Raw genomic sequence first — 55,652 nt, forward strand, 5'->3', positions numbered from 1 at the left:
GCTGGTGGCGCGCAGGGCCGGGGGCGCGGGAGCCGGGCCCGCGGGAGCCGGGCCCGGGGACTGGGCGGGTCTTGCGTGTGACGCGCAGCGGGAGGGACAGGGCCCCGGCCTGGGGGCGGAGCCCTGCGGGTTTCCCGGTGGCGGGCGGGCTCAACAGTCGGTGGGAGGAGCCGCATCCCGGGCCAACGGGGGGCGGGGCCTGAGCTTGACGGGCAGGGCAGGCCGGCGTTTGATAGGCGGGGGTCGGCCCCGGAGACCGGCGGACCAATGGGGGCGCGGGGCGGGGCCTGCGTCGGCGCCGTCGGGCTGGGGCCCCCTTCGCGCTGCCCAGTCTGGCTCCGCAGCCGCCCGCCGCGGACGCGTTCCTGTCGCCGCCCTGCCCGCCGCCCGGGCCGCCCGCCCGCAGCCATGAGCGCGCTCCGCCCGCGCCGAACCCGCCGCCCGCTGGACTAGCCCCGCCGCCTCCCCGACCCGCCGGCACCATGGAGTCGCCCGCCGCGAGCCCGCCCGCCGGCGTGCCCCCGTCCAAAGGTAGGAGCTCCCGGGCAGCGGACCCGACCTCTGCGATGTCCCCCCGGCCCGTCCGCACCCAGGCAGGTCCCGGCCCGGAACCCCTCCCCGTTGGGTCCCAGGCCCAATCTAGGACCTCACCTGGACCCCAGTTTAGGCGTTGGGACTGCACCCAGGCCGAAACTCCGGCGAGGGTCTCGTTCTGATCCCCTCCCTGGGTCAGGAACCTCTCTCTGATCTCCCCATCTGGGCCTTAACTGCACCCTGGGCAGGAGCTCTCCCGGTCCAGGTCCCTCAGCTGGACCCAGGTGGGATTCACTGTGACCCTGCACCCAGTCCCCTTCCCCTCTGGGGTCCCAGGGCTGTCCAGAGGCTGGGATGTAGCTGGCTCCCCATCTGGGTGGGCCCAGCGGTGCTCCCCTCCCATGTGGGTGCCCTGGCTACACTCCATCTCTCAGACCTCCCCGACGTCTTCCCCAACGCTGGCCATCCACGTAGGCCTTGCATGGCCCCATCCCTGGCTGGCCTGCACCCCTACAGGGAACCTCTCTGGGCCTCTGACCCCGCCTACGGTACAGCCCCTTCTCCTTCAGCTCCCCGGCTTGACTTCCAAGCTTCTCGCTGCTCCTGGGGAGCGCACCCCATCTTGCACCCCATGTCTCCAGGGTTGATTGCTGCCTTGGGTTCTGGGCCCCTGCCAGGCCGGGTGCAGTCTGTGCAGTGGGCTTGCTCCTGCCTTTCCCAGTGGCCGGCCTTCCCGGAAATTTCTGTGAGCAGTCTGCGGCAGCAGGATTTGTCATGCAGAGGGGGAGGACCAGACTTGGAGGGCAAAAGGGGGATTTTTTGGCAGGAAGAGGAAAAGATGTTTCTGGCATGTTGGTCTCAGCGGGCTGGGCTGTGAGAGATTTCCAAACCGGATGCAGCCGTAATGAATGGGCTGTCCCCTGCTCTCTCACCTGCTGCCTCACCCCAGCAGCCGGAGTGTCTCTGGCCCCCTTCCTTCCGTGGACTCCTGAAGTAGGGTGTGAGATGGTGAACACAAGAGTGTTAGCAGAGGGGTGAGTGATGAGATGGAGGGCTCAGCATGGCGCCTGGCGCCTGGCGCATAGTAGGTACTTCCAGGGGACAGTTGCTGTGCCTTGTTACTGTTAGCATTTTTCCTGCTGGAAGGGCCTCAGCCGTGTGGGATCAAGGCTGCCTCTGGTTGGTTGCAGCTGCAGAGTGAGGGGAGGAGGGTAGCAGCTGGCCCTTCCAGGGCCTCTAAGCGAGGTCGTTCCTGCCTTTCTTTCTCTGGACTGGCCCATGCGGCCAGTGGGCTGTGGGGTCCTGGGGAGGGTGTGGGTCCTTCCCTGCCCTGCTCCCCGCGGCTGCAGTGGCTGTGGGCCAGAGCCCAGCCGGCCCGGTGGGCAGGCTAACTATGTCTTACATAAGCGGGAGGCCGGATCCCCGCCCGTTGCCCAACCACTGTGAGTAACCCAGGAGGCACTCAAGGGGGAAGGTGGCTGGGGAGGGGCTTGCGCTGTGCCGACCGCGTGGAGCTTGGGAACCGGGAAATCAGACACTTCTCTTCTCCAGCCCGGCCTCTAGGCCTGGCCTGGCCAGTGCTGTGAGACCGCGGACAGGTCCATCAGCGTCTCTGGGCCACAGTGTTTTCATGAGCAGAGAGAAGAGGTTGGAAGCAGTGTTTGGTTTTGAAGGCCCATTCATCTGCTCCAGGCATAAGGGATGCCTCATCAAAATAAAAGTTGAAGTTGCAAGGTTGGGAGGGAAAGGGGTCGTGAGTGGGAAGGAACAAAGCACTCTGGGGAGATACCATGTGCTGTGTGACTTGAGTCCTGGCATTGTTCTCTCTGAGCCTCTCTGCAGAGAGAGGGTCAGAATGAGTTTCCAGTTTGTGGGCCTGGGTAACAGATGATGTTGGGTGGGTTGGATGTAGGGTAGGAAGGCCTCCCCAAGGCCCTGGGCGACCCTGTCTGCCTCTGTGGGGTCTGGACTGATGTAGTGGGGACGCTCCCACTTGCCAGGCTTCTCCCGTGTACTGTGTGCTGTCCCGTTTATTGCTCACAGCCCCGCTTACAGATGCGGGAGCTGAGGCTCAGAGGTGTTCAGTGCCTTGCCTGCAGTCACACAGCTGCGACAGATGGAGCTGGTGTCCTGCCCAGGACTGTGTGTCTCCAAAGGTGTCCTCAGTGCTCCTCTGTGTCCCACTTCTCTGCTGGATGCTTGGGCTGAGCTGGTGGGACACTCCCCTGTCCCCAAAACACCTGTGTCCAGAGGCAGCTCCCGCAGCCCATGCCTGGTCTGGAGGACTGAGTGAGCCCAAGTTGATGCCTCCTGCCTGCACAGCCCTTGCAGCACATCTCATACTGACTGTGGTCTGACCCATTTGACAGACGACAAAACTGAGGCCAGATGGGGGAGTGGCTGGACCGAGCCCGCCCCAACCTGGGGGCAGGCCGCAGTGCTCTCCTGTGAGGAATTTGGACTAATCAGGGCGTGGCTGGCACTTGACCTTGGGAGCTTTACCTCTGAGCTTCCTTCCCTGCAGGGGTGCCCTGCCCCTCCTCCTGCCACAGGCTTGGGGAGTTTTCCTGCTGAGGCCCCAGGCCCCACAGTCCTACTGGTTTTCCTGGCCTCTTCACCCACATGCCATCTTTGACAGGGGTCAGAGGCCAAGGGCAGCTCGTGCTGGGGCCAGAGGGCAGGGGCACCTTTGATTGGTATAGTCGATCTGCTGCCTCTGTCCGCACCTGTCCTCGGGGTGCCCTGCTGCACCAAGAGTGCCTCCTTTGTGGGCCCTTGATGGTGACCCTCACGTGGCTCATGGCTGCCTGGTGTGGGCGCTGAGGCTGCAGGAACGCTGTGTCCCGGCCCTTCCCGCTGTGCCGCTACCCCCCCCCCCCACCAAGTCCCATCCTGGCTGTCGGAAAGGTTGGAGGGTGGCACCTGGGGGACTTCCCCCACCCCTGGTGTGACGCACAGGAAACTGTCTATCAGCCAGCCTGTGGCTCAGGGCCTGAAGGGAGCAAAGTTCTCAGCCGTTTGTGTGGGGAGAGGGCTGGGGCAGCAGGAGGCTTCCGGTGGGTGAGTCAGCGGGCACTGGGCGCTGACTCACCCGCCGGGCATGCCAGCCGGCTGGCTGCTGCTTAAAGTGGCACCGCCTGGCCTCTGGTGGGTGGGATGGGGGGCTGTGAGTCCCCTCCTTGCAAGTTGGCATCGGCCCTGAGCGGGGCACAGAGGTGGCTCCCTTCCTGGACCTTGGACAGAGCTGGGAGCCCCGGCAGGCCGTCCTTGGCTTCGCCCATCCCCCAAGGAATTTCCTCTGTTGGGCAAGGGCCCCGCAGGAGCAGGTGGCCGCGTCCGTTCACTCACTGCCCTTGGCCGGGGGCTCCTCAGGCTCAGATGCACTGTGGGGCTCCGGGAGGTGAAGGAGCAGAGGTGGCGTGGGGTCACCTGAGCTCCCGGAGGGCGGGTATGCAGAGGCGAGGGTGTCTGGTCACATCCTAACTCGGCCCCTTTGGCTGTTGGAGGAGCGGCGTCCAGGACCTCCCCCGTAAGCCGTTTCAGCCCTCTGGGCGCCCAGCTTTCAGATACGAGGCCTGGGTTCTTCACCTGCGGCGTGGGAGCGGGGGCCCTGCCTGCCATCTTGCTGGCAGCCACAAGCGTGGATGTAGGCAGCCCTGTCCCACTCAGGCGAAGTGTCAAGTGCTGGGGATGCAGGACGGCCTCCTGCCCACAGACAGCTCAGCAGGACAGGAGGTGGGGGCAGAGCCCGGGCTCGGGGGTGGGCAGGCCTTCGCTGGAATTCTGCCTCTCCTCCTGCTTCCCAGCGTCCTCTCGTGCCCTCCCTGACCCTCGGTCTCTTCTAGCCAAGTGGGAGTGAACACCCCTCCCTGTAGGGTGGTGGTAAAGGCTGGCAATAGTGTTTGTCAGATGAGTGTCGTCTGTTACTTTTTTCTTATTATTATGGTCGTGGATGCTGTTTGTTGGTGGATAAGAAAACAGGACTGCAGCCTCAGATGATGGACGCGTCAGCCCTCCTATAATGCCACCCAGAGTATACCAGGCTGGAGCTCCCACTGCCTCTTGGGCCACCTGGGGGGCCCCTGTGGGGGACAGAGAGGACTGATGCCTGCCTCCTTCTGCAAGTGAGGGTGGGGTGGGGCAGGGAGTCAGGAGGGCGGGGGCCTCCTTGGCTAGCGCCTCGGTGGGTGGGACTTCGTCACTGCCAGGCTTGGCTCTGGCCGCAGGGATACAGGAGTGTGCAGGGGATGCCCTGCGTCTTGAAGTGGTCTGCCTGGAGAGTAGAAGAGGCCTTGGGAGTAGTGGTTCTGAGAGCACAGCTCCAAGGTCACCAGTGTCTGTGGTCAGTGGGGCTGAGCTGAGGGGGCGGCCAGTGTGCAGGGCCTAGGCAGCCGTGGGGAGTGTTGTCAGCGTCTCAGGAGGGTCACTGTTGGGTCCCACCGAGAGCCGAGCCTGGCTGGAGGGGTGAGGAGACAGGCACTGGGCTCACAGCCCTGCAGGGACTGTCCATGCTTCCCCTTGGCCGTGTCTCTCGCTCTGCCTGCCTGCCCAGCTGCTTCTGTGGCCGCTTGCCCCAGCAGCGGCCGTGGAAGCCCCCAAGCCTCCCATGGAGGCAGGAAGAGCCGGCAGGGCTGGGAGGCAACGGGCTGCCTGGAGACACCGCGCCTGGGCCCACATCCAACTCCAGAGAGGGTCACCAGGCTCAGCCTGAAGGGCCCTCCTGCCCCCTTTACTCCAGGTCTGGGCATGGGTTCCGGCCACCCTCCCCCTGCCCTGAGAGTCCCTCTCTGGGGTGTCATTCCGGGCTGAGCTGGCTTCTCTGGAGAGGCCATGTCCAGCCACCCCTCTCCCAGCTGGTGGCCCCCTCCTGCCACATTGAGGCTGGGTCTGCACCCTGCTGTGCTGACCCCCTCCCCTCCACCCCCAGCCTGGCCGGTGGGGCTTCCATTCCTTTTCAGTTTTTCAGTTGTACATGTATCACAGGCACCAGAAAGGCATATGGAATCATATACTTCTAGATTTTAATGAGTAGAGACGAATTGTGTGTACTCAATACCCAGCTAAAGAAATCAGACGTTGCTGTGTCCCTGAAGTCCCCTCGGAATTGCATCTCCCTAACGACTGTCCTGACTGTTCTTTTCAGTTCTTGCTTTTTGTTGATGTGTAGTGGGTTTACAATGTTAGTACAGCAGAGAGATTCAGTTATCCGTATATGTGCGTGTGTATGTATTTTTTCAGATTCTTTTCACTACATCTCATTACAAGATACTGCGTATAGTTCCCTGTGCTGTACAGTAGGTCCTTGCTGCTTATCTGTTTTATGTGTAGTGGTGTGTATCTGTTAACCTCGAACTCTTAGTTTAACCCTCCCCCCTCCCCCTCCCCCTGTCCTGCCTTCTGTGTGGGTGTTTTTTTTTTTTTTTTTTGATGGGGGAGGTAATTATGTGTGCATATTCAGTTTTGGAGGGGGTGCTGGGGGTGGAACCCAGAACCTTGTGCATGCTAAGCAGGCGCTCTGCCACTTGAGCTACACTCTCCTCCTGTCCTGCCTTCTGTGTTAATCTTTTTTAAAAACTATTATTTTAAATTGAGCTCTAATGTACATGTGGTACATTTAAGCTCACTGTCCTGCAGAATCCTTGGGCTACCGTTGACACCGCGTCCATGGGGCCAGTGCTGGCATGTGGTGGTGGGCAGAGGCTGGAGCCAGCTGGCCAGGTTCAGGCCTGTCTCCTCCAGTCAGGAGCTGGGTGACCTCCGTTTCCTCATCTGCACCAGCGGGTGACACTGGGACCCTCCCATCTGGGTCCCACCCTACCCTCAGGGGATCAACCTTGGATCTGAGCTGTGTCACACCAGGCATCTCATTAGGCCTCCTGCTCACCTCGCGATGTGGTGCTGTCACCCCGAGTTTTACGGGTGAGCACACAGGCCCAGAGTGAGGCAGAGACTTGCATGAGGTCACACAGGTCTGTTCCGGGAGCTTGTCTTTGTCTTAACCACCCTTGACCCGTGCTCATCCTCTTCTGTAGGTCGAGACCTGTGGGCTCCCCAGAGCCTCAGGGGAGGAAACTGAGGCTCAGAGAGGCCGTGTGGCTCACCCACAGTCCCTCAGCAGCTCAGGTCTCCTGATGCCAAATCCTGTGGGGCCCTGGCTGAGGTGTGGGGAGCCAGGATCTGTGGCCCCAGAGAGATGTGCCGTACCAACAGCTAGGGGCCTGCCCTGGAGTCCTAGCTCTGCGCTGCCCGAGTGTGAGACCCTGGTCCTGGGTCGGCTGGATCATGTCTGAGGCGCCATCCAGGTCTGAGCAGGCCCTGCCGCTGGGAGCCCCTGGGAGGGATGCGGGTGAGCTGCTGCCCCTTAGATGGAGGAGGACCCTGAGGCCAGGCCCATAGCAGTCTGGGACACAGAGTTAAACAGGCTGCTTCCTTTCTTGTTTTACTTAAATCGCTCTCGTTAAGGAACTGGCACCCACGCAGTGAGGAGTCTCACAGGTGCCCACGGTCTCTCGCCTCTTGGAAGCCTCTGTGAACCTTGGTGTTTTGGGACTCCACTCCCACCATCCTGCCAAGGCCCCCGGCCCCCCGGTCCTGTGCTGGTCCTGGTGCCCCCGGGTCTCTGAGGAGTCCAGTGAGACGTGGCTGTGCTCGCGGGCCCAGCCCCAGACGTCACAGCTCTTCATTCTTTTTGTCTCGTGGTCTCTTAGGGAAGAGTTCCTTGGGGTGGATCCTGGCTGACAAGGCGCTTTTTGGGTAGTGCCAGTTGCCCTCCGGAGTGGTGGGAGGGCTGCCTCCCTGTGTCTGAGCCCCTCAGCCTGGACCACCGCGGCTGCTCCTCCTGCCCCGTCAGCCTCAGCTCAGATCTCACCTCCGAAAGGTCCCTGTCCCTGGCTTCCTTTTTCTCAGAAAGCTTGGAATTCTGTGTAAACGTTACATCCGCAGGCTTTGTCTGTGATCCTGTCTCTCCCCGGCCCCAGCACTGTTGTGTTTCGGGCTGGATGGTTCTGGGTTGTGGGGTAGCACCTCTGGCCTCTATGCACTGGAAGCCAGTAGCACCCCAAATTGTGATGAGCAGGTCTTCAGATGATGCTACGTGTCCGTGGTTGGGGTGTGATCTCAGGGGGCAGGGCCTTGTCTGCTGCTGAAGGGACGGGTACCAGGAGCTGGGCAGGCTTGGAGTCCTCCCCGGCCCTGAGAGGAGCGAGGGCAGGGCTGCAGGGTCGAGTGCCCCCCGCCCCACCTGCTGCTTCCCTGTGGACTGGGAACAGATGGTGCCTGTGGCAGGTGCCAGGCGTTTAGACTCTCAGGAAACGAGGGCCCTTCCCCTTGCCCAGGACCTTGGGGAGAGGGCCCTGCAGCACTGGGGACCCAGCTGGCCCCCTGCTTGGGGAGCCAGGTCTGAACACACTGCAGGCCTCCCAGGGGGACACCAGTGGGGTGTCTCAGACACGCTGTGGGCCTGAGTGCTGTCCGTCTGTTCCTGACTCGTGGACTCACCTGGACGCGCCCATGGCAGTGACAGGGTGATGGTGTCAGGTGTTGGGGGTGGGCCTTGGCTCGGCAGAACCGATAAACATAAGCTCTCAGGTGCATCTGCTGCCCACCCAAAACCTCCCCTTCCCCTTCTTGGGGTCTCAGTGCCCCACCTCTGCAGCAGGGGCTTGTGGGCCTGGCTGATCTCTCTCTATGGGACCCACCCCGCAGGAGAGGGGTGACCGGCCGGGAGGGGGCAGGGTGTCCTTGCACATCTGGCCTTCCACACCTCCATGGCGACACTTGGTTCCTTACCTGATGGGTGTGGACACAGGGGACCCAGGGCTTCTCTAGAACTGGAAATCACGAGAAGCACCCAAAATGCCCCAAAGCAGGGGTGGGAATAACAAGTTGGGAGCAGGTATTGATTTTGCCATGGGAAGCCGTGGATGAGACTTAACGTGACGTGGTGTGCGGAGGCCCGGCAGGGTGCGTGGTATGTGGTGGTTCTCCGTGCCCGGAGCCTGGCAGCCAGTACAGCCCCGCCAGGTAGAATCTCCCCAGGCCTTCTCGGGCTCTGTCTGCTTCACGCCTGTCCCCCACCAGATGCTCACTGTGGCCTTGCACAGCAGACGTGTGACAGCATTCCTGGGCTGCTGAGAGAGTGAACGAGAGCTGTCTGGGCTGCGGGCTGGCGTTACCTCAGGTCCTGCGGGTTCCCGATGGCTCCATCTAGTTTTCCTCGTGCCAGGACTGCTGAGGTGTGGCACCGAGCCGAACCATCTGGGAGGTTGGTCCACGATCCCTGTCACACTGGCAACCATGATACCCAGAGAGGTTAAGCCACTTTCCCGAGGGCACACAGCTGGGAAGTGGCAGAGTTGCAGTTTGAGCCCAGGCTCCAGAGTCAGTGCTGCCTGAGATGTAGCTGCAGGTCCACGACCACGAGGGGCGGCAGAAGGGAAGCCAGCTGGACGGGGGAGAGCCAGGGGACAAGGGGACTCGGCTGGAGTGTCAGGAGAGCCTCTGAACAGGTGGAAGGGTAGGATCATCTGTTGGGACACAGGTGCAGGCAACAGAACTTGTGGAGGCCCAGAGTTGCAGAAGAAGGTGGCTCCTTGGAGGAGTGGTGAGTGGGAGGAGCCGGGCAGGGCTGTCGTGGTGCTGGAAGTTGTGTCCTGCACTGCAGGTCGTGGCTGGCTCCTTGTTGCCTGCCAGTGGTGCTGCCGGGGCTGGAGCAGAATGAGGACACACAGACGCCTGGTCCTGCGCCCGCCAGCGCCAGGGGCCCTGCAAGCTGAGGCTGGCGGGCTTGTGGTTTGCTGGTAGCAGCCATAGGCCTGTTTGTTGTGGTGACAGTCGCCACAGCAGGCTCGCACCTGGGCTGCCTGGCTGTCTGGTCTCGGTGCTGGCATCCATGGTGGGCAGCGGCTGGTGGCCCGTGGCCTGTTTCTGGTCTGTCTCCATGGTGGCTGCTCCCTCCCCTGAGAGCTGGCACAGCTGCCCCATGGAGCCCGTGTCACTCCAGACGTGGCCCGGGGACCCAGATGGGCAGATGGGTGAGAAGGCCAGGGCCGCACTCTGAGCCGCGGCTCCATCCCCACCTTAGCGGGGCACCTCGTTCTGCCTCACAGAGTCCTTACACAACCCTGGCCGCAGGGGTCCTTACTCCACCCTGACTGCAGGTGCAGATTCTCCCTTGATGGATAGGGAGATTAAGGCTGGGTGAGGGGGACGTTCCCAAATCCCAGAGTGGGACTGGGTTTGGGGGCAGAGCCAGAGAGTTGGGAATGGGGCCGGGAGCAGAGTGCAGGGGTGGGGCTGTGAGCGCCTGCAGAACCCCTAAGCGGATTGCTACTTTGTAATTTAAAGTGTTTTACGTTCTGGTTACTAAAACATCCAGTCAAGAATAAAAGGCACTCGTAACTTTCATTACTCAGGATGGATGTTTTTCAACTCTGCAGAGAAGCTGATAGTAATCATGGTGACCACTGGGCCATCATAGGAGCACCTACTGTGTGCCAGCCCCGGGCCTCCCCTTGCAGAGCAGCGGGGGACAGGGGTGTGGAGTGGGGTCTGTGCTAGGTCTCAGCCAGGCTGCCACGCGCAAGACACAGTGCTGGCAGCACCAGCCTGGCCAGTGGCCTCTACAGGCCTTGGGTAGGGCCTCTGTGCCCTGCGGGGGCTGGTGGTGACTTAATCCGACCCCGGGCTGCACAGAAGTGGCCTCAGGAGCTGATGGCCCTGCATGCCCCAGCTTTTCTGTTTTCCTCCTGGCATGTGGACTGTGCTGGGCCCAGAGGAGCCTGGGGAGGCCGCAGGGAGAAGCCCCCTGCAGGAGGGGTGCTGTGAGCTGCTGGCCTGGCCTGTGAGGTGTCCAGGTATGACTCCCGTCCAGACCCCTGGCTCATGTGCAGTGACTTCACCTCTGAGCCTCAGTTTCCCCAAGTAAAGTAAAGTAAAGAGCACCTGCTCCAGGGCTGTCAGAGCATCTGGAGGAGGTGGGAAGGGTGTGACCGCAGAGTGCTGCTCTGTTGGGAAGAGCTTTCGAGTGAGACCACCGGGTCCTGACAAGCAGCCTCATCTGAAAACAGGATGAAAATGTTTCACACACACACGGTTTGGCAGCTGGCAGTGGGCGCCAGGTCGAGCCCTGCACACGCCTGGGCTGGGGTTCAGAGGCAGGTAGCTTGATGCAGACCAGGACCTGTTCCAAGTGCTTTACCTCCTGGTGGTTCTAAGGGTAGGTGCTGTTTGTGTCCCACTGCATGGGTGAGGACACTGAGGCTCAGAGAGGTGCGGGAACTTACCCAAGATCCCCCAGCCTCTGAGGGGCAAAGGTGGGATTCAAACACGTAGCAGAGAGAACCCGTGCTGTTGGTGTCAGAATTGCCCAGGAGCCGAGGCTGGTGTGGAGGAAGTGGGCCCCCCCTGGGGCTGTGGACTGTGACCTGGGGCCTCCTGGGCCAGGGCCTTTGAACACGACTGAGACTCTGCTGCTGGCCTCCAGGGCACAGGTGGACGCACCTTGAGCCTGGCATCTGGGGGCCCCTGAGGCGGCCTCTGTGGAGGGGCTGCAGGGGTCCGCCTGCATCACCTCTGCTCTGTGCACCCACCCCAGGCAGATGCTAGGACCCCAGCCCCGCGGTTTCCAGAGGTTCATGCAGCTCTGAGGGCAGCTGGGCCAGGCCTGGTCTTCCCAGTGGCACTGACAGCCCCCTCTGGTCACTCAGCAGCAGTGCCAGCCCCCGCCTGCTGCTGGGCCGGAGTGTGTGGCCTGTCTGGGCCCACAGGTGACGCGCTGAGGCTGCACAGCGGGGTGTGGTGAGGCTTGATCCAAACCTGGTTCAGCGGTGGCTTTGGGGGCTGGGGTCTCCAGGTGCTGTGTGCACACCTGTGGCAGGTGCTGTAGGGCTGCGGGCGCCGGGCGGGTGGCAGGGCCATGCAGGGAGGCGGGGACGGTCCTGCAGGAGAGGCACATGGGCACCGTTTCTGCTCTGGGTGGTTTCGGGAAGTCATGGACTGTCCCAGCTCTGCCACCCACGTGCTCAGTGACTCCAGCAAGTTACTTCTCTTGTCTGGAAAACGGAACCCTGCCTCCTGGTTCCGCTCCGCAGTGCTGGGCTCCCTGGTGTCTCCCAGCCTTGGTTTCCCGCCTGCACAGTGACCCCTGACTTCTTCAGAGGGCAGCCTGGCCAAGGCACCCCTGCCGCGCCCAGCGATTGTGGTGCTGATTCTTCTTCAGCGTGTGGGGGATTTGGCCACACTCCCGCAGCTGGCCAGAGAGGCAGGGACCCTGGGACTTGGACAGGAGCCACTCCCCAGGGGCTGAGGGTGAGGGAGGGGTTACTTCAGGGCTCAGGCCCACCCAGCACCCTGGGGAGGGCAGTGGGCTTCCTGGGGCGTCCTTGAGGAGAGCTGCAAAGGCAGGAACTTTGCAGGTGTGGACTGAATGGACCCCGGGCTTTGGCCCCTAGGGTGAGGGGCGCAGACAGAGGTGGCCCTAGGGGCAGCCCAGCTTGGAGTCCTGGCCCTGCCTGTGCCTCTGGTGGTCCTCCTTGGGGACCTGCGCCTCCCCACCTGGGGTGTGGCCTGTGGCCATAAGGCCCTGGACGGTGCCTATTGCTGGTGCTGGTTGGACCCCACCAGGCCCCTCTCACCCCTCACCCTGTTCTCTGGAGCTGAGGGTGGTGCTTCTCATGGATGGGGACACTGAGGCCCAGAGAGGCACTGAGATGAGGCTGTGGGTCCATCCTGCAGGCCTGATGGGCTTGCCTCCCACTTCCCTGGGCCAGGCAGGTGGGCCCCTAGCACCCCAGCCTCGGCAGCTCGGCTCGGGGGCAGTGAGCTGTGAGGGCATGGCATCAGGCGTGGCCGTGGGCGCAGGGGCCTGTTTCCCCACCTGTCCCCGGGGAGGGCCGTGTTGAAGGTGGAGGGGGCTAGTCCAGAGCACAGGTGGGCGTGGTGGCCGTGGGAGTGCACCTTGTCCAGTGCCCTCACTCCACAGACCTGGGTTCACATCCTGGCCTTCCCGACTCACCATCCTGCCCTTGGCCGTGGGGCTTAGTTTTCTGATCTGAGCTGCCGGGCCGAACCCCCGGGTCAGGTCTCCTCACCTCATGCTTTCTCCATTGAGGGCCCTTTCTGGGGTCCGTGTGCAGCTGGGGAGACGTTGAGGCCGAGAGAGGCAGGGCATCACACAGACAGGGTCCTGGCCGCTGCCTGTCTGTGCTCTGAGCCCGTGGCCTGGCCCCCAGCCCGTGTCTGCGTTCCATCTTGACGGTGGCAACATCGAGGCTCAGGGAGTGAGGTGGGCGGCAGAGCTGGGACTTTGAAATCAGCCCTGACTTGGCGGTGCCCCTGCCAAGATTAGCACTGCATGTGGGGATGGAGGCCCTGCTGACTTCCCTGGGCTGTGGGCAAAGCGCACCACACACGGGCAGCTTCACAGCAGAGACTTCCTGTCTCACGTCCAGCGGCCAGAGCCCAGTAAGATGTCAGCAGGGCAGGTCCCACTGAGGCTGTGGGGAAGGGCACCCCGCCTTGCCCCCCGGCACCACCTCGCCCCTTGGCTGGCAGACGGCCTCTTTTCCCAGTATCTCCTCACATCAGCTTCCCTCAGAGCGTGTCTGTCCCTGTGTCCAAATTCCCCCTTTCTGTAAGGACACCGGTCACCCTAATGTCTTCATTTTAATTTGATCATCTCTGTAAATCTCACATAGGGTCCTGCTCGGAGGTACTGGGGTCAGGACATCATGTGGACTTTTCAGGGGACATAGTTTAGGCCTTAATGGAAACTTGGGATGTCGGACTTGGCGTGGTGGGAGCACAAAGTCTGATGGGGGCTGTGGGGGCAGATCTGCGGTGGAGCCGTCTCCCTTTCTCAGGAGGCTGTGGGGTGAGTGTCCATGGCCATCCCCTCTGAGGACCAGCGGGGCTCGGGCCCTCTGGCCTGGGCCAGGCATGTCCTCTGGGTGCTCGGAGGCCCCAGGGCCCCCTCACGGCACCGACCACACTGACCGTCGGCATCTGTGTGTGTGCCCTTGGCGCAGGCCTGACTCCTCTCTGTCCCAGGATTGTTGACTGACCAGTGATTGACCAGACACTCCCATCCCTTTCAGGAAAATCCCGGAGGAAGAAGGATCTACGTATCACCTGCGTGTCCAAGCCACCGCCGCCCAGCCCCACGTGAGTCTGCCCCAGTTCCGCCTCTGGCTCTGCCTGGAGAGCTTCCCGAAGGGGCGGGGGTGGGAGCTGGGCAGCCTCCTCCGGGTGGCACCTCCTCCACGCAGGCTGCTGTGGGTCTGAGAGGCAGAAGGCAAGGCTCTGGCCGCATCTGAGTGATGCACCTCGTGTCTGCCCAGCAGGTGCTCAGCGGCTGTGCGTGGAGGGGCCTTGAGGGCCAGTGCCCTGGCCGGTGCCCAGACAGGACATGGCCAGGCTGGTCTGCTTTCTCTCGGAGGGTGTGGGTCTCTAGGGCTCACAGGCTCTCCTCTTCCCTGCAGGCCCCCCCGGAACCTGGACTCCCGGACCTTCATCACCATCGGAGACAGGGTAGGTGCTGGCCCACCCTGGGCGTGGCCTTTGCTCCTCTGAGCCTCATGGTCTTCATCTCACAAGTGGGTCCAGGCGACCCCGTAGGGTGGGTGGTGGACAGAGCTGGCCTTCGGAGAGGAGCAAAGTGGTGGCTGCCTCCTGGGGCCCTGGTGAGCCGCAGCTGGCATGGAGTCCCTGACCCCCGAGTTTGGGCGGTGGGGCCACCGTGGCAGTGGTGTGTTGAGCATGCAGACCCCAGGCCCCACCCTCAGGGCTGGTTCCTGGGAACCTGCATTTCACTCACATCTCCTGCTGGTGTGAGAATCCTGGCTTAGGGGCCGTGTGTGGACGTGCTGAGGCTACTCTGGAGCTTCTCCTCGGCTGACAGTACCCCCTTTGTCCCCCCGACACTTGTCACCGTTGGGTGACCTGTGGGTCTGTCCCCCTGCTCACTCTCTTCTGTCTGCCTCTTGTGCTCTCTACGGCCCCGGGGCCTGAAACAGGGACTTGCATGCAGTAGGTGCTGAATAATGAGTAAGTCAGTCTGGCCACCGGGTAGGGTCGGGGAGAGAGGGAAAGAGCGCCTCTCGAGTGCCCGGCGCCTGCTGAGAGCTTCTTGCATGTGGGCTTGCCTACACCTGCCGCAGCCCTTGGATGCTGGTGCTGTGCCTGTCTTTTACAAGGTGAGGTGAGGCTCAGAGAGGTTAGATGACTTGCCCCAGGCACACAGCAGGAAGTGGTTGGTGCAAGATTTGAAAACAGATCTGATGGGCTGGTGGTCCTCTCTTTCTGCTGCCCCAGCTGCCTCCACCAGGTGAGGTGGGAGGGCTGGTGCCTGACTTGGCCCCCACGAGCCCTCTCTCTCTTTCCTGTCCCCCAAGAACTTCGAGGTGGAAGCTGACGACCTGGTGCCCATCTCGGAGCTGGGCCGGGGGGCCTACGGGGTGGTGGAGAAGGTGCGGCATGCCCAGAGCGGCACCATCATGGCCGTAAAGGTGAGCACCCGGGGGGCTTCATGGAGGAGGCATGGGGCTGACCTGGTGTGGGGGGTGGTGCCCTGCCGCATGGCCCTGACTGCCCTCTCCCCGCAGCGGATCCGGGCCACCGTGAACTCGCAGGAGCAGAAGCGCCTCCTCATGGACCTGGACGTCAACATGCGGACGGTTGACTGCTTCTACACTGTCACCTTCTATGGGGCCCTCTTCAGAGAGGTGGGCCCTGCGGCGTGGGGCTTCTGGGCACGGAGAGCTCAGTTCCGAGCCAGGGTCCAGCTCTGGGGCCGTGGGAGCGACTGGGTGTGGGTGAGAGGAGTTGGGGTGGTGCCAGGGTGTGAGCCCGGCCAGACGGCATGAAGGGCCCTTGTCAGGTGGGAACAGAGGCCAGGAGCCCAGATCAGACGTGGAGTTTGTGATGGTGACTCACCACCTAGGGTCCAGGGGGCGAGGGCAGGGCTCCCTGAGCACCTGCCGGGTCCCCGGGCTTCCTGGGTCAGCCCTCAGTGACCACTCACCCGACTGGCTGAGCACCCATGCCGGACCGGCTGTCTGTCCCCATGCCCGCCAGGGAGAGACTCACCCAGCCTCACCACCGGCCGGGTTGGAGCTGGCAGGGCGGCCCAGGGGCTGGGGTGCGCCCGAGGGAGAGGCTGCCCCTGGCCTTCTCAGAAGGCTGTCCTGCAGGATAAGCAGGGATTTACTGGGGGCAGGGGGTGGGGGGCGGTGTGCTGCAGGTGGAGGAGGTCAGAGCTGGGATGAGCTGTGTGTTGTTGGGGCTGCTGGGCTGAGGCGGGAGGGGTTTGCAGGGCTGGGTTTTGGAGCTGAGCTGGCACAGGTGGGTCACAGCAGCCCATGTTGGAGGGATACAGTCAGGCGTGTGTCTTGGTCACTTCTCCCTTGAAACTGCCATGGGATGAGGGGTCAGACGGGGGAGGCTGTTGTGTGGACCCAACAGTATGCCTGGGAGGTGGAGAAGCAGGCGGGTCGAGAGGTTTTGGGAGGCAGAGTGGGAGGAGCTCGGGCATCAGTGAGTATCTGAGGGCCGAGAGGTGTGGGTGTGGTGAGGAGGCCAGCTGGCTAGGGGAGGTGAGCCCAGGAGGATGCTGGCGCCAGAGGGGGCCGTCCAGGTGCAGGCACAGCCCTGGGCGGGCGTGACTGATCTCTGGGCGTCCACCTACAGGGAGACGTGTGGATCTGCATGGAGCTCATGGACACTTCCCTGGACAAGTTTTACCGGAAGGTGCTTGATAAAAAAATGACGATTCCAGAGGACATTCTGGGGGAAATTGCTGTGTCTGTAAGTGGCTCAGGCCTGGGTGGTGTTGGGGTTCCAGGGACAGAGCCAGAAGCCCCAGCCCTGCCCCAGCAGGCGCAGAGCCTCTGTGTGGCCCTGAACCCAGGCAGCTGTCCCCCAGAAGTTCCCCTCCCCGACCAGACCCTTCTTGCAGAGGAGGTTCTGGGGCCTGGGGCCCCTGGGGCCCCAGGATCGCTTTCTGTGCAGCTCCCGAGCCTCCTGGGCAACTTCCTCATCCCGAGATTGCCTGGAGGTGGCTCGCAGAGGCTCAGACAGGGTATGGGTGAGGGTGAGGGTGAGGGGAGATTAGCATCCAGAAGTTTGCCTTTTCAGCTTGTACATCCTTAGAGCAGGGCTGGAGCCCTGGGCTTGAGTGTCTTGGCAGCCAAAGCGAAAAAGGAGATAGAATCAGTGAATCGGCGGTTCTCAGTCCTGACCACACCTGGGAACACGTAAATAGACCCCTGCCTGAGAACTGAATGAGAATCCTGGGGAGTTCCTGTGGGGAATGGCTCTGAGCACGTGGTCCACTGACTCTGCTGAGGGAGAGGAGAGGAGGCAGGGAGGCTGCGAAAGGACTGGGCTTTACCCAGGAGCCTCGTGGGGGCAGTGATATCCCCCAGGGGTTCACAGATCTGGGACTCTGCAGGGCTCTGAGGTACATCATGTCCCTGGTAAAGGCTTGATCTTGAGACGCTGGCCCACTCGGGGAAAAGCAGGAAGCTGGGTGCAGCTGCCAGGACACTGGGTGTGAGCAGGATCCCGGGGCAGCGAGGGGCTGCGGCGTGGCCATGGGCGGTGGTCCTACGGCTCTGTCGTTGTTGGTGCCACTGGGAATAACATGCGTCCTGCCTCTCCTCCTTCCCGTCCCAAATGCAGATCGTGAGGGCCCTGGAGCACCTGCACAGCAAGCTGTCCGTGATCCACAGAGGTCAGTGCCCAGCCGCTGGCCAGGGGGTCCGGGGCCACTCACGCACACGCTCTCCCCCCTAGCCCGTGAGGCGGGTGGGCCTCTCCCCGTTTGCAAGAGGAGCAGCGGAGGCTCAGAGAGGCGATGGGCTGTGATGTGCCCAGCCAGGCCACTCAGTTTCCCTGGCCCCCAGGCCCAGTTCCGACGCTGGTACTCAGGGCAAGGACTGGGTGGACCTTTGTCCTGGGAAGGCTGACGGATCTTGGATTGTTCACGTGCCTGCAACGTGCAGATCCGGGCACCAGCCTGTGAATCTGTGGAGTTTACACCGTGTAACCGCCCCCCCGGCCAGACACAGATGTTCCCACCCTCCCCGCCCCCAGAAAGGCCTGTCGGCCCTTCCTGCTCAGTCGTGTCCCCGGGTCCTGACCCCTGCAGAGGGCTGGTTCTGCTTGTTCTCGGCTGCCCGCTCGGCCTGATGATCCGAGATTCACGCAGGCCGCGTGGGTCTGCCGTCCTTCCTCTGTCTTCTGGGTAGTCCGCTTATCCAGACAGTGTCAGTCAGGCTCAGTCCCCTTTGACTGCTCCGTGGCCCCAGGTCACACTGGTGGCAGGTTGTCATGGAACCTTCGGCCTGTTTTCTGTGCAGCTGTGTCCACACACATATCCCCATGGAAGGCAGGAGGGCTCCATGAGGGTCTCTGCTGTGTCCCCCACCCTCCCCGTGTCCACCTTGAGTCCCGGGGCCCTGGTTCTCCCATGTTTTAGCTGCTGCCCGACTCTCCCCTTGGTGTGGACGCCAGGTGGTTTCTGGGTGCTCACGCTGTCAGTGGCGCGGACCCCAGAGCTAGAGGTTGTGCCAGGAAGTAGAGGCCGAGTCCAGCCAGGAGGCTGCAGAGACATGGTCCTGGGCAAAGCCTTGGAGCCCTGACCTCCTGCCCCGCTGTGGCTGGAGGCCAGGGCTCCTGGCTGTGCCACCACCAGCTCTGTGACTTGGGCTGAGGCCTCTCGGGGCCTCAGTCCCTCTCCTGCCCCCACAACCGGGAGCTGAGAAAGGCGTGCTCTGTCCCTGGCAGATGTGAAGCCATCCAACGTTCTCATCAACAAGGAAGGCCATGTGAAGATGTGTGACTTCGGGATCAGTGGCTACTTGGTGGACTCTGTGGCCAAGACAATGGACGCTGGCTGCAAGCCCTACATGGCTGTGCGTGCTTCCTGGCCGCAGAAGGGGGCATGCCCCTGACAGAACTACCCCGATGGTCCTCTTTCCCTCGGGATGAGGCCTCCCCGAACCCGAGTTTCCTGCCAAAGGGGTGATGGCTGCCCAGCCTGCCAAGTAGCCCTCTCTGCCCCTTGTAGCTGGCCTTGTGGTGCCTGTCTGGATGAGTCTCATGGGCACCTCAGGGGGTGGCTGGTGGGGTCTGTGTGGGTGCCACCCTCCCCTAGTCCTGAAGGTAGGACCCCCGGGCGGGGCAGCTGCAACTCACGCTTGGGTCTCCATTTCGAGCCCCTGCCCCTCGCTGGCCCCAGCTTCCTCATGTGCTCCAGGGGAGGCGGGATGGGCGGGGGGGGGGTGGGCAAGACCAGCTGAGGGGCTTGAGCGACCCCTGCTCTGGCCCCAGTGCTGGGGTGGGTGCTCATGCCTCCCTGGTCCCTCTTACAGCCAGAGAGGATCAACCCAGAGCTGAACCAGAAGGGCTACAACGTCAAGTCTGATGTGTGGAGTCTTGGCATCACCATGGTACCGCTGGGGGGCCTTACGGGTCGGGTGGGGCCAGGGTGGGGCTGTGCCCGGTCTGTGAGCTTCAGGGGGGCCTGTCAGATAGTTTACCCTTGGGAAAGAATGTTGGCTTCACAGTCTGAGAAGAAAATGTGTCATCAGAAGTTGCGGTGTCTGTAGGAGTGTCAGTGGGTACGTCACACCCTCCCTGGGGTGAGGTGAACTTTGTCCATTCTCCGCGGCAGCAGTAACTTGTCCGCTGGATGCATGGCGCTTGTCGAGAAGTCACAGCCGACCCCAGATAAGTGAGCTTCTGCTACGCAAACTGTTGCAAAAGCAAAATGGTGAAAATCTTAAAACAATTTTCACAGCAAGAAGTATGTTCCCTGTGGGATCACAGACTTTTCCAAGTCTGTGGAAGTCTGGTGGGGGGGGTGCTGGGTGCTTCCAGAACCACTCGGCAGAACTCCCACCCCTGCCTGAGTCAGGGCTCAGTGGAGGTCCCTGGGGCCTTATTTAGAACGCCCACCCTGATCCCCAAGCTGGGACAGGGAAGTGGGAGGATTCGAGTCCCAGGGGCCCAGAATACAGGTCCATGCAGCCCCTGTCCCCGGGCTGTCAGTGTTGACAGGGTTCAGTCAACCCTCAGAACAGTGAATACCTGGCGAAGGTGTGGGGAGGGGCCACTGGGGCAGGGAGGCCTGGAGGAGGCAGGGCCCCGAGGTCTGGGGCCTGAGGTGGGGGCCCCGTGTGTCAGGGGCCAGACCCGGGGGTGGGAGGTGGGAGTGCCAGGCAGCACAGGTGTTTGGATTTTACTGATGTTGCTGCTGTCATCATCATCCTCCTCACCATTGTCGTCGGACTGACTTTATAAGCTGTGTCTGTGCACAATGACAGGGAGTCAGAATCAAAAGAATTTTATTAGAGAGGTGGAATTGGATGACACCTTTAGTTTTCCTTAATATGGCAGGTGTGTTATTTTTCAACTAAACTTTTCTCCTTTGACGTGGAGAGGAATTGTCAAGAGTCTGAAGTGGCTCCTCTGCCTGCTGAGAAGAGTTTTCCAATTCCTGAGTTAAAAAAGTCAAAAGAATGCATTCTTGCTATGTCTGCAAGCTGCACAGAGCTGGTTGGATGTTAGAGGCCCTGTCGCAGCCGCTTCGCACACGCACACGCACACCCGCTGCTGCCCCAACCTGTGTGTCATCACTGTTGGGGACCTGCCACATCTCAAGGACTTCTGATGTGTCTGTGGAAAGTGGTCAAGTGTGTGTGAAGCCCTTGTTTCCGTTAACCAAACGATGTGTAACAGCCATGCCAGAGTCTAGTGACTTAAACCAGCAATGGTTTACTATTTCTTATGTTTCCATAGTCTGGGCAGGTCTTCTGCGCCACCCCCATCCCTGGCGTTGGGGGGTGTCAGGCTGGGGTCACGGCTTGGGTCATGACTGGGCTGCAAGGTCCAGGAGGCCTTTACGGACCTGGAGTCCGCTTGCTGCGCTTCACTGGGGACGCGCTTCTCGAGAGATCAGGTGGTGGCTGGCTTCCACTGGGGCACCAGGCCTCCTGTTGGCCAGAGGCAGGGCAGCCCAGGTGCAAGGAAGTAGGTCCCCCTTTGGGTGGGGGGGTCTGCACGTGCTCACGGGGAGACCTGATGTGGAAGTGCAGGTTACTCCCCCCTACAAGTTGCAAAGTAATAGAAACAACATAAAAACACGGGGAAGTGGAAGAGAAAATGTCACTGTGACCAACTTTGCACTTTTTCTGGACTTTTGATCTCTTTTTAAAAAACTTACATATTTTATTATATTTATATTATATTTTTCACTTAGCATCACACCATTCATGTGTCCCTGGATTGGTTTTTTTTTAATTAACTAATTAATTAATTTGTTTTTAATGGAGGAACGGGGGACTGAACCCAGGGCCTCATGGATGCTAAGCACGCACTTTTACTACTGAGCTGTATCTGCACGCCCCCCGGATCATTATAAACCCCTGTAGGCATCTCTTCAAAGGCCTCACAACAACTGCCACTACATGCCCAGCTGGCACGTTCGATTTCTTTTGGTTTGAAACCCTGTGTCCCGGGGCACAGCCCTCTGGGTGGTCTCCCTTGGCCCTCGCTGAGCCCACCCTGTGTCACTCCCTGTGGGTCTGGGACACAGCTGTGGCCCGTAGATGCATTGCCCCAAACAGACCCAGGAACATTGCCTGGGGGTGTTGCAGGCATGGTCCTTGCGGTCACAGTGAGGCTCGCTGCCTAAGCAGGCCGGCTCCTGGCTCTGGACACTCTTACTGCTTCTCAGCATTCACTGTTCCAGAGACAGTACGTGTGTCTCTGTGCCCATGGCTTTTTAGGAGAAGGACGGCCAGGTCCAGGGTTTGGACACTTCTCCGCTTTCCTGCTTACAAACTCTGGTGGCCCCTGGGTCCTTCCTGCAGCCCACGTAGGGTCCTCACTTCTGCGTGTCGGGATCAGTGGAAACCCTAGGAAAAGAGCATGCCGACTTTGTCTTGCGAAAATACAGGGTCGCACGCACGCCCACTGCCCTGTGCTGCCCTCCTTCTGTGGGGGCTGTGTTCACGTCTCGGCTGGAAAGGGCCCTTTAGCCTAACAGGAAGGGATTTTCTTAGCAAGGTAACTAGTGATCTGTTCAGACACCAGTCGCCAGCTCGAGGCGTTTGCTTGAGCTGAGGTCTCTTCCGTGCATTCTGGTGATCACCTGTCAGGGAGAGGGCCCGGGGCTGACCTGATCTGTTTTTTCATCTTGGCAGTCAGAATCAGAACCCAGAATTTACTGTGAGCTAGCCAGCCTTTCCCACAAATGACTCCTGCTACCTGCAGGTGAGGCAGGGAGGTCTGGGTCTAGAATGAGAGATGAGGCCATGGTTGCCTTGTGGCAAGCCAGGGCGTCAGGGAGAAAGTGATGGGGGCAGAACCGGAAGGCTTCCTGGGTGGAGAGGCACTGGAGGTGGGCCTCACAGGTGTCAGTGGCCAGGCAGCTGGGGGCTTGTGGAGGAAGAGGGCTGCAAACTTCATTTCCTCATGGGACTGGTGGGTTGTTGCAGAGTTCAGGAGACAGAGGCAGACCTCACGATCTAACGTGCCTTTTGCAAGCATATGAGAATCGTTTCATTCCTGTTTGCCCTTTCAGTGATAACAGCGACCCAAATAAATGGCAGCAGATGCTTGAGACATTGTAGAGACATTAGGGAAGGGAGTGGCCTGTGGCAAGTAGCGAAGCTGGTTGCCTGTCTAGGTTCTTTTGCTGACTGCTGCCTCGCAAGTCAGCCCCTGGGTTTCCAGCTCCTCTGATTTTTCCAGGTTAGCTGGTACATGGGTTTTCATGTCAAATCTTCTGAATTCAGATTGTTTTCTTGACAATAGCGAAGTCAGTCAAAACCAAGGGCTGGATTTGCTCCGTTAGGCGTAGTCTCTGCTGGCTGGGTCAGGGGAACCAAGTACTGGTGTCCTCCTGGCTTTCACCTTTATCCGAGGGCACATGTCAGCCCCCTGACCTGCCTCAGGGTCCAGCTCCAGGCACTGGGCCAGGACAGGCAGGATCTGTAGATGCCTCTTCTGGGCGCAGAGTGTGGGTACATCTGACCCGGTGCCACTGTCTCTGCTGCAGATTGAGATGGCCATTCTGCGGTTTCCTTATGAGTCCTGGGGGACCCCGTTCCAGCAGCTGAAGCAGGTGGTGGAGGAGCCATCCCCCCAGCTCCCAGCTGACCGTTTCTCCCCAGAGTTTGTGGACTTCACTGCACAGTGGTGAGTCTCAGCCCTGCCCGGGCCTCTGGGTCTCCCCAACCCTGGTCAGCACCCTCCCTGTCCTGGCCAGATCCCAGCTCCTCCCGGGCCTGGCCTCCTCCTTTAGCAAATAACCCCCAAACAGCATAACATCAAAATATGTAAGAACACGAGGAGAATTTGACAGACTGGTCCTGGGGGGAGATTTGAATAATATAGCCCTTCTAGAAACAGGCAGATCAGGTAGGTCGGAAAAGAAAACAAAAAGCTTATGGAGGATTAAATGCATAACAGATTGGCTTTTGTTGATGTTTAGAACTTTGTACCAAATAAAAGAATGCCCACAGGGTTCTTATAAAATTAATTATGTTTGAGGTTACAAAGGAAACGGAAAAAGGCAGAAAGCAGAGTTACATATGCCATGTTCTCTGACTAATGAAATAAAACAAGAAATCCACAGCTGAAGAGAAAAAAGCTACTTGGAAATTAAAAGTAAATTCTTCTGCACTCTTGGGTTATAAGAAAGATTAAAAAAATAAAGTTACAAACTAGTCAGAAGTGAAGTCAATGAAAACATGGTATATGGACATCTATTGGTCGTGGCCAAAGATACTCAGAGGAAAATTCGTAGCCTTTATTTCTTTCATTGGAAAATAAGAAAGGCTGGAAACAAGTGAGGCTGGCAGACAGAGTCTTCCTCTCCCAGCATCTGTGACAAGGAACTTCCCTTCTGATTAAGGATACAAAGTGTATGATTGTTAACAGTAGCATTTTGGCCTTGGGGTCATTGGAAATTTCCCAGGTCACTATGGAAACAAGAAAGCTGACACCCCAAGAAGCAAGGAAACTTGGTCCAAGTCTCTAGTTTGCACCATGTATCCCACTTGTCCCTTAGGAGTCCCCTAGGACAGCCCAGTCGCTTTTTCCCTGAGCCCCAGGAGCCCCTGGGGAAGGGTTGAGCCCAGCCTGGCTTGGCTGGACTGGCCGGCCTGGACTCACTTCTTCCCTACCAGCCTGGCCCCAGCCTGTCCTATTCTCTCCTAGCCTGAGAAAGAACCCCGCAGAACGCATGAGCTACCTGGAGCTGATGGTGAGTATGGGCGGGGCTCTGGGAGAGGCTGCGCCCCGCGCCCAGAGGTGGGCAGCTCTTCTGGCGGCCTCTGCGTGGCTTCTTTTAGGAACTCAGTGACTTGTTCACTCACACACACCCTGGCTTCCTGCTCCCTCCTCCACGCCAGGCCCTGTGGAGGTGCACACAGTCAGTGCTAGGACCGATGGCACAGAGGGCAAGGGGGGCAGGTGGTCTGTTTTCTTTGGAGACATCAGGAAGGCTCTACAGGGAACTGGGCCTAGAAGGATGAGTACGGGTTTACCTGCTGGTGGAAAGGGCATTCCCAGTGAAGGTCTGCTGTGAACAGAGTCCTGGCAGATGTGGGAACAGTGAGCAAGGGTGGCTGTGGGAGGGTGGAGGAGGAAGCCGTCAGCGCTGTCTCTAACAGGTGGGCTTCCTGGGGACAGAGGTCCTAGAAGGATGACTAAGAGTCTCCTGGGCAGGAGGAGCAGGTGCGGGTGCCTCTGCCTCACCCCCTCCAAGGTGACTGCCTTCTGTCCCCACCAGGAACACCCTTTCTTCACCTCGCACCAAACCAAGAAGACCGACATTGCTGCCTTTGTGAAGGAGATCCTGGGAGAGGATTCGTAGGGGTGGGGCCTTGGGCCCCACTCCGGCCCCACGGCGCCCTGCAGCCCTCTGCTGGGCAGTGCTTGCTCATGCCCATAAGCTACCGCCACCCGGGCCTTGGACGTCCAGGAGGAACCAGGAGGACTGCTCCTGCCTGACCGGCAACAGTGCCAAAGAACCAGGCCATCGGGGCCCCAGTGCCTCTGCCCCCGCTGCTCCAAGGACCCCGAGACCCTGGACTTGAGGGCACGACGCCCCTCAGAGAGAAGGCAGTGGTGCCTTGTGCAGGCCGCTGCCTTGGCCCAGCCCTAGATGCCGCCCGAGTTGTATATTTTTTTAATCTCTCCACTGAATGGACTTTGCACACTTGGCCCAGGGTGGCCACACCTCTGTCCCGGCATTGGTGGGGGACACGATGGGGGATGAGCCACGTGAATCCCGGAGCCCCCATGAGGCAGATGCCAGGGCCGCCGAGGCCTTCACCCCAGCACTGGGCAACGACCTCTGAGGGCACTGGGGTCGCCCAGCCCCCACCTGCTGCCTCTGGGGGCATTGTTTCACTTTTTTTTTTTTAATTTATCCTCTTGATTTTTTTTCTTTCGCTTTGTGGGTTTGGCTGGTTTTTCTTGCATGGTTTGGAGCCGATCACTTTTCTGTCACCTTTGAGGGGACCAGCAGGCCAAGACCCACCCTCTCTCCTCAGGCTGGGTCTAGGGGGGTGGGCCCAAGGTCTCTGCTCAGAGAGGTGCTAGGGGAGCCATCCAGCTCACTCTTCCTGGAGACCGGCTCAGCAGGGGCTGTGGATTTGCTTTTGGTATTGTTTAAAAAAAAGAGAGAAAATATATTTTTTTGAAGATAGAACTTCCCATCCCAGGTCCTGTCCCTCATAGGTTGGGACAGTTACCTGATTGCTGTTTTAATTTAAAAAAAAAAAAAGTGGGACAAAAGGTTGTGTGAGGCTGTGTGTCATAGCGGCGAGCCCTACTCCTACTCAGGGATGGCCGGCGGCCCTTGCCAGGGACACAGCAGCGTGACCAGGGGAGCAGGGACTGCTGACCTGCCAGGGCCCTGCACTTCCATATGTGAGGACAAGAGGCTCCCCAAGGGCCATGATGTGGCACCAGGCCCTGTGCTGAACACGGGGCAGAGCAGCGACACAGGGCTAGGCCCCCCGGGGGAGGCCACATGTCCCACTGGCATTGAAGAGCGCATTGCCGGGTGCTGCGCCTGGGTCTGGTGCGGTTACCACTGAGGGGGTGATGCCATCCCCAGTTAGATGAGAGAACAAGGCCAGAGAGCTGAAGTAACTTGCCCAAAGCCACACAGCTTGTGAGATGGAGAAGGAGACTGGGGGAACAGGTAGTGGCCCCCTACGTAGAGGGAGTGGGGCAGCTGGAGGAAGGCACCCTTGCCAGGGTCCTGTCTGGCTCTGTGATCCTTGAGGCCTTGGCTGGTGCAGAATGGGGCAGAAAACCTCTTCTGTCAGACTGAAGCAGCAGGGAGTTTATTTGCTCATGAAAGCAGAACTTGGCTGTCTTCAGGCATGGTGGGATCCAGGAGCCGGGTTAATATCCTGTGGAACTGTGCTCACTTTAGCTGTTCACCGTCTCAGTCTCACACTCCCCACGTGGGGCCACATCAGGACTCAGTGGCTCCCACGGGCTCAGCCAAGGGGCCCAGAGCCTCTGCTGAGTTCTCAGGGCTGGCTCTTAACTGCTAGCAATGGCCTCATGCTCACCCCCAATCCCGTCTCAGACCAGAAGGGTCAAACTCAGGAGAGCCAGCTTTCCTCCAACCCATGGTGGGGAGCAGGGCCTCCCTAGTCCTCCACGGGGAAGGGGGGCTTGTTCCCAGGAGGTCCTGGTCCCTTTGGGGTCCATCTCTCCTCCGCTTCCATCCACCAGCCCTCCCATCCTCAGGTCAGCCAGAGGCCGGGTCTGATTCTCCTCCCCAAGTTAGCCCTCGGTCTGGGACAGCCTCCCAGCAACCCTGGCGCCGAAGTTAACGTCCGAGGCCCTTCTGTGCCCCTCGCCCATCCTCACCTGGGGCCTCCGCATCGACTGCGCCGGCCGCCTGGCCTGGAGCGCCCCTCCGCATCCGACCGGGGCTTCCTCCTCACCAGTTCTGTCTCCCCATCGCTTCCTCGGGGAGGCCCCCTCCTCCCGTCAGGGTCCTGACCCCTCTGCTCCGTCTGGGCCCGCCACAGTTGTGAGCTCAGCGCCCACGTCCAGCGAGCGCCCGCCTGCGCCGAGCGGAAACACTCATGAATGAAGACGGGGAGGGATGGACGAGGGAGCGAGTCCCGCAAGGCGCGCGTGGGCACGCGCGTGCTCGGGTCGGCCTGCGTGCGAGTGTGGGTGTGCGTGCACACCCCTCCCCCCGCGCGCAGGCGCGCGCACGCGCGCACTCGCCCGTCCCTCCCGCGCGCGCAGGAGCGGCGGCCCCGACCCCGGGCGCGGCCGCGGGCGCGCCTCTGCGGCCACCAGGAGGCGGCAGAGCCCGGACTTCGACCCGCGTGCCCGGAGCGCCTGCCCTCCCCCAGCCCCACCCGCACCCGCGCCCAGAGAGGGCGAGGGTCTCAGGGTGGGCCGGAACCCCCGCAGCTCAGCCCCAGGCCGGGCCCCGAGGGCCCACCAGGCGGACTGCGAGCGCCGGGTCCTCCACGCAGAGGCCCGACGGGACCCGGATTCTCCTGGGTGCACAGCCTCCACAGCTGGCACATCGGCTACTGTTTACGGAGGGCTCCACGGTTTACAAAGGATTTTGCCGTTGACAAAGCTCGGAGCTGTTTCCAAAACACAATTCACAAGGTAATTTGCCGGTTGCAAGGCCCTCCACGGGGTTCCAAGCGCTTTATAGCTCGGAAGGCAGTTTATGGTTTGCCAGGCACTGGCCGACTTGGAACTTTCTAGCCCGTGGATTCCTCTAGCGCAGCCGTGCGCACAGTTGTCTGCAGGTTCGGTTACTGTTTAGGAGACCCTTCAGCTTTTACAAAGGGGGTCCAGGCGTCCAAGTGGGAGAAGCGCGTGTGCGCATCACTTTGCCGTTTACAAAGCACACGCCAGTCCTCGGTCCCTTGAGTTTATATAGCCCATGACCTCAGTGAGGGCCCCCTACCATGCTCATTGCCCTGAGTGGCAGGGCCCCCTCTTCCCTGTCCCTGGGCTGTGAGGTGGCAGTCACTGGCATGGGGCCAGATGTCTCCATTTCCCTCCCGGCAGCAGGGTTGAGCGGGGCCCTATCCCAGACCTGGGATGGAAAGTGTCTCTGGACTGACGGACAGATGGCAGAGGTGCTCGGACTTCCTGTTTCCATTGTAGCCCTGGGAGCCTCATCCTCCAGCATTAAAAATGTAGCTAGCGTTCAGGCCTGGTGGGAGCAGGAGGTGGCCTCCGAGGGAGGATTTGGCGAATTCCCTCCTGGAGACCCGGGAAGGCAGCTTCCCCTGTTAAGTGTCAGCCCAGCCTCTTCTCTCCTCAGAACCCTGCGGTGGCTCCCACCCTCCCAATCCACGCCTCCCCACACCTCCCCCCCACCCTTGCTCCCTGTGCTTCAGCCATACGATGCTCAGACCTGCTTCTGGTCCTTTGCACTAGCTGTCCTCTCTGCCCAGAACGCTCTCCCCCAAGACATCCTCCTGGCTGGATCAGGGTGCCTCTGCTCACCGCCCCCCACCCCCACCCCCGAGAGGCCATCAGGTCTCCCTGACCACCCTGTTGCTCTGTCCCCTTGCTCCTTTGTATTTTCTTCATATTTGTGTTTACACTCTAGTCCACTGACCACCTCCCCTACTATACTGGGAGCTCTTCTAGGGCCGGGATGATCTGTCTTGCTCAGACCCTGTCATGGAGGAGGGTCAGGTAATGATGGGGGAAACAGGGCAGGAGCAGGGCAGGTGCCTTCAGGCCCCAAGACTGAGCCCAGAACCAAGGCAATGGGGCCCAGAGAGCCAGGCCCTGCACCAAGGTTTAGGCTGGGGGTGGGGGTGGGTGGGGACTGCTCTTCTATTTATTTGGGGGCACCGGTCCTGGGCTCTGGGACCAAGGCAACCTCCTGGTTGTACCGACTGGGGACTCTGTGCCTCGGGGAAGTGATGAGCCCCAGGAGCACCAAGGCCAGGGACCGTGTCGGGTCTGCCCCACCCAGGCTGCCCCTGAGGACCTGCATCACTGTGGACGTCAGCACAGTCCTGGGAGCAGGACTGACGTTTACCCCCCACCCACTCCAGTTTCTAAGCCTATCAGGGTAACTCTGGCCACGGGAAGGGCCGCCACACCAGCTCTACCCCCGGCTGTGTCCTTGACTCTGGGACAAGGCAGCTGTCTTCTCCTCTCCCAGCAGGGACTACACAGCATCTGGTGGAGGCCCTAGCCAATGCAAAATCCCTCCCTGGCCAGACCCCCACCATGGCTGCGGCCTCTCCTGTCACACCTCACCTGACGGGGAGCTCATGCTCAGCCAGACGTGTTTCTTGGAGGGATCCGAGATTTTCCTCGTCCTGGTTCTACTCCCCGAGGCTTGTGACGTGTGAGCCCTGTGTAAACTCCAGCACGCTCTAAATGTGCATTTCTTTGCCTCTTGTGAGAGCCGTTTGAATCCTTTTGGAAACCAGGTGGGAGGGACTATATATACATCCGCCGTGCTATGTTTATCCTGGCTTGTTTATCCTCAGGCCCAGGGCAGTCAGGTTCTCCTGGAGGTCACAGAGGCTCAGCGAGGGTCCAGCCTTGCCTGAGGCCCCCAGGCAGTGAGACAGAGCTGGGTGAGCCCAGTAACCCAGGAGTCCTGTCCCAGCCCCCAGCCCGAGCAGGCCACCTGCCAGGCTGGGTTTAGCTGCATCCACCCCCTCCAGCCTTGCAGAAGCCGTGGGCTGCTCTATTTCTGTCCTGGGCTGGCCTGGCAGTGGGACTTGGGTGGGGACAGGCTTGGGAGGCAGCTGCAGTTGCCATCTCTGGTCGAGGATGCACCAGCCCAAGAAGGTCTTCCTTTCCTGGCTCCTAAACCCTCCATGGTTCCCAACTGCCAGCAGAGCCTTGTCTGGATTATTCCCTGCAGGGCGTGGCACATGGAAGCTGTTACCTGAGCGCCTACTGTGTGACAGGCAGCATTCTAGAACTAGAGCTATAGCAGGACCTAGACCCACCTGGCCTGCCCTCTGTGGGCTCAGAGGGCACCAGGCAGAGCATAAGCAAACTCATAAATGCTTCAAGCAGCATTTCCCACTTTTTCCCCATTATCATTCCCTAAGGAGAAACACTGAATTAAATCAAGTTAATTAAATCATTTTAATTAATTAAACTTGATCACAATTAAGTAACTCAATTTAATTCAGTAAATTAATTTCTCTCTAATGAGAGATACAATACTAAGGAATAAGACTTTCTCACGTGGGGCCACAAATAATTGAAACACCTATTTTTTTCAGTCCCCCAAGAGCCAATTTTTGCCCCCTTTGAAAATGTCTGGCTCAGAGGATTATGACCTGTGCTCATTGTAGTGAAAAGAGGGCATCTGAGGTTGGACCCTCACTGGGCACAGGTCACAGGGGATGGCCCACAGCCTCACGTAAGGGAGAGGGGCAGCAGCAGGAGGACTAGGAATCATATGCAAGAGGAGTAGAGAGCATGCCCGGAACAGCCTGTGCAAAGGCCCTGAGGTGGGAGGGCACTTGGTGCTACTTAAAGAACCAGGGGTTGTTGGCAGGTCATGCGGGCCCCTGCAGACCCTGTCCAAAGACTCTAGACTTTATTTTCAGGGCATGAGGGAAGTCTTGTAGGGCTTCAGCAGGGAGAGAGGCGACTGGATTTACCTGGAGAACAACAGTAACAACAGGCCCAGCTTTCTGGAGTGTCCTCATCTCTTTTTGCCTCCAAAGCCCTGCTCCATGCCTCCCCACCCACCTTCTGGGTCAGACAGCTCTGGATTTGAGTCTGTCACCCTGGCAGTGTGACCTTAAAGATGTCATAGCACCTCTCAGACTCAGTTTCCTCTACTGCAGACGGGCGTTACTCATGCTTGCAAGATTGCAGGTGGTTTCCATGAGATGCTGGAGAGTGCAGAGGCTCATCACGGGCCTGGCACACAGTAGGTGCCCAGTTAATGAACCTGTCCCTCTGATTCCTGGGCACCCCTTGGGCCAGGCCCAGAGGGAATCGTGAGCTTCAGGCGCTGTATGCCTCAGCCCCAGTTCATTCTCACAGTCGCCTTTAAACAGAAGCCTCATTCCCCGTGGTCCCTCCAGGACATACGTGTGTGGCTGAGATGGGCTTGTTTTTAAACCTTGGTCTCCAGGTCTGTCCTGGGACTGTGAGATTTCACAGGCTGCTGTCATGGGGGTGGGGGCAGACCTGCCCATCTTGGGGTGCTGGAGCCTCCAGCTGGAGCAAGGCCAGAGCCTGGCCAGTGTCTGCCCCTCCATTGGAGCCTTCGTGGTCCCCTCTGTCTACAGGCGAACTTCAGTAAGCCCACTTCTCTCAGGACTCGGCCTTGTTGGTGTGAAATGGATCAGAGAGGCTACCCTCTGGCCTGCCTGCTGTGTGGCTTGCAGTGGTTCACCGAGGAGAGCTTAGCGGAGGAGGTCAGAGCCCAGGGCCAGGGTCAACGTGCAGTGGCTCCCTTCCACCTCCTGCTCATTCTGGTCCTACCTCAGGACTTCCTTTCTGAATTCTTGGTTGCAAGCAGCACAAAGCGACTCTGTCCACCCTAAGTAAAGGGAGCATTTCTTGGCTCAATCTCAGGCTTACAGAGTGGAGAAGGCGACTTTCAGGGGCTGAGGGGGCAACAGGGACCTGGGAGTCTGGGCCAGCATTCTCGGGACTCCACTGTGGCCCTTGACCCACATATTACGCTTCAAAGTCCCAGGCAGGAGTGGCCTGCTGACCAAACCAAAGTCTGTCCTTTCAGCTTCTGCAGTGGGAGATAAGACACTGCCTGCCTGGGACCCCACAGAGAGGGATGCCTCCCAAGTTAAGAAGGGGTTGGAGTGCTGGACTGCCACCCCACCCCAATACACATATTCACTACCCACCTTTTTGCTGGCAAACTCTTACTCATCCCTCAAAACCTATTTCCACAGGTATTGGTCACCCCCTTTGCAGGGTTCCCTCTATCCAGCCCCAGTCACCCCAGGTAGCCATGACCATGTCTGGGTCTGCTTCCTGCACCAGACCTGTCCCTTGAGTCAGGGTTGACCAGCATGTTTTGGACACTCATTCTGTGCCAGGCACCATTCCATGCACTTTGCATGAGTTATTGCATTGAATTTTCACAACCACCCTAGGAAGCTTTTGTTACCTTTCCCATCTTACAGATGGAGAAACCAAGGCACAGAGAAGCTAGGGAATTGTCCAATACGACACAGCTGGGGAGGGGACACAGCTGGGGTCCAAGCCCAGGCAGCCTGGCTCTAAGCGCTGGTGAGTGAGGGGGTGCTCAGGCCCCCAGGGCTGGCTCCATCCAGGTGGGGTCTGTCCACTTTGCTGCTCTTCCCCTCTCAGATGTTTGAAGACAGTGACCTTCCTCTCCTCAAAGCGAGTTAATCCAGTGAGTAGATAAGATGCCAATATCCAAATGAGAAGCCCTATGTCATTCATATCTGAAGTTGTTCACATAAAGAAAGCACAGGCCCCGAACATTGGCACTGCTATTTTTAGAACTGAAAGCACTGGAAAGAGTGGAAGGATCTTGTGCCCTGGGTCCCAGGGACCACGGACAGCCCCTCGCCTCTTTGTAGGATGAGAGCACTGCGTCAGCAGGTGCTACGGCCTGGCCCGGCCCGGCCCCGGCCCCGCCCCACCCCGCCCCGCCCCGCCCCGCCCCACCCCCCCGCCCGGGACTGCCCGGGCCTGCCCTGGCAGCCGCCCGGACCCCCAGCGCTGCCCTCTGCTTTCCCAGCTGTTGGAGCTCCAGGTGCCCCAGGATGAACAGTGGTGAGAACGTGGCCTGTCTCGCCTCCGGGTGGGCATGTCCCAGGATTTCCCTGCACCTAAATCCTTTTCTCAGGGTCTGCTGTCGGGAGACCCTCTGAGAATTAGGGTGGGGAACGCGGGCGCTAACAGAGGTCAGGTTTTCAGTCTCGGTAAGTGACACCTGCACTCATTTCAGGGATCTGCCTGCCCCATTGCCCCCTCCCCAGCAGCTTTCCTGGCTCTGCACAGAGTCGGGGGCCTGCTTCTCCCAGGGATTTTCTGTAACGTTGCCCCTCCCCTGGCCCACCCACCTCAGTCCCTCCACTTAAGCTGTGTGGCCTTGGGCAAGTCGCTGCACTTCTCTGATTCTGTGCTGGGACCTGTTGCCTCCTCAAGGTGAATGCCAGCACGGCTCCCCAGGCATCCAAACCCCAGGTGTCGTGGCACTGCCAGCTCTCTTGGCCTGGGGTCCCAGGGAATGTCTGTGGGCTGTTTTTTCATCCCATCTGGGGCCACGGCATGGGTGGGGGTGGAGAGGTCGACAAGGTGGGGCTCACAGAAGGTGTGGGGGCTTCCTCCTGGGTGGGGAGTACTATGTTAGCACCCTGCCCAGAGCCTGCAGGCCTCCTAACGGGAACCTCACACCTGGCCCCCTGCAGTCGCCCTCAGGCCCAGTGTGCACAGTCCACAGTCAGAGGGCCTGGGAGGTGAGAGCTACACCTCCGGGCCCCCTAGCCAACCTACCGGGGCAGGAGAGCTGGGTCCTTGCCTTAAGGGGCACAGACTCAGAGGGTGGGCTGCACTCCAAAGCTCCCTGGGGTCAGGCCTCTGCCAGGCCTCTCCCTCCCTCTCCCTCCCTCTCCTGTTTCCTGGCCCTGGTGCAGGTTTCTGCTGGGAGAACCTCCTTCGTGGAGCTCCCGCACTTGAGCCCTGGCCTCAGGCTCCGCTTCCACGAGAATCTGACCAGACAGCCCGCTGGCACCAGGCGCTGTGGGTGCATTTCAATCAGGTGAGTTTATTGGTTAGGATCTAGGTTCCGTGGCTCGTTAACAACAACAAAACCAAACTAATGATGGTTTAAGCCAGATAAATGATTTTTCTCTCTGCTGTAATGGTTTAAGGGTCAGTAGTCTGTAGCAAAACAGCAGATTCATGGAGCCAGGCCCAGGTTCCCTCCGCCCTGGCTGTTCAATGCCTTCATCCACGGAGCCAAGACGGTTCTGGCACCTAGCCCTCGTTCTGGGCGGCAGGATGGGCACTTCCCCTGCGAGGACACAGGCATCGTTGCTCATGTCCTGGCATCTTGTTTTGTCACATGGTCACCGTGCTGCAAGGAAGGCTGGGAGATGTAGTCTGTCAGGCAGCCAGGTGCCCAGCTAGACACAGGGCTGTGTGGTGGGGGGTGGGGGGAAAGAAGTTGCAGAATTCCTGCCACAGATAAGATGGACGAGCTATTACTCTAAAGCTGGAACAAAATTCTTCCTTGAGAGACAGTGGTCTCTGTTAAAGAAAATTTGCTTAGGATTTGGTGGGAGGAAAGGGGCTCCCGTGGCGGGGTGCGTGGTGCAGGGGAGGTTAGGATTCGGTGAGCTTTCCTGGACTCAGGGTTCGGGGAGGGGGATGTGGGGCCAGGAGGAGGGTCCTGTGGTGGGAGCCCCTAGCAAAGAAGCCCACCCTTGTCCACATTTCCCTGGAGTGTGACACACCGCAGCCTGGGAGGGGGTGTCTGCCGGGGTCCGTCCAGGCAGGCAGATGGAATAGGTACAGAAGACAAGGCCAGGCTGGGACTGTGAGAGGCACAGGGCCTGGAGCCAGCTGGATTTAAGGGACCATCAGTCCCCTGAGGGTTTCCTGGAGGAACTTAGAGCAAGCAGATTTCTCCATGAGGGGTCGGGGTCATCTCACAGGTGTCCTACGAGGCCAGTAAGGTTGCCTGCATTTTCCAGATGTGTTTGCAAAATGGGAATCCGTGAGACATGCACACGAGCAGGTGAGCTGAGGCCAGCTGCCCAGCAACTCCTGTGTTGGTGGCTGCCCGGCAGTTAGTCCATTGCCAGGATGCGCCTTCCTCACTGGGACAAGCCCTGCTGCTGGACGTGGCCTCCGATGCTGGGCTGTCACCCCAGGCACGACCCTGAGATGGACATCCTTGAGCAGGCAGCTCGGCCGTTGGTGCAGGTGTGGATGGCTTCCCAGGCACGGTTCCCAGAAGAGAAGTGGGGCACGTTTGCCTGTAAGGGCTGCGCTTGTCCAGCCGAGTGGCCCCCTGGCTGGGTTGTGCCACATCACCAGCCCACCTGCAGAGCCTGGAGAAACCTTGGCCCCCGGGGGAGGAGGGGCCAGTGTGTCTTCATCTTTCTTTCCCAGATTTTCAAACTGCTGGGTGTTCACTGTAGAAACTTTAGAAAATACTCAGCAATCTAAAAAGAAAACTTACCTGTCACCCCATCTGCCAGAATTATTCATGGCCAACATTTTTTAGAATTTATTTTCACTGAGGCAGAACTGACACATAACATTATGTGAGTTGAAGGTGTACAGCTAGCATTTTGATTTACATCCTTCCAGCCTTTTTTTCTATACATAAATTTTTATTGTGCAAAAATGTACGTGCATAAACCTTTTCTTATGAGAGATTCCTTCATATGCAAAATCAGGCTGCGTGCTGCGCCTCCAGGTGCTCAGCACAGTGCCAGCCGTGATTGGCACCCCCACGTCGGGGCCGTCATCCCGTTCACTCCCGTCGTCATGCGCTTCCACCCAGGGTTTCAGAGTGTACGTCTGACAGGTGATGACTTGAAAGCCAAACAATGACAGGATGGTTGTTTAGTACTTCACACGTAAAAATCATTCCTTAATATAAGCAAATACCCAGTCTGTTTAAAGTTAGAATTGTCTCATAAATGTCAAAATGGACAAAATATGGTTTGAATTGGGATCTGAATAAGGTGTCCAGGTCACACCACGTGATGTGTCTGCCTCGTGTCTTCACCTGAAGGCCCCCCAGTGTTTTCTTCCTTGTAATTTACTTGTCGGGGAAACTGGGTTGCTAGACCCATGGAGTTCCCGGCAGTCTCTGTATTTCCTATAAGTTGGGAGCTGGGTCTAGAGAGCTGATCTGATTCAGGTGGGACTATTTTTTTTTGTGTTAGCAGCGGCTGATTCTCTGTGCTGACTGATTAGTGCTTGCAGACTGGTGATACCCTCATTCTACCCTTCCTGCCTCATTTGTTAGCGGACACGTTTCCTTGCGGGGAGAGTTGCCCTCCTCTGGGCTTGGCTGGTGGTGTGGTTTATAAAGGAAAGGCAGATGTCTGCTTCCTTGTCCCTCGAAGCATGTTCTAGGTTAGGTTTGTCTTCAAATGGTGACCAAGTGGGGATTAAAGAAGCATGGATTCAAAGGTATTTTGTAGTAATTACACACGATTGTGAAGGTCTCTCCCCTGTATGTAACCATTAAAAAATACGATTTATCGTTGGTAGAGGTTGTGAAACAAGTTCTTGGACATTGGTCTCGTTGAGAAGTGTGGTCTTTGTCCCTCTGGGGAACCTGGGACATGGCAGACGTGGAGCTCAGGGCCTGTGGGGCTGGTGCACGACACTGCGGGGCCCTGACTCCTCACAGGCCCAGTGCTGGAGGCCAGGAGCCTGCACACCGTCCAGGTCCCCACTAACCCAGTCCTCTGTCTGGGTGCCAGTCCGTGACCTCCAGCAACACCTCTTGGAGAAGAGAATCCCACCCGGTGGGCCCTGACCACAAAGTCGTTTCCACAGGACAGCGATGGTCTGAGCTGGCCACTAGGTGGTCACAGGGCAGAGGAGCCTCAGCGCCCCTCTGTGCTTGGAACAGACCCGAGCTGCCCCACACCTGCGCCCCTGCCGCTACTGGTGAACGGAGACAGCGCAGCCTCTCCCCCACCTGGCGTTTGCCATCACTCCCAAGAGGTTTAAAGCACAGCGTTGGCGTTTCCTTTCTTAGCCAACCTGGAAATCTGTCTTGTGCTAATGGGGGAGCTATGACCCTGCAGTCGGCGCCTCAGCTCTGTCTGCCGCACTTACACCCGCCTATGCAGGGCTTTTAAGCAACTTGTCTTTCGGTGTGGTTGTTTTCTTGCTCAACTTTACTGTTTTGGAACTTAGGAAAGGTGCATGTTTTGTTCCAACTGTGACTTTCTTACTAACATTGTACACGGTACTTTGGTCCTCTCTCCTTTTGTCTATGAGTGATGCTGAAGCTTCTACAGTCCTCTTCCCACAGCATCTGACTTGAATTAACATCCTTTTACTCTCAGACATTAGCTCCAAGGCAGTCGGCAAGCGTATTCTGTTTTTCATGTGGTCTCCCCACCGCCCCTCAAGCAGCCGTGTCTGATGTGGCCATCATCTGGTCTCGACTGTACAAAGGACCGTGAGTTCTGTGTGTCTGGTGCTCCCCATCAGACCCAGGGTGGTGTTTCTCAGGTTGTCTTGGTTGTCTGAGCGTGTGTTCTGGGAGGGCCCTCCGAAGGCGCCCTGATGGTAGTCTTGGAGTTCTTGCCTTTATTGTTTTGGATTGCTCGTGAGCTTCGTACTGGGAAGTCGTCCGGCTCGACGTGCCACCCCGCCCTCTGCTCACGCTGGGAGCCCTCGGTGTTTAGACACGCCTTCTGGGACCCCTGACACGAAGTGCGCACGTCGGTGAGTCTGAGACAGCTTGCCCTCACCTTCTCTTTGCTAAGCTCCCAAAGGCAGCCACAGACTGTGTTGTGGAATACATCTCCGGTGTCTGCCTGACGCTCCCCCTGCTTTAGGGGCTCCTCTTTCTTCCCCGCCTCATTTTCCCCCTTGGCCGTATCTGGACTGAGTTTCCTCACCATCTTGGCCCACTTTCCTGTCTCCAAGATGTGTGAAGGCCCCATGGCGAGTTCTCCCCATTTGAAGTCGAGGGGCCAGCACGGATTTTGTGGGAATTAGGCCTCCTTTAGAACCTAGCGGGCCCTGACCTATGTGCCAGTCACTCCACCCCAACTGCTCCTCAAGGAGCGATTCTGCCTCATCAGTGGGGCCTCTTTCTCGGCTGGATGCTTGACTCTGTTGGGAGCAAAGCTGGGAAGGCCACACCTTTGCTCTGACATTCACCCCGGGGCACCTGGTCCCATGAGGGTCACTGCTGGGTCTCAGGCCCAGAGCCTTTGCCTGTCGGGGAAGGACAGAGCGATGGCATTTGGGGTACGATGCCAGAGACCATGCGCGTCCCCTGAAGACCCCCCAGGTTAGGGCCACCCGACCTGTTTGGGCCGTGGACTCTGAGCCAGAGTGAGCTTTGCTAATTTCATTCACACGTTGGGGTGATGGGGACAGGGGACAGATGCTGTCTGGAGCCGGCCGGAGCCACCAGGTACGTAGCCTTTTACGTATAGCTCCCTTCACTTAATGGAACACTTTTGAGATTTGCACGTGCGTCTGCTGCTTTTTATTGACAAGTAGCCCTCCACCATCCGCGTGCGCCACTCACCGGGGCGGACATCGGGCTACTTCCCAGCTTGGGCTGCGGTGGACAGGGCTGTCACACACGTTTGTGTCAGGCTTTGTGTGGTCGTGTTCTCACCTCTCTTGGGTAAATACCTAAGGGTGGAGTTGCCGGGTTGTGTGGCAGATGTCTGACTCTAGGAGAAACTGCTGAGCTGTGTTCCAGAGTGACCGTGCCATTTTGTGTCCTAATCAGCCGTCTAGCAGCGTGTAACCCGGTTTTTAAGTTAACAACTATGTTATCAATAGTTCCCTGGTTTCTGTGGTTTCGATAATTCAAACCCTCCTCTGTTGTTTAACATCTAGGTCACTCTCATTTCTCCCTAGTTCTAGACATGATTGAGAAGGACGCCTCGCGCATGGATTTTGGTGCACATCTCTGGTTATCCCTAAGGCAAAAATTCCTAAAAGTGGGATTACTGGGTTAAAGGGTGTAAACTTCTCTTCGGCTTTCGACACACATCAGTAGGTACTGCCTTCGTAAACCGTGGCACCAGGTTACGTTAGGACCAGCGGTGTGGGAGTGGGTTCGTCCGTGTCTCACCTGATTTGGAGGAGCCCTTCGTGCAGTGGTGACGTTCGTCTCTTCTGTCTGATGTTGTTAGCACTTTTCACAGGTTGTGTTTTGCCTTTCTGACTCGCTTAGGCCATTTTTTACCCATGGACGTTTTAAACTGTTTCGTTATTCAACATGTCAGCCTAGTCTTTGGTGACTTCTGTCTTTGGTGTTATGCTTGGAAAGTCCTTCCTCATCTGAAGATCATAAAAACAGTCACCTATATTGGTTTTTTTTAAGGACTTCAGTCTTTACATTTAGCGCTGCATGTGTTTATTTCTAACTGTGAAATCTGTGAGACACACTGAAAGAGTCTATGCAGGTCTAACAAGTAATAGTAATAAAAATGCCCACTCCAAAGTGACCGGGGAGCAAGAAGTCGCAGGGCAGAGAGCATGCGGTTTATCTACTTCGTTTATACAGAGGCTACAGCTGAACACAGCTGCACCGTACAGTGTTTAGGGCCATGCCCGGCAGAACCATGAGGCAAGCAAGGACGTGCTGAACACAGCGTCCTGAGTGCAGCTTCTTCTGAGGGGTGGGATGAAATCAGGCGGGACGCCAGGGCTTTAAGGGGACTGGGGTGCTCTGTCCTTCAGACGGCGGTGGGCCCGCGGGGGTCCCGTTGGCACTGTGGTCACATCAGACACGGCACTCTACCCCTCTGTATGTCTGTGTTCCACATACCAGCTAAAGATTTTCAGTAGTGATAAAATAGACGTAACATAGCATGCCCCATCTTAACCATTTGGAGCGTGCAGGTTATTACTGTTAAGTACATCTACGTTGTTGTGCAGCAGGCTCCAGAACTCCGTCCCCATTAGACAACCCCCCACCAGGCAGCCACCATTCCACTTTCTGTCTCTGTGAGTGTGACTACTCTGGGTGCTTCATAGAATAAGTGCATTTTTTGTGACTGGCTTAATTTCACTGACCATAATGTCCTCAGGATCCACCCACGTTGTAGCAGGTGCCAGGATTTGCTTCCTTTTTAAGGCTGAGTAATATTCTGTTTTATGCAGATACCACATTTTGTTGGTCCATTCATCCACTAATGGGCTCCTCTCAGAATTTTAAAGAAATAAAAACATATATCAGCTCTTTGCTTCTGTGTTTGACTCTTAAGGAATGTATTTGGGTGTGAGGTGTGAGGTGTGAGGTGGGTGTAGAGAGCCTGCTGCGGAATTCACTCCACCTCACAAGCTTCAGTGTAAACTTACACCATGTGTAGGGCATGGCGGAGCTGCTAAAATAAAGCATCTGTGTTTTTATTCACCAAATATTAACTGAGTGCCTGTTTCTTACCAGGCACTTTTGCAGGGTCTGGGGGTACAGCTCCGTGAAGATGGGTATCGACCCTGTCCTCGCTCTGCCAGTGACTGGTGGCAAGTGCTGGAAGACAGGGACCAAGCTGGGGTGACAGGATGAGGTGGTCACTTCTGGCTTTGTGGGGAATGTTAAGAGAAGGTGCCCCTCGGTCTGGGCCTTAAAATGTGAATGGAATTGAGAAAGAGATGACAAGAGGATCATTTCACTTGGAGGGAACAGCTTACTCAGAGACCTGGAAGTCGAATGCAGGTATTGTTTCATAGTTTATCAGTTAGAAAGAAGTCAGCTGCAGGGGCCAGACAGCCCCAACTACCTGAATAATCGATCAGTGGCTTGAATAATAAACACACTCAATTATCTCATATAAAGCAAAGTTCAGAGGCAGTTACTTCCACAGCTCAGTGGAGTCCCTGTCTCCTCCCACCCTTCTGTTTTGCCTCCTGCAGTGTGTGAGCTTTTGTTCTTAGGCTTATTGCCTTATAGCTGCAAGAAGGCTGCCTCAGCTCCAGCCTTCACGTCCTAACACTACAGCCTGCAAAGGCTGGAGGCAAGGCGGGTAACCAGTGTGTGAAGTGTCTTTCTCCCACATCTGTCCCTTTGTACCAGAAGGATCATCCTTCTCAGCCTTCTCTGATGTCTCCCTGTTCAGTAAAGTCACGTGACAACCACAGATCAACCACTGCAATGGGGAGTGGGATTCTGGGAGTGGTCTAGACCAATCAGGATTCATCGTCTAGAGCTGAGCCCTTTCTGCGATGCTGGAGATGCTCTAGATCTGTGCTGCCCAGTATGGTGTTTCCACTAGCCACAGGTGGCTATTGAGCCCCTGAACTGTATAAGCTGGTGAGACTGGGGAACTGGATTTTTATTAAATTTAGTTTTAATTAATTTACATTTAAATAGCTACATGTGGCTGAGGGCTATTGTAATGGAAAGCTCAGCTTGAATAAGTCTGGGTTCGGTTATCTGGGGAGAAGGGAGACAGCTGAGAGGGCAACCAGAGGTCTGCCTGGGACAGCAGCTGTAAGCAGGTGAGGGTCCCAGTGTGCGTGAGGGCGGGGATGGGGGAGAGGCATTTCCGGGAACACTTCCGGTTTCTTCCCCAGGAGGGGAGTTGGTGAGACTGTGAGTCGGCAGGTGCGCTGGGCTCACAGCTTGGCTTCTCAGACCTTCGGTCCCACCTCGAGGCTGTGGGAAATGCAGCCTCCTTTCCGGCGTCTCCAAGGACCCTCTGGCTCTGGTTTCCAGCTTTGGCTAAATGTTCTGACCTCCCTTCAGGTCTCTCCAGCTGAGGGCCCTGTCTGGAGCACGGCGGCATTGACATACAGCACAGTTCCAGATGTCCCTTGTCCTCTGCTGATGTTACCCTGCCGTTGCCCCACAGCCGGTTACACTCGCGTCCCAGGGGAACATCACGTGGACCCCCCAGGGAGGAGTGACGCTAGCCCATTTCACAGGTGAGAAAGGCAAGGCTGTTCCCTGGGCTGGACAGGGTTGGGGTGTGGCCTGGTCTGGCTCCCCCAGAGCCCGTGCGTCCTCCTCTGAGGGCTCTGGGGTCAGAGCTGGAAGCAGCCGCAGGCCTGGCCCGTAAGTCAGGGAAAGTCAATGGAAATATCGTTTGGTGTATTTTTAGCTTGCTGGCTGTGAGCTGAGAGGCCAGCGTTGGTCTGTGCCGTCAGGGAGGATGAACGGGCGAGGTGGTGGGCAGAGACGTCCAGCTGGCCAGGCCTTCCGAACGAGTCAGGTGGGGCGATGAGCTCGGAGGGTGGTGACATCGCCAAGACCACGCCGTTTGGGGGGCAGAGCTGGGAACTGAAGGAGCACCTGACGCCAGGGCCCACCTGCCTGGGCTGGGGAAGCACGTGGGCCCTGGAGTGAGGGCTCAGCTCCAATCCTGGCGCCACCTCTGGGTGGCAGTCGGACCTTGAGCCAGTTGCTGCACCACCCTGTGCCTCAGTTTCCTCACCTACAGAATGGTATTGGAGCACAGCCTCATGGAGTGGGCGTGAACCCAGCCACCGCCCAAGGCCAGTACTCAGAGACATGAGCACGTGTGAGGCTGGTTCTGTTCTGAGCACTTTCCACCCCAGCCTGCAGTGAACCTTGCGGTGACCGCGCGCCGGCCCCTGTCCAAGAGGGAGAGGGCACTGAGTGGTGCAGTGCAAGGTCTGGGCCCAGGTGGGCTGCCCCACGTGCTTCTCGCCAGTTCCCTGCAGGTGAGGCTGGTTCCGGGGCCGATCCGGCTCGGCCAGCCCACGGCTCCCCCACCCCCATCCTCTGATCTGTGCCTCTGCTCCTTGGAGACCTCCGTGCCTGCCTGCCACTTCAGGAAGTACAGTACAACAGCGCTTTTATTTCACTCACCACCTTTGGGTTGGTGATTTGGGTTGAGCTCAGCTGTTCTCCACTGGGCTTGCTCACTGTCTGCAAACTCAGCTTGGGTAGCTGGGCCCTGCGTCCAAGATGCCTCTGAGCCTTCAGCAGGCTGGTCCATGCAGAGGCAGAAGGCTGCTGCCCTCTGGAGACCTAGTCTTAGAACGGGCTCCGAGTCACCTCTGCCTATCTGACTGGCACTGCAAATCACAGGATTCAAAGCAACAGGAGGTAGATTCCATCTGATGGAGGTCCTGCAGAGAACTTGTGGCCACATTTGCAGGTTACACTTGGTGAAAAGCCATCATGCGTTCGCTCGGTGAACATGTTGTCATGTCAGTGCCTAGGCCTTATGCTGGATGTTGCTGGGGCCACAAAGAGAAATCGAACTCAGTTTCTGCTGTACAGAAGCGTTCAGTTTGATGGAAGAGGCAGACATAGGCAGATGGGGGGATACCCCGGGTGTTAGAAGCCAGAAGAAGGTTTGACCTACCAGAAATGAGGTCATGGAGGTGGGACGTGGGGAATAAACTCTAAGGGGCTTTCTTTACCCAAAAGTGCTGATTTTGCCCTCACTGTTTACCACAGGTGTGTGTGATGATCTTGTCAGCTCTGGTCAGCCTGAGGCCCATCTGGGACTGGAGTCCTCATGTGTCTGGCTTTGTGAACCCAGTCCTGGGCCGACTGGCTTTGACCTCACTGATTGAGCAGGCAAGCCATTGACCTCAGGTCCCAACACACAGGCGTACGTGTGCCAGGGAGGCAGGAACTGGGGGCTTGGGCAGGAGGCTGGGCCCTGTCTGCTCAGAGCCTCCAAAGTCAGGCAGCAAGAGGGTCTCCAGGAGGCTCACCCTTGGGCCACAGCCTGGCCCTGCTCAGGGAGCTGCGTGCCCCTGCTCAGCCTGGCTTTGCCCCTGGCCTCTCCCACCAGCTCACAACCTTCCCTTCCTTCCTGCTGTGTTTGTTGTGTCAGTCATGCTGGGAAGGGAAAGAGGGAGGGTTCACTCCGGGGAGAGGCGGCTGGCGTCTCGGAGGGAGGGACCAGGCTGGTGGCGGTGGCGGCAGTAATGGCTCCAGTATTACTTGCTGGTTGCTGCCCTGCTCTCTCCGCCTGACTGCTCACAACAACATCCCACAAGCCTGTTTTTCAGATGAGGAAACTGAGGCACAGAAAGGTGAAGTGCTTGCCTGAGGTCACACAGAGTCCAGAGGCGGCCCCTCAAGCTGCCCAGCCTTGGAGGCTGGGGCATGGGCCAGCCAGCTGCTCTGTCTATGTCGTGGCCCCAGGCTCCCACACCAGCTCTGCAGGATGGGGCCACGGGGCTCTGAGAGGAGCAGCAACCGGTCCCGGAGCTGGAGGCGGAGGGCCAGGGTCAGGCCCAGCAGCCGAGACTGAAGTCCTAGATCTGAGCCTCCAGGCTCCAGGGCCTGTGGCCGGCAGCCACTGGGGAGGTGGGGCTCTGGGGCTCTGAGAGGCCAGTGAAGCCATCTTTCTCTTTGGGGAGGTCCCCCCTCCAAGATCTTTGCTTCCTTGGGGCCTCCTCTGACCTGGCCAGCAGGGCGCTGGCAGACGAGAGGCTGTGAGGAAGAACCAGTCCCGGAGCCGTCTGCTCAGAGAGGCCTCTGTCTGGAGCCTCCGTCCCCCTGGCTGGTTGCAGGCGAGGAGGGGGTCTCAGAGGCGATGCCCATCTGCTGGCTGCTCATCCGGCACCAGGTGCTTCGCGAAAAGCTTCGTGCTCGTTGCCTCACTCAGTCCTGGGGCAGGAGCTGGCGCCTGGCCCATCCTGCAGAGGGGAGAGGAGGCCAGGACTCGGCCAGCCAGCAAGTGGAGGGGCTGGGGTGGGACCTGCTGTCTCTCTCTTCACCTCAGACCCATTGCTGCTGAGGAAACGGAGGCCTGGGGAGGGAGCTGGTCCCCCTGGCCGCCTGGGGCTTGAATGAAGAGCCGGGACCCGAAGCGATGGTGGAGGGAAGGGCATGAGGCCCCCTGCCCCTGTCACGGCTCCACCCGTCACACAGGATGCTCATGGCATTGGCTGCAGAGGAGCACTGGTTAAGACACACCAAGCATTTAAACAGCATCTGGCATGTGCGACGCTTGGGGAAGCTGGCCACCACGATTGCAGTAATAACTGGCCCAGACGTGGTGCTGGAAACGGACAAGGAGGTGGTGTCCTCCTCAGTTTATAAACCAGCTTGCCCAGGTGAGGGTCAAGGACGTGGGCTGAGGTCCCTGAACCGGGAACCTGGGCGGTGACTGCGGGTGTGGTGCCCGCAGAGCCCCAGGGGACATGGCCCAGTCACCCCAGTCCTGCTGGAGGGGACTCACCCACTAGGGTCAGTGCCAGGTCTGAGCGTCCCCTCACTGAGCTCCCTGGCCTCAGCCGGCGCCAGCCTGGTGGGGACAGGATGTGTGCCACGGACCCTTTGGGGTGACCTCCTGGTGGCCAGTGGGGCTGTCCAGTGGTGACCGTGATGAGGCGCCTTCATGTTTCACTGACCAAAACGCTGACAGCGGCAACGAGCACTCACACGGCTCTGACATGTTCTAAACGCCGTGCACACCTCCCTCACCCTCTCACACCCATCGTCGGCCGTTCTGCAGGGGGTCAGTCCCACAGCTGGTGAGCAGCAGGGCTGGGCTTGAACCCTGGGCTGGAGGCTCAGAGGCTGCACCTTAACCACCCCCTGTGGGGTGGGTACTTTTATTATGACACATTTATTATTGGGGAAACTGAGGCACAGCAAGGTGTTTTTGTGTCTTTTCCAAGGCCACTCAGCCATGAACTGGCTGGTGGAAGTCGCCCTGGCCCATACCCGCTGGACCCCACTCCTCAGGCCCTGGCCAGCCCTGCTCTGGTGGGTCCACTCACCACCCCCGTCAGCTCGCTTGGACCACTTCATGTGTTTCCCTGAGGCCCAGGCCAGTGTGTGTGGCTTTTGGTGGAGGGTGACCTCCCCAGGCCACAGTGTACCTGTCTGAGAAGTGCCCTTGCAGCCCCACGGGGGTGGGGTGGGGTGCGTAGGGCAGAGTCTCCACATGGGCCCCCTGTTGCAGCTTCCTGGGCTAATCCTGGAAGGCTTCATGGGGCCACCGGTCTCCGAGGGGCCTCACCTGCTGGACTGCCCCTTCCCCTCTTCCGACACCCTGGTCTCCCCACACCCCCCATTGTCTCCAGAGCCCAGGCAGGGGTTCGGATGCATCTCGCCTCCCCCCTCCCCGCCGCAGGCCCTTCTCTTCCCTTTGAACTGTCTGTCTTGCTGCGGAGGAAGCTATTCATAGCTGAGATGATGCAAAATTTATAAAGCGTGGTTGGTAGGGCTGAATCTGCCCCTGGCACAGGCCACACCACCCGCCCCTCCGGGCAGCTCTGGTTGTTTTGTGTGTGTGAGAGCGAGTGCGCAAGCGAGCTGACTGTGAGAGGGTCCGCCTCCCCTCCCAGCCCCCATTCTTCCTGGCTGCCCCACTCTGCCCTGCCAGCCTGAGTTTCTGCTCTTGGGGGCACCCAGGCTCAGCACAGCTAGTCTACCTGGGATGGAGCAGCTCCTCTGCGGCCCCCTTTCCACACTCCAGCCAGACTCTGTCTCCACCTGAGGAATCGTGTGACCCACACTCGTGGAGCCCGTTTCAGCGTCAGGATGCAAGCCTCACCGCACTCTACAGAGCAGTTACAATTATTACAATTACTATCTATGTTGACAGATGGGGAGACGGTGGTGGGCTGGGCAGAGGGAGAGCTGGGATTCGAACCCTCGCCTGCTGCTTAATCTCTGCTGCTGACCCAGCGTCCGCCTCCTGCTCTCTTAGTCTTTTGGGTCCGTTGCCTTCCCTGAGGTTCTAGGAAAAGGGAGATTCTGGGACCAGAAACTCCGCAGATGACTGGTGTCCAGTCCCTTCCAGGTGGACGGGCAAGGCCTGGGAGGACACACGAGGAACCAAGGACACCGAGGAACCGCCGCTGTGGCTCAGCCCTCGGCCCCATGGGGGTTGGGGAGGGCCATGGCTCCAACGTGGTCTGGGACAGCCAGGAGCCTCGCCCACCCAAGGCGGCCAGGCTCGGATGCTGTGGCCCTCGCTAGTGGCAGTGCAGGTTCTCGCGGGAAGAGTGATCGTGGACGTCATGTACTGTCTCGCGGGAAGAGCCATCGTAGAGGTCAAGCAGGCTCCCGCGGAAATAGGGATCAAGGATGTCCGGCAGGTTCTCGCCGGAAGAGGGACTGTGGATGTTATGCAAGTTCTCGTGGGAATAGGGACCGAGGCTGTCCCGCAGATTCTTGCGGGAAAAGGGACTGAGAACGTCACGCAGGTTCTTGTGGGACGGGCGACTGTGGTGGCTCAGTGGCTGCAGGCCTGCTCTCCACACATGCGCTGTCTGCTCCCGCATCCTCACTGTCCTCCCCTGTCAAGTGGAGCAGCAGGGACGCAGAGAGGGAAGGAACATGCCCGAGGTAACACAGCAGGCAGGGGCAGGCGACATCTTTGCACAGGCACCTGCTGGCTGTCAGCTGCTGTTCCTGCAGTGGCCCCGCGGACCCCGTCTTTACTGAGGTAAATGTCACTTGACATAAGATCACCCGCTTCGAAGCCGGCAGTTCGGCAGCAGTGAGTAAATTCACAGCGCTCTGCTAACGTCTCCCCTCTCTGGTTCCAGACCTTTGTCACCTCCAAAAGGGCATGAGGCGGGAAGCCCCATAAAAAGACCGGCAGGGCCACCACTCTCATGCCGGCACCATCCGGTTCCCTGGCCCAGAGGCGCTCTCTCTCACCTTTTGCCTCTGACATGGCTTACTTACCCCTAAAATTCTGTTGGTTCCCTGAGCTCACTCCTGATTGGTTATCTCCTTCTCTCCTGATTGGTTCATTTCCCTAACTTCTGATTGGCCCATTTGTAGCACTTCATTTGCATGGAGCTCACTCCTGATTGGTTATTTCTCTCACTGGTGATTGGTCCATTTCTACAAAGCTTGTTCCTAATTAGTTGACTTTTGTTATACCTCATTTGTATATGATGTTGCAAAGTGTAAACTGGCAGCCTATAAAACCCTGTGTAAACCTGCAGCTGGGGTCCAGAGCTTGGAGTGTTAGCTTTTCTGGGTCTGCTGGTATAATAAAGCTGAGTTCTCCAACTCCTCCAACTGTCCGCGTGCTGCTTGGTCTCTTGGCCAGATCCAGGTTGCTGTCACAACGGAGCTGTAACACGTTTTTTTCTGCAACAGGCAAACCCCGTACCCGCCAGCAACCACTCCCTAACCCCTCCGTGCTGCTTCCTGTCTGAATTCGCCTGTACTGGGCACTCCTGCGGGATCGTGCCCTTCGTCCTCTTGTGTCTGGGTATCTCACTTGGCGTGGCGACCTCTGGGTTCATCCACCTTGTAGCCTGGTCAGAACTCCATTCCTTTTTTGTGGCAGAGTAATGTACTACTGTGTGCACACACACTCCTTTTGTTGCCCCGTCATCTGTGGGTGGACCGTCGTGAGCAGTGTTGCTGTCAACACTCAAGAGCCATTTTGTGCGAACACCCAACTCAGTTCTTTTGTGCAGAGACCTTGGAGGGGAGTCCCTGGTGTTTGAAGGGCTTGTTTATTTGCTGGCCGAGACCTCAGCAACGGCCCTCATGACACAGGCCCCACTTGGCTCAGTGAAGCATGGTACTCCTCTCACTGGTCTGAGCTGCGTGTCTTCCCTTCAGGCATGAGCCCTCCTTCCATGCCCCGACCAGGCTGCTCTTTGCTCCTTCTTCTGTCGTCACTGGGGGCTGCACCGGGGCTCAGGGCTCTGAGGAACCAGGGCACAGGCAGGGAAGTCGAGGCCCACAGGGGCGTGGGCTGTGGCCCAGCGAGAAGGAGCCGCGCTGAGATCCGACCCCAGGCCCCCGGGACGCCCAGGTCCCAACTCTGCTCTGTCACCTCGCGTCTTGGGGGGGGCCTCACCGCAGAGGAAGCAAAGCTACAGGACACTTACAGCCCATCTTCCTGGGACATCGACTTTCCTTGAAAACGGGGGCAGGACGTGATGCTTCCTGTGAAAGCAGGCCCGCGTAGATTCTGCAGCAGAATGTCAGCCTGACTTGAATTTTTCATCTCCAGTCAGAAGCATCCGGAAATGTCATGGCTTGGAGGGGCCAAAACACGCCGGGGACATGACCCTGGATGCTCAGGGGCCAAGGTGTGATGGACACTCCCGGGCAGGCTCTTGGGCTGTGCCTGTGGGATGGGGTATCTGCTCTCCCCTTCCTCTTCCAAAGAGAGGCAGCAACATCCTGCGTCTGCCCGTTGCCTGAGCTTGCCCAGCCTGGCTGATACCCCCAGGCGGCTGGGAAGGACCCCCACCTGCACAATCCCGGCCCCCGACCCTGCCTGCCTACCAGCTCCCGCGTGGTTGGGACTGTGGTGGTTACTCTCCCCAGACTCTGCTAAGTGTCAGACTGATCCATGAGTCTGTCCCCTTGCCTGGCAGACGGAACCCCCTCCTTCACTGTGTGAGGGGACCTGAGGCCTCCAATGGTGTCACCCACCAAGGCTGTGTGGGTGGGGCTTGGTTGGGAGCCAGCTCATCTGCCCCGTGAACACCTCAGGATTCTGGGTATTCCGTGTTCGTAACCCTGGGGAATAGACACAGTGAAATGCCAGGGCAAGGCAGGCTCTGTGGGAAAAAGAATGCAGGGAAATGGAAGTCAAAGGTCAGGGGTGGCCTCTTGGAGGAAATACCACTGAGTGGACGCCTGAACACGATGAAGTGTCTGAAGGAAGAGCCTCCCAGGCTGGGGAGCAGTAAGTGCAAAGGCCCTGAGGTGGCCACAGTTGAGGAAGTTGTCTAAGAGCCGGCAGAGACAACAGACCTGGTCCAGCCTTTAGCCACATTCAGTCTGGCCTTCAGAGAGCTCTCATGAGGGTTTTAAAGTTTTGAATTAGTGGCTAACACTTTAAAATCTGAGAATTTTTTTCCCATAAAAAAATCCAGATTTTTAGCCTCTTAAGAAATGAAAGCTCTGACAACACTGAGCCTGTGGTTTGGAAATCTGGAGCGGAAGAGCGTCCCCCTCTGACTCTGGTCTCCTTCTACTTGCCTGGGTCCTGTAGGACTTGTGTGGGCAGTCCCTTAGTGAGGGTCACTCATGTGTCCTGGGGTGCGCCCAGATGCCATCAGAGTTTCTGCTTATCTCTGCTCCATCAAGGGGGAATGTGGTAACTGTTGCCACCAAGGGAGTCGGGACTGAAAAATTACAGGCATTTCATAGCTCTCTCGCATTCCCAAGTTGCTGGCAGCTCACAGCAATTCTTCTGCCTCTGGAAGCTCAGGGTCCACTCGCCCCTAACTGCATCTGTGCTGCCCCAGTGGTGACATCTTGGGCAGGCCACCCTGTCACTTGGTCCAGCCACTCAGTCTCCTTGTCTGGAAAGTGGGAGCCACTGACCTGTCTAGCTCAGGACAGAACTGGGAGTACTCAAGGGTCTTGATGCTTCAGGGCTAAAAATCTTATTTCTTTTCAATTTAGGCTCAAGACAGAAGATTTGGGGATATGCCAGCCTTTGGGTTTAAGCCAAACCCAACCTGGCATTCAGGGCCTGAGATCTGAGGTTAAGGGCGCACTCTCTGCCTCCCCGTCTTCCTTTCATACCTGGTTTATCGCCCATTCACTGTCCAGCCCATTCCTTTGAGTACCTGTGGTGGGTCAGGCCCTGCTGAAAGCCCGTGTGGCCCCACCCATGCCTGCCATGAAGCCTCCTCTCCTGACACACCTTACCCTCAGGTTGCTGGTGGGTGTGACAGCGCTAGAGCTTGGAGGGTGGGGAAGCTCATGGTGGGGTGGGGGGAGGCTCCTCTAGCAGCGGCTGCCGCTCTTCTGTGGTTCCAGCTCCCCACAGACACCCACACCGCGAGGTTCCAGTGCCCTTCTCTTTCTCTTCTGTGCCTCCAGCCTTGGGCGGGGCAGCTTCCTGCTGATACTCCAGGTTTTCTCCCCGTGCCCTGTCTAACTTCTCCGAGCCTTCCTCACCTGTATGACACATCCTGAGACACAGTTCTCTGTGACTGGAAGACCAGGGTTGGGGGGTCGTTTCTTGGCCGCATGAGCTGGTCTTTGAGTCTCCTTCCTTGGCGGGACTATGTGCACCTTGAGGGTGAGGGCCGCCTGCTCCCCTCCTGGATCAACGGAGGCCATAATGACACGGAGGAGCACACGTGCGTTAACTACTCCGCGTGACCATTACACCGTGAGCTGGGCCCACTCCACCTAACCATTACACCGTGAGCTGTGCACTCTGTAGCCCTGCTGTGTTTTAACAGGTAGGTAAACTGAGGCAGGGGAGGATGAACTGTTTGCTGCACAACTAGTCCACGGCAGCGGTGGGCTCTGAACCCCGGCAGCCTGGTTCCTGCGCCCATGCTCTCAGCAGGGGCTGCTAAGCTGCCTGCACAGCTGGGCGTGGAGGGGATGCTGGCATGGGCTTTCTTGCATGGATGGACGGACAGACGGATGGATGGATGAGAGTAGGGCTTTGTGTGTGTTGGGATGGGAGCCAGGCCTGATCTCAGGCTTGCCAGGTTTTGCCCACCACTGTCTAGCCCCTGACCGCAGGCCTCGGGCCGAGTTCAGCCAGAGCCTTGGGCTTGGAGGCTGGATGGACTGGAGGCTCCCCTCCCAACACCACCCAGGCAGCTGGAGATGGTGAGAGCGGGTCCCACAGCACGATGGCGATGAGCTGGGCCCCCTCCTTCTGGTCCAGCCACCTGCTGTCCACCCAGCCTGCCCGAAAGGCTTGTGCCCGGCAAGGAAGGAGGATTCTTCCCTCCGTGACCACAGTCCCTGCCACCTCCCCGCCCCAAACCCCCTCACCCCGCGTCCTGGAGCACCTCAGCCCCCTTCAGCACCACCTTCCCTCTCGCTCTGCCCCTGCTTGGGACACGCCTACCTTGGCTGCTGCTCAAGCTTCAGGCTTCAGGACAGGTAACATCTCCTCAGGGGGGCCCTCCCTGATCCCCCAGCAAGATTTAGGCTCTCAGGTCAGGGGACTCACCCTTCAACATTCTTATCACTGTGATTACACACCTGCCTCCCCTCCCCAGCGCTCGGGACAGGGACGAGGACCCCTCACACACCACAGTGCCTGCCCCAGGGGCTCAGCAAACAGCAGGTGCTGGGTAAGCACTGAGGAATGAATGAAACCTGCTGAGCACCAGGCACTGGTTCAGACAGTTCTTAGGTGCTGTAATAGTCCCATCGTTCAGATGAGATGACCGAGGCTCAGGGAAGTCGACAGACCTACCCAGGGGCACAACTGGCAGGGCTGCTGCGCTGCCAGGCTCCAGGCAGCAGTGGGATCTGAACCCTTGGGGCCTGGGTCCCACATCTGTGCTCTCAGCCTGGGCTGGGCGGCCACTGTGGGGAGGGAAGAATGGGGGCTCCACGGTGGTTTGGGGCCCAACTTCCAGGCCTGGGGATTCAGCTTTCTTTCTGTCCATCCTGTTGGTGTCCTCTGTCTGGTAGTCTTGCCTCAGTCCAGAGCCCTGCCCGGGGGGGCCTCCACAGTCCTGGCCTTAAGGAGTGACCCACCTTAGTGTGGGGAGAACCCAGCTTCAGGGAGGATACACACTCTTAAGGCTGTTGGGGAGGTCAGGGCTGCCAGACCTCTGATGATGTCACACCCTATGGTGTCACTTCCTGTGGCTCCTGGAGTGGGTGGGGGCAGGGCATATTCTGCAGGGCAGGCGTGAGGGCGTCATGAGAAGCCAGCCCTCTCCTCCTGCCCTGAGCATGGGCCCCTGGAGACCCCTCAGTGGCACCTCATGTGTGCAGGGTGAGTCCTGAGGTCCCAGCAGACACCCCTGAGGTCCAGTGTCCAGGGCGGGTCTCTGCCCACCTAGCAGCACGGGTGGCTGGGAGGGAGACCCCTGGCCCTCCAGTCTCTGGGTGAGGGGACTGGCCCAGCCCCAGCCCTGCCTGGACGTCTTTCTCCTGCCCCTTCGGAAGCAGATGTGCTGGGCTATGGGTCCCAGACCCAGGACCCCGCCTTATTCTTGCTCCCACACACTCAGGCCTGCCTTTCTGCCTGAACCCACCTGCCTCTAGGGCCAGGGGTGTGGGGTGCTCCGAAAGTCTGTTTTGTGGCCTCAGCTCTGCATCCCAGGGCTTGTAGCTGAGGCCAGCCCTTGCTGGCAGGGACTTCTCACCCCAGCAGCTCCAGGAACCTCGAAGGGCCTGGCCTGTGAGCTCACGGGGTCCTGTTACACACTCTGAAAAAGGCTGCCCAGAGGGACTGCATCACTTGCTTGGGATCACACAGCACTTGCCCTTGCTGGGCTCTGCCTCCTCACCCCTGCCAGGCCCTCCCTCCTTTCCGCTCCTCCTCTTTTCCCAGAAACTCAGCACTCGGAGCCAAATGGGGCTCAAGGGCTCACGAATGTGCCCATTCTGCCCGGGGTCACCCAGGGGACGGCAGGTGGGACCCCAGATGTCGGGAGTCCTGAGCCCCTGCTGGCCAAGTCCTCAGAGGGCCCCGTCTATGGAAGGAGGGGTGCAGGGTAGAGAGAAGGGGTCACCAGCCTTTCAGGCCCCTGTCTGTCCTCCACCAGCTTCCCTGTGGGTGAGATTGGGAGGTGTGGGGGAGTGTGTTTCTGGGGGTCAGGAATCAGTTTGGTCGGTGGGGATGGGGGTGGGGTCCCCGTCTCTGAGCCCAGGGAGGAAGCTGCTAATGTGCGTTGAGCCGGCGGCTTCGGGAAGGGCAGCCTGAAGGGTGGGCCAGGAGTGGGGCCTGTGCTGGGTCCTGTGGTGGGGACAGTGACAATCAGAGGCGGCCTTGTCCCGGAGGAGCCAGCAGGAAGGACATGGCCATGGGGGCACACGCAGGACAGCGCACAGGTGCTGCTGACGCCCCCACGAGGCCCTGTCTGTGCCATGGGGTCCTGGTGCAGCAGTGAGCCTGGAAGGGGTCCTCGCACCCCACCAGCAGCGCACATTCTCAAAGACACAGACCTCTGGGCCCAGGGCTAGGCTTGCCGACAACAGGGATGTTTCCCTGCAGACATTCCTCTCTGCGTTTGAGCAAACCTTGTCCTCCTTCTGTAACACCTGCCGTCTGCTTTCCAACTCGCTGGCTGTGTGGGGCACCTTCTGCGCCATTGGGTCCTCTGTGTGGGTGGCTGTCGTGGCTGGCCCCACCTCATACACGCCTGCCACTGTCCCCCCTGCTGGACATCGGGCCCTTTCTACCTCTTAGCCATGAAAAGAGCGCTGCTGCTGCAGCCCTGAGGTTACAACTCACGTAGCTTAATTATTTCTGGAGGGTTTGTGTACTGTCTTTAAGTCCCCGGCTCAATGGGTCAGCAGGGTTAATTGTTATACTGAATTTGTAATGGACACAGGATGTGAGGGTATGGCGGGGACGGCTCCTCCAGCCTCTCACTTCTCCCTTCTAGAGGCAACCACTGGGTTTCTTGTGTGTCCCTGCAGAGGCTCCTCACCCCTCCCAACAGCGTTGACACAAAGTCTTTTTTGTGGTTCTTGATCAGGAAAGGTGGAGCGTGTGAGTGCTGTTATGCACCTCGCATTGTTTTAACCTGTTATCTCTCGGAAGCGTCACGTCCATGAGCGATCGAGCCCCGTGTTCTTTTTCTTGGCTCAGTAACGTTCTGCCGTGGGACATCACACATGTTCACTGCATCAGTGCCCTGCGGAAGGCATCCTGGCTCAGATGTTTCACACGTGTGCCAGGACGTCACGAGCCAAGGTCTTCATGGGCCTGGGGTCCGTAATTTCTGGCAAGCAGGTCTAAATGGCCCTCCATGGTGGCCGTCTGGCCAGCGATGAATGTGGTTGGTGCCCACTGTCCTGTGCCTTGCTGGAGTCTCTGAAAATCTGATGGTGAAAATGGCACCTCTGCGTGGACTGCATTTGGAGTGCACTTTTAAGAGCTGGCAGAGTGGAAGGAGATGGGAGGAGTGAGCCCTGGGCTAGGCAGTCAGCCATCACATGGGCTGGGAAGCACTAACCATGCTCAGAAGCAAGGGGCCCTGAGTGTCCCAGGTCTATGCCCTGTCCCAGGGCAGGCAAGCCTTCCTGGAAGATTTCCTCCTTGGGCCCTAGAGATGGGCGAACCACTGCTGCAGGTGAGAGAGGGCGGGCACTCCAGGCAGGTGGAGCACGCAGGCCAAGGTGGGAGGTATAGCCAGAACGGGTTGAGGGGCAGGAGGGGGCAGGGACAGGCCCGTGAGAGCCAGATCAGGAGAGGGGGAAGGGAGGACCAGGCAGGAGGTGGGCGGGGCAGCCCTGACCACCGGGGCCTTAGCGAACACTGAGCCCAGAGTGGAGGGAGGCCGATGTTTTATTCATGGACGGCCCAGAGCCATCAGTCTTAGGCTCCTGCCGCCCAGCCGGGCACCGCCTCCATCATCCTGCCAGCTCAGGCTATTCTGGGCCTGGGCTTGACCTCGCCTCTCCGTCATCCCGCTCATCCTGGCTCAGGCGACAGGCCAGGAGCAGGGGTCCCCTTGGGGGATTCTGGGGCTGTGACCCAGCTCCTGCAGCTGCGGACCAGGGCTCTCACCTCCTCCTGCACAGCCCCCGAGGCAGGTGAGGGGTCCTGGTTCCCATTTGACAGAGAGGAGCCGAGGACGCAGGTGCTAGATGATAGCCCCAGATCACACGATGCGTCAGGACTGAGACAGAGCTGGAGCTGGCCTCTGTCACTGCAGTCCCAGCTCAGTGTGCCCACCAGGCTGCCCTGGGAGGGCCCAGCCCCAGTGCTGCTTCCTCATTCACTCCCCGACACTCCCGGGGGGTCTCCTGTGCCAGCCCCGTGCTGGCCACTGGGGCCACAGAATGGGCAGCTCCGGGGCACAGCTGGGCCCCAGAATGCCCCACCCCATCTCTCTCTGCTCACCATAACTGGTGCAGCATGGGCCCCCCCAGGGAGGAGTGAGCAGCCCTGAAACCCCAGGACCTCAAGGTTGTGGCAGAGCTCAGAGGACCAACTAGCCCCAGGCTCAGAGAGGGAAGAAGTCTACCTATGGTTACACAGCATGGCACTGGCAGGGAGGGGAGGGCAAAGGAAGGAAGCACCTCCTAAGCCATCACTACCTTGTTCCCGTGGTGGTCAGGCTGCGTGACTCCCCACCCTGGGGCTGGGCATGGGCCCTTCAGGCCTGGGGTTGAGGGAGCGGGGAGGCAAGGAGACATGTAAGTGCCCTTGGGCTGCTGGGAGATGAGGTGAGTGGTGGGGCTGTGGGCGCTGGTGGAGCTGGCTGTAGGGCTGAGGCTTCTCAAAGCAGGTCCCCCCCCCCCACCCCCGGCTTTCAGGTTGCCCGAAGCCTTGGAAGTGAGGTCGGGAGCCCCAGGTGGTCTGAGATGGGGATACCTTGGCCCAGAGCTGCATCTCCTCTGGGCGTCATCCCAGGAGACCAGTGAGGCTGGAGCCAGTGGACAACACATGAGGGGTGGCAGCGAGGTGGCCAGAGAGCCCGGGACTGGATCGTGAGGGTCTTGTCACCACGCATACTCTGGCTCCTGTGTGAGCCCGGCAGAGAGGGTCCGCTCTGCGCTGGCCTGGGCGGTCGGCCCAGCTCCCGTGTTCTGCTTCTTTCCT

General features: G+C 58.9%; 2 protein-coding genes across 3 annotated transcripts; both read left to right on the forward strand.

Moving 5' to 3' along the window:
- The first annotated feature begins 241 nt into the window (after positions 1 to 241).
- On the forward strand, positions 242 to 25,344 carry MAP2K3 (mitogen-activated protein kinase kinase 3). 2 transcript variants are annotated; one of them, XM_032499070.1, is made up of 12 exons: positions 242 to 531; positions 13,629 to 13,695; positions 14,013 to 14,061; positions 14,925 to 15,038; positions 15,135 to 15,254; positions 16,219 to 16,335; positions 17,212 to 17,263; positions 18,319 to 18,446; positions 18,906 to 18,983; positions 22,598 to 22,737; positions 23,761 to 23,806; positions 24,311 to 25,344. In XM_032499070.1, exons 1-12 carry the CDS (start codon positions 483 to 485, stop codon positions 24,416 to 24,418), a joined length of 1,068 nt encoding a protein of 355 aa, XP_032354961.1. In that variant the 5' UTR covers positions 242 to 482; the 3' UTR covers positions 24,419 to 25,344. The 2 variants fall into 2 exon arrangements, with proteins under 2 accessions (XP_032354961.1, XP_032354960.1); XM_032499069.1 differs by having other exon boundaries at positions 323 to 531; positions 24,335 to 25,344.
- Positions 25,345 to 26,664: 1,320 nt separating this feature from the next.
- Positions 26,665 to 31,758, forward strand: LOC116669233. The gene is made up of 2 exons (XM_032498232.1): positions 26,665 to 27,207; positions 30,846 to 31,758. Exons 1-2 carry the CDS (start codon positions 26,665 to 26,667, stop codon positions 31,101 to 31,103), a joined length of 801 nt encoding a protein of 266 aa, XP_032354123.1. The 3' UTR covers positions 31,104 to 31,758.
- Positions 31,759 to 55,652: the final 23,894 nt, after the last annotated feature.

Source organism: Camelus ferus, chromosome 16 (assembly GCF_009834535.1).
Source record: "Camelus ferus isolate YT-003-E chromosome 16, BCGSAC_Cfer_1.0, whole genome shotgun sequence".
NCBI classification, from domain to species: Eukaryota; Metazoa; Chordata; class Mammalia; order Artiodactyla; family Camelidae; genus Camelus; species Camelus ferus.

Coding starts and splice junctions, on each gene's coding strand:
- MAP2K3 (XM_032499070.1), top strand. CDS start 483: ATGGAGTCGCCCGCCGCGAGCCCGCCCGCCGGCGTGCCCCCGTCCAAA. Junction 18,447..18,905: donor GCTGCAAGCCCTACATGGCT/GTGCGTGCTTCC, acceptor TCCCTCTTACAG/CCAGAGAGGATCAACCCAGA. Junction 23,807..24,310: donor TGAGCTACCTGGAGCTGATG/GTGAGTATGGGC, acceptor ACCCCCTCCAAG/GTGACTGCCTTCTGTCCCCA.
- LOC116669233 (XM_032498232.1), top strand. CDS start 26,665: ATGAAGACGGGGAGGGATGGACGAGGGAGCGAGTCCCGCAAGGCGCGC. Junction 27,208..30,845: donor TCCAAAACACAATTCACAAG/GTAATTTGCCGG, acceptor CTCTGTCTACAG/GCGAACTTCAGTAAGCCCAC.